General features: G+C 44.6%; 3 protein-coding genes across 3 annotated transcripts; 2 read left to right on the top strand and 1 right to left on the bottom strand.

Moving 5' to 3' along the window:
* Positions 1–3,101: 3,101 nt before the first annotated feature.
* Positions 3,102–7,738, top strand: LOC311326289 (uncharacterized protein). The gene is made up of 7 exons (XM_084459163.1): positions 3,102–4,240; positions 4,376–4,961; positions 5,224–5,315; positions 5,674–6,050; positions 6,192–6,258; positions 6,543–6,708; positions 7,128–7,738. The coding sequence occupies exons 1-7, from the start codon at positions 4,057–4,059 to the stop codon at positions 7,240–7,242; spliced, it is 1,587 nt and encodes a 528-aa protein (XP_084315289.1). The 5' UTR covers positions 3,102–4,056; the 3' UTR covers positions 7,243–7,738.
* Positions 7,739–16,052: 8,314 nt separating this feature from the next.
* Positions 16,053–22,274, top strand: LOC311326134 (ribosomal RNA-processing protein 7 homolog A-like; the record flags this gene model as incomplete). Its single annotated transcript, XM_084458976.1, has 7 exons — positions 16,053–16,113; positions 16,384–16,526; positions 16,851–16,976; positions 21,247–21,370; positions 21,486–21,583; positions 21,846–22,053; positions 22,189–22,274. 7 exons carry the CDS (start codon positions 16,053–16,055, stop codon positions 22,272–22,274), a joined length of 846 nt encoding a protein of 281 aa, XP_084315102.1.
* A 1,192-nt stretch (positions 22,275–23,466) lies between these two features.
* LOC311326208 (zona pellucida sperm-binding protein 4-like) lies at positions 23,467–42,418 on the bottom strand (the record flags this gene model as incomplete). The annotated part of the gene is made up of 9 exons (XM_084459080.1): positions 23,467–23,576; positions 23,931–24,075; positions 24,401–24,572; positions 25,052–25,185; positions 25,529–25,608; positions 25,727–25,899; positions 26,148–26,282; positions 42,199–42,283; positions 42,407–42,418. The coding sequence occupies 9 exons, from the start codon at positions 42,416–42,418 to the stop codon at positions 23,487–23,489; spliced, it is 1,026 nt and encodes a 341-aa protein (XP_084315206.1). The 3' UTR covers positions 23,467–23,486.
* Positions 42,419–72,089: the final 29,671 nt, after the last annotated feature.

Here is a 72,089-nt window from a genome sequence, read left to right as displayed (position 1 = left end):
CTACAATAGCCTGGCTAGTAGCTTGATAGCACACGATAGCTTGATAGCTAACGTTAGTTGCTAACCAACCAACTGTTGCTGCTCCATTTTATGTAGGCTTATGCTGTAACATTATTCGAGTGAAACAGCACAAATGAATAGGCTGTGGCATAATCTCCATTGGTACGCCTTTGGTATAAGCTAGTTTAGCATTGCTGCTAGCTAATGTTGTATGCTAACTTGTATGCTGTAGACTGTAACGTTACTGTCATTCATTGCACCTGCCCAATGTCATTTTACCTTAGCTAGCTAAAGTTAGGCTAATGAATGCTTGTAGGCTAGCTAGCGTGCTTCTTGCGCTAGGCGCTTGATGGTTTCATGACATAAATCGTTGATTCAAGGTAATCTAAATCAGTTTAGTGTCATAGTTGGCCAAGTAACGTTAACGTTTGTTGCTCATACAAGTCGTTAGAGTCCCTATTGCATATCTTCCACTAGACGAAGCGCAAGTTCGCGCCTAAAATGTAAGCACAGTGAATAATGAGCGCCATGTTTGAGGGGCAGAGCATGCTACTCCCCGACTTGAGAGAGGTGGGGGACTTACACTCTCTCAAACTCTTACTGTCCAGAGTAGCACAGGTCCTCTCTTTTTCACTTGAGCACTTGGAATTAAATGATTATTTCTTTCAAATTAGTCTTTCTTTTTCTTTTCAAAAGTATTAATATGAACAGATTCCATAATATTTTTTTTACCACATGCTCATTCATAATCTGCATGCAAACAGAAAAAATCATATTGTTGGTTGCCTTTGTGTAATGTGTCCTTTCTCTGTTCTCTCTTTTCCTAGGTCATCAGAGAGCCCAACCACCCCGTTCAGTGTCAGGCAGGCGAACCACCCCGTTCAGTGTCAGGAAGGCGAACCACCCCGTTCAGTGTCAGGAAGGCGAACCACCCCGTTCAGTGTCAGGAAGGCGAACCACCCCGTTCAGTGTCAGGAAGGCGAACCACCCCGTTCAGTGTCAGGAAGGCGAACCACCCCGTTCAGTGTCAGGAAGGCCAACCACCCCGTTCAGTGTCAGGAAGGCCAACAATCCTGTTCAGTGTCAGGCAGAGTGAGGTTTGGGTAGGTAACTTTAGTTACATCACAATGTTCCACTGTAAATGTACTGGATGTCAGCATGTGTTTGAGAACGTGCATAGCTTTGTTCAGCACACACAGTTGCACAGTAATGCCCCCAATTACTACTATCAGTGTGGGGTGCATGACTGCTCAGGGAGGTACAGAAAAGTCACAGCATTGAAATCGCACATGTATAGGCTGCATAAGTGCTATCTGCAATCTGCTCGGCCTATACCGCCTGACAGATCTGCTGTACCCCCTGACACATCCTTGAAATGTGTACACGATTCGTGTGCATTTAAGAGTGACACTTTAGCCTCTCTTATTAAGCATTTGAAAACACACATACAGGACGGAATGGAAACTAGATGCCCATTTAGAGGTTGTGTTGGCAGGTTCTCAACCGTGACGACTTTTGTGTCACATATTTCCAGGAAACATAGGTGTGCAGAGGATTCAGTTTTAGATGACTTGGTACTAGACAAGTTTATTAGCACGGAGCCACAACCCAGTCAGTCGTGTTCAGAAGCTGCTGGTGAACAGGATGCTGAACCAGAAGTGCCATTAGCTGTAGATGAAACTCTTTTTTTGCAGAACCTTACCCTTTTCTACTTGAAATTGCAATCTAGGCTACTGTTACCAGCAAGCACCATACAAACCATTATTAATGACTTTCAAAGTTCTCATGAACTTGGCCTGTCTCATTCACTTAACATTTTGAGTGAGAAATTGGAGGGACTTGGAATCCCTCAGGCCACTATAAGCAGCATCATTGATGAACTGAAAAGAGAGGATCTACTCACAGTCTGTAACAGGGGAAGACTCAGCACAGATGCAAAGAGGAAGGCTGCCTTTAAAGACAGTTTCAACTATGTTCATCCCGTGCCTTTGCTTTTGGGCAATGATGGAAATGACAAAGAATGCTTTGCTCAGTATATACCTATACAAGAGACATTGGTGACGCTGTTCAAAAATGAGTCTCTGCGAGAACAGTATACCTTGACACGTTTGCATTCATCTACTGATGGTGTCTATCAGGATGTAAAGGATGGAGACGGATTTAAAAGTAATCCGATGTTAAAAGCTGAGCCTTCCTCACTTGGTTTGATACTGTACCAAGATTCTTTTGAGGTCGTGAACCCACTGGGCTCAGGGAAAAAAAAGCACAAGGTTTTAGCTGTTTACCTTACCCTGACAGACATCTTGCCTTACAATAGATCCTCTATAGATCAGATGCAACTTGTTCTCTTATGTAGAGAGCAGGACTTTAAGTACTTTGGGGTAGATAAAGTTTTTGCACCCCTGATTGAGGACCTCAAAATCCTGGAGGAGAGAGGTGTAGTCGTATCTGATGGCAGTGTACTGAAGGGCTCTTTGGTTGCCATCGCAGGAGACAACCTGGGATCTCATTCTATTGGGGGATTCTTAGAAAACTTCAGTCGGTCTATTCATTTCTGTCGCTATTGTAAGATAGATAGAGATGCATTCATGACGAATCCTGAGTTGTGTGGTACCACAAGAACGCCCCAGTCATACGCAAGTAATTTGCAAGACCTGGAAACTAGTGCCACAGACTCTGTATGCGGCATCAAATTTGACTCTCCTTTTAATCAGCTTTCTAATTTCCATGTTTGCCAGCCTGGCCTCCCACCATGTCTAGGCCATGACTTATTTGAGGGAGTCATAGCTTATGACCTTCCTTTATATATTCGCCATTTAGTTGAAGAGAATCATTTTACTTACCTGCAGTTAAATCGGTGCAAGAACCAGTTCAGGTATGAAGGAAATGATGGTAGGGACAAACCAGCAGACCTCTCTCCTGGCAGTGACAAACTAAGCGGGCATGCAGTTCAAAACTGGTGTTTCCTTAGATTATTCCCTCTCTTGGTGGGTGGCAGGATTAAAGATCCCTGTGACAATGAGATGTGGCAACTCATTTTGCAGCAGAGGGAGATAGTCGAGCTTATCTGTGCACCAGTCATTACAGCAGGCCAGGTAGCATATCTCAAAGTCATCATAGAAGAGTACATGTGCAACAGGAAAAGGCTATTCCCCAATCACCCCCTGAGGCCAAAGCATCACTATCTCTGTCATTATCCAGATCACATCATCCACTTTGGCCCACTTATTCGCCTGTGGACTCTGCGGTTTGAAAGCAAACACACTTTTTTCAAACAGTGTGCCAGAAAATTGCACAATTTCAAAAATGTGTGCAAAACGCTGGCAGAGAGACACCAACTTCTTCAGGCCTACTTGAGTGCGGGAAACTTGTTCCCTCCACTCATACAGGTAGAAAAGGGGACTGGTTTTTATGTGGACGATTACAATGACAAGATCAGGGCATCTGTAGCCAGTTGTCCATTTGAGTCTCAGTCTGCAGTGGCTTGTAACAATGTTACTGTGAAAGGCACAGACTACAGAAAGGGGATGTTCATCTTGCTTGGGAACAGTGATGAAGGACTTCACATGGGGAAGATTATGCTGGTTATTGTTGTGCATAATTCTGTCCACTTTGTCTCAAAGAAACACACTTTTGTAAAGTTAAGTGACACAGGTGTGTACTGTAACTTAGGAGTGGCCCAAGAGGATTATGTGTGCATTAAGCATGAAGATCTACTGGACTACTATCCTCTTCCAGCATACAACGTGCATGATCTGATGCTTATTGCTCTCCACCATTCTTTTCCAGAAACTGTTTAAACAGGGAGGAAAGAGAGGATAGACAGACGTGAGGACAGACGTGAGTAGTGGAGCAGGCTATTTAGTTATAGCAGACTAAACTAAGCTCAGTTTTTAGTTTTTACCTTGAATATAGTTGATTTTGTATTATTGTGTGTATAGCGAGCACATGTTGGCTGGCATTTTTTAATGGCTTATAGTGTGAACTTAGCAAAAAGACAAGGAGGGAATATGCATGAAGGGATTTTCATTTGACACTACTCAATGAGATTAGGCAATGGAAGCTGTAAAGGAAGCAGTTTGGTCATATTTACCGGGCCTCCCTGATGACCTGCTGACTACCCTACTTGATGAACTTGGAGTGGAGAACCTTGAAGATCTGGCATTAATGGAAGAAAGGGATCTGGTCAAATACCTTAAACCAGTCCAGTGTCGCAAGTTGATGAAGGGTATTAAGCAAGGTAAATTCATATTTTGACTCTCACATGCCACTTAGAACTAGGGCTTTGGAACATTGGCACAACTGGTAGACAATTGGGCCCCTAGCCCTACATCTTGCCCTTCCTTCATTTCTGATTTGTTTTTGTCCATTCTAGGATTTGTAACGCTTGATATGGAGCTGTCTCCTCCCCAGGCAAGTGCTTCAAGTTCCTCAACATCAAGCTCTGCAAACACTCTGTCCTCTCCGCAAGCACTCCAGCCTCAACGTCACCTGTTGTACAGCAGCCCAAGCTCTCCAGGTACACCCCGAAGCACTTCAAACTGTTCTTCACAGCCTGGCATGCCATGGCATGTAGACTTTCGTGTAAACTGGGACCAGATGCCAGCAGCCATTCAACATGTAGTGGAAAAAGAACAAAGGCCGTCACCACAGGAGAGAAAGGCCATGGTGAACGTGGTCGTAGATCAGATCATGCAGCATGATCGCAACCCAACGAGAGCTATGTGTCACAGCGTTGTCCGAACCATTGTCAGGAGCCATCCAAAAAGCTTTGCTGACATTGGCAAGCAAGGTGACACTGTGGGAGATGGATGCCACTCTCTTCTCCAACAAATCAAAACAAGAGTGGAGTATAAAAACAGAAACAATACTCTTGCTCGACGTCGCCGAGAGAGAAGACAGCGCACTGGAGTGGCAGGAGAGGCCAGACTGTTGACAAGAGGTCCTGTCGACCAATACGGGTATGTGTAGGGGTGGACAAAAACTAGATATTGCAATTAGCGCTTTTCTTGACACCCAAAGCGCTTAACAATGGTCTTCTCATTCACACACTGAGAAGCAGCTCTCCATTCACACTCACACACTGTTTTGCTCAAGGACACTTTGACACGTAGACAGTCAGAACTGGCATTCGAACCACGTTCATGAGACGACTCGCTCTACCTTCTGAACTACAGCCGCCCCTAATAGTATTGTGAGTTACCCTGTGATTCCCACCCCTAGGTGTGTGAGGTGGTGCCCAGAAGACCTACCAGAGGGGGAGACCGAGGCAACATTGGAGGATGTGAAAAGGGATCTGTGCAACATCTACTCAGGTGAATTTAAATTTGGGTGACTTAAGTTCTTCGTTCAGATCTGAATACTTTGTGTGTGTGTGCGTGTGTGTGCATATGTGTGTGTGTGTGTGTGTGTGTGTGTGTGTGGAGCGGGGGGGGGGTGGGGTAGTCTTATAGTCTGAATATGCAGGAAGCTGCTGTTCAGACCTATGAAGCAAATTAAGTAGACCTGAATGGAATTATCACATGTATTTAAGCATATATAGTCCACCTTAATATTAAGAACAAGTAATCATCAGAATGCATGAATTTCCTTAAGGGGGGGGGGGGGCTACCAGACTGCATTTTTGTAACTTGGGTGCTCACCATTCATGTGTTTGTATGTCTGTATACACAGAGGAAGGGATGAGTGGGGCAGAGAGAGCAGACCCTCTGATGGAGAGGACTTACGTCATCCTGCGTAGATACCTCAACAGAATGCCTGCACCACCAATGTCTGAGGTCAAAAAGGAATGGCCTTTTCTGTTCTCTCAGAGAGGGCTTTTCTCCCACTTTGGCCTCCTGATGGACGTCACCATCCTTCCAAAGCTCCAAGAGGCCCTGGGTCATAGAGGACAGACCATCCTGCAGTACTGCGAAAAACTGGACAACCCCAAGATCAGGGAAGTTCTGGCCAGCTATGATCCAGAGTCTTCGGAGAAGGCTGCCTGCATCCTCCTGCTCCTTATGACATACTTTAAGGAGCCCAAGGAGAAAATTATGCTCGGGGTTGACGTAAGTCGTCTAAAATGCAAACGAGTGATTACACAATTATGTTCTATGATTTAACTCTGACTCAGTTGGACCAATTAACGATCATCTTCATCATCCTTTCATAATGTCAAATCTATGCTATTGTGTGTTACTATGTTACAGCCCTGCGCCACTGCCGCTGATGTGAATGCTCTAGCACTCCCAAGCACTCCCTGCTTGATCATTCAAGGTAATTTTATGGTTTATATTTAGGTCTGTATGGACCTTTATTTATTGAGCCGAAGAGTGCCCCAGGCCTTGATTAGAGGCAGGCCTTTATGTCTTAAAATTAAACTCTCATGGACATAATCCCTTAATTTCAGGACTTGTATTGCAAACCAAGCTATATTACTAACACAGCACAATGCCTTCTCAGGCTATATTATTGTTTAATTATAAACAACTTGATAGTCTAGATCTAAACGACCGCACACTATCCACAATAACTCATGACGTGGTATCTGTTCATTTCAGGTGACATGATGAAGCCCTCTGGATGGATGCTGTCCATCGAGGGACAAGTTTTAATGGGCCCACACCCTTTTTTTTGGCATGGGGTAGCTGCTTTCTTCAGCAGCTACTACATCTTCAACCTCGAGTATCCTTCCGTTGGATCCTGCACACTGGAGTTCATCCAAAGGTATTGTAACGCTCAAACACATTGATCATGGGCTGGGCCAACACATTCACTGTCATCAATAAGATCATGCAAAGGTTAATGTGTTTCACTATCCAGACTTAAACTACTACTTTATACTTTTTTTTGGAAAATGCTCTTAAGTGTGACTTTACATATTGAAATAATAGTTTACCTCACATTATAGTTGAATAGGCTTCAAACTCGCGAAATAAGTCAATGAATTATAACTTATTATACTATTATATTTATACTTATTATAAGGTACCCCATTGGTTCTAGTGTATACTATCTAGTGTAGTTTGGACTATAATAAAGTCTTCATCAGGGTGTGGTGTGGGAAATGGCACAGGTGAACTGAACACCTTTGATTTGATATTTGATTTGATATTTAAAACAAACTGTTTGCTTATTGTTAACAGGTGCTTCTTGGGCATCAACCCGGAGAAGGGCTCAAAGGCAAAGAAGAGAAGCTGCATGAACCCTCACGTGAGCAGCCTTCTCCGGAAGCTTATAGACTTTGAATGGTCTGAATAGACAACTTTTCATGGTTCCCTGCCTGCAGCCCTGGTTCCTGCCTTTCACTGCCCCTTGTTCCTGCCCTGCACCCTCCATGCCCCCACCACAGACCCCCAAAAGCACCCCTCCACGAGCCCTGTACTCCCTGTTGCCTCGCCCCCTTGGTACACCCCTCCTGCAGCCCTGGTTCCTGCCTTTCACTGCCCCTTGTTCCTGCCCTGCACCCTCCATGCCCCCACCACAGACCCCCAAAAGCACCCCTCCACGAGCCCTGTACTCCCTGTTGCCTCGCCCCCTTGGTACACCCCTCCTCGAGCACGGCTCCCCCTACTGCCACTGACTCTTTCCACCCAACCCACCCCCAAAGACTTTTGTTGTTTTGGTTGTCCTGTTATGGAGTTTATATTCTAGTCTTGTGTTCTAGTCTATTCTAGTCTTCTTTGTCGGTTCATTGTTTGTTCTTCACTGGTGAGCACCTCTGTTCTTTGTCGCTGCTACACTTTGTCCATGTTATTTTTTGTCCTTGTTATCTTTTGTTGGTTATGTTGTTTGGATTATGTTTGATTGTTTGTTCTTCACAGAGTTATATTGAATATAAGATATTGAAAGTTTTCACCCCTTGGTCCTTGAATAAATATTCATTGCGACATATCCTGCCTCCATCATCCATAATTTTTGGTCCACTTGCAAACAGCCTCTTAACATAACCGTCACTACTACTAATGTACTAACCTCCATTATAGGCTACCGTAAACTTTCAGTGAGTTGTCACAACCCTTTCGGAGGGGAATATCTGAACACACACCAGCACACGCTCATCAGAACCGCTGTGGAGAGGATTTTCTCTGCAGAGTCACCAATTGAATTGTGTTTTCCTGATTCAACCTGATAAATTATTTTCTTGTGTTGCCTGTTTGTTATAGATCTGCAACATCTCTATTCTAACACTGCAATGTGTTTTTTGTTTTTAATTACAATAGAAGTAGCCTTTTAAAGTACAATTTGTAAATTCACAGTAAATTACTGGCAACTCATTTGCATTACTTTCACAGTACAATTTGTAAATTCACAATAAATTACTGGCAACTCAATTGCATTACTTTCACAGTAAAAATGTAAAAGTACAGGCCCTTGTTGTAATGCATGTACAACATGATGCTGTAATTCCCCAGTAACATACTGTAATATCACAGTAATTTATTAGTCATTGAGGCTGTGAAGTTACAGCATACAGTTGTACATTTACAACAATGTATTGTAATATCACAACTGTGAAATTACAATATATTGCTGTGAAGATATTTCACAGTAAATTGCTGTGAACCTTACTGTGAAAGTCATGCAATAAGTTGCCAGTAATTTACTGTGATTTCACGGTGAATATTTTTACAGTGTGGATCCTGCTGTTTCTGTCTCTCTAGTGGCATGCTGTTCAGCATTATGCTCATCTCTGGTTGCGTATGCATCTCTCTCCATCTGTCTCTGCCTAGACGTATGCTTTCTAAGAGCTTCTTTATCTCTGGTTGCTTGTGCGTCTGTATCTATCTGTGTAGCTCTGCTGGCTGGCAGCTCTGCAGCATGTTTAGTTCTGTCTGCTTGTGCGTCCCTCTCTGGGGTTGTTTTGTCCCTCTGCTACTTTCTCTTTTACTGTCTCTTCTCTTTTCTCACTAAATCCATGTCATAGTTGGACTGGCAATTAATGGACTAATTGAGCTGCTAAATGATTTCCTTTTTACAGGTTTTGCAAATGTCTTTTACATTACATGTTCAAACATATTGGTTTTTGCTTTTGTTGAGTGTGAAGTGACCCAAGTTCTCTTTTTATTCCTGCTGTTTACTTTCATCCATTCTTGGTCTTTAGTATTTTGTATATATTTTTTAATTTGACTATTATTTAACGAAGGGAGCCCACTCTGGTCCAGAAAGGTCTCAGAGTTTTCCTGTAGTGTTGGCCCTCATCTTTGAACAGGTTTATTTATTTTTTATCCTAATTCTCTTTTGATGTTCATCAGATTTATCTCTTGGCCTGTAGTCTTTATCAGATTTATCTCTTGGCCTGTAGTCTTTATCAGATGTATCTCTTGGCCTGTAGTCTTTATCAGATGTATCTCTTGGCCTGTAGTCTTTATCAGATGCATCTCTTGGCCTGTAGTCTCTTATTAGGCATTCCATAACCTCACACACACCAACATCTCAAGTACAACCCTCAGGCCACGCGGAGCTCAATTTTTTAGTGTGTTTTGTACATTTTCCAGAAGTTCTCTCAATGTCCTTTAATAGTGTTTGATGTTTGCATCCCACAATGGCCAGTGGTGATGGTATATCCATTGTTTACCTACTTTGTATTTCTGATTCAAACTTCTTAAACTAGAGTTTTTGTTTGAGAGTTTAGTTTTGCTCCAGGTCTGTGTCTGCCCTAGTGAGCAGATAGCCCTCCCCAATTTGAAAAGCTCTGCTCTTTTCTGTGGAGAATCACCACTATTTTAGATTAGGTAGGGGACTTATGCTCCGCCTATCCTATAGGCGTACTTGTATTTCCTGGTGGATCTCAGTTTGTCTCTGAGCTTTCAACAGTTTGGTACACTTCTCTGCTCCCTTTTTACACTGCGCCACTAAATAGCGTGGCAAGTCGCAATAAAATAAAAAAAAATCTTACAATATAAATATACAAGCATTCCAGCTAATTCCAGTGATAGGAAATGAAACTTATACACAATTACACAGACTTTCTCCATTTGATTCATTATTACCATGGATCGGTATTGGGATTGATCAAGGGCGAATGTGAAATAGCAGCCACGAACTCGGCGGGTGATCCGAGATGCGGTAGCAGCGGCCAAAGCTCCTGTTGGCGGGGAGTAGGGCTGGGAGTCCGAACTTCGGGATTCGAATATAATTCGAATATTGACAGAAATACTGGTATTCGAACGAATATTAGGCAGCCCTTAATATTCGAACCTGTAAGTTTTGTAAATGTGTTGGCTAGCAAACGTTGCTTTTGATTCAGATTCAGAGGGTTTTTCACACCTGGTGAAGTTGCAATCGCGAGCTCATTAGCAAGGCTATTGGACACCTGTAGGAGGTGACGTTAGTTAGCACTTAGTTAGCAGAACAATGGCCTCGCCAACGCCCACAACCACGCTGGAGGAGATCGAAATCTGCACCAGTTTGTCTTATCTTGTGACTAAACCCAAGCATTTAGTCACGCCTAAACACTGACTAAACTCTTAGTTGCTACTAGTTAGTCGCATATTAGTTGGTATCTAATTTCGGTTGCACCACGGCAATTTAGGCGTTGTCTTAACTAGTAACTTCTAACTAGTTACTAAAAAAATAGTCGTTGTATGACTGTGACGGCAGGATCCAAATAGCCAATCGGTAAGCAAGTAAAAATGTAAACAAGGAGGTTGATCGCCCTTACCAAGGAGCTTGGGCCGTGTCCGAATGTCCATATTACATACTATATAGTACATACTGCAACTCGCCTACTACATGCGATGTAGTACATACCTGTACTACTCCACGAAATGACATGTTTAGTATGCGAGATAAATGTAGCATGCTTCACGAGTCATCCAGTGAAAGCGACGGGCTCCGGCTCGCATATGCGATTCATGTTAAACTTACAACAATATTGAGCTAGCCAGGCATTTGGGTTGGTCATCCAACACAGGCTCGATCCTCACCTTTCTGTATAATCCCAACTGTGAAATGGATGTGATAATAGTCCACAAAATATTCTTCCTTTGCCTCGTTTATCACCAGCTGCAACACTCTCCTCCAAATTCATTATCTCCGTTAGCAAGGCTAACGTTGCACTCGGTAGCTTGTGCTTATTATTATTATTATTATTGGGGTTGGTGCTTGTGCAGTGGAGGGGTTATTTTGGGGGAGTTAGCCGTTGGATTGTTATGCTTAAATTATCCTAGCCAGCTAGTTCCCAAGCTTGTTTGATAACCTTTGATTCAGACATACCGTAGGCTGCCTGGTACAGTCCACTGACCAGTTGCTGGTTAGCTATGAGAGGCAGGATCCCAGCCGACCGTTGCTTCCCCCCAACCCGTACGGAGGGTTATCAGCTGGGCCGGGACTCCCCTCGCTAACCAGCAACTGAGACCATTGAGCTAAAGGTGGTTAGCTAGCTCGATCGTGAAATTACTCAAACCTATTAAATATGACACCAATAAGCACATCGGTGCCAATAGTTAGCTTAATCTTGATATAACTAAGACATCTGCTAAAAAAAATATTTTTTCCACCGACAGATTTAGCTGCAATGTTTCAGCCCACCTCCGTCCTAATAGCAGAGTTGAAGACGCTACTTCGCACTTACACCACCTCCCAGGGTGGTGTACATATTTAGTTGTTACTAGGAACTAGTCGTGAGTGGTGCAACCCATTTAAATTTAGTAGTGACCAAATCTCGAGTTAGTCACCACTTAGGCTATGACTAGGCCTAGTCACCACTTAGTAATGACTGGTGCAACCGGCTCCTGGTTGACGAGGGTTGTTGAGTCTTACATACTGCAGCCAGATAGCCCATAATGGCAAGTTCTGATTTAGCCTAGGCTACATGTTTGATTAATGGGATATACATCCTACTACCTTTATTTATCTTTTATTTGTCTTTCAGTACCTAGCCTGACTGGCTTATTTTTATTTATTTTTGTCAAACAGTGAAAACCTACTGTTCAAGCCAGGGTCTGACATAAATTAAAAGAACGGTTGTTGACAAAGACTTGTATTTGCTTCTGAAAACATCATTGCTTATCGATATTGCCTATGATACAATTCCCACTAGTGGACAGAATGTGCACAACTTTATTTTAATACCTAGGTAGGTCTTTCTGTAAGAATTTAATGGTAAAAATATTATAAATAATAATTCGAATATATTCGAATATTATTATTAATAAATAAACGAACTTCGAATATGATTTTGGGGCAAAAGTCCCAGCCCTAGCGGGGAGTGAAGCTTTTCAACTCGCCTGTCACTGGCTCCCTGGAGGAATTTAGCCTGGCTGCAATAACGTTATCGCGAACGGAATGAATACCATCTAATGGCAAACCAAACATGTTCAGCTATAATTAACCTGTTAAAACTAAGATGCCTGGATAAAAAAAATAATGTCTCCAATGGATATATTTGACAAAAACAGGTTAATATGCAAGCCGGTTTTCATTTCATTGCACTTGTTCGTGGACGCGCGTAGGACAGAAAAGCACAACTGCGCAAGTACAAAAGTCACCAGAAATAGCCAAATGACTACAAATGTAGCCAAGATGGCAATAGGGTTTCACTTTAGATTCCTGGGGGCTTGGGCTCCACCCTCCTATGGACTTGCTCTCGCTCCTCACTGCTCAATCAATCAAAGCTTTATTTGTACAGCGCTTCGTCCCCACGAGTGGCGAAACCGCAAAATCCGACGCCAAGTGATGTAATCTAAGCAGTAGGTGGCGATATAACTTCAAAAGTAAAGGCCATTTTAAAGTAATCAGAAGCAGTGTTGCCAGATTGGGCGGGTTCACGCCCAATTGGGCTTCTTTTGATCACGTTTGGCCGGAAAAAATAGCATTGGGCGGTTGGGCTGGGGCGGGCGTTTAAAAAAAAAAAAAAAAAGTTTAAACTGGCGGGACAGACGTTTCAATTTTATCCAATGATGTTAATAGGCTCCCACGTGGGAGATGTGCACCTGTCCAATAGGGGCGAGGGAGCTCTCCCTGTTCAATGCTTGATTCACACGGTCAAGGAGAAGGTCGAGGTCGGAGTCAAATCTAGCGAGCTACCCCCGAAGAAACCTAAAGATGCCAATTTGGGGATGTGGGATCAGCAGGTTTCTGTCATGATCACCGCATCGATGCCTTTTGGCTGGAGGTAGAGGCCTTTAAAGATGCCGGAGGAAATCAGTGCTTTCAGGATGTGGCACTTGGCGCAATCATACTGCGCACTCTGCCCATATCAAATGCTCATGTGGAGAGAGAATTTTCCCAAGTGACGCTAAAGATGATGGCAGAAATTGCATGGGACCCGCTGAGCAAAGACACGTCTAAAAGACGTCTTTTAGATGTCTTTTTTGTCTTTTTCGGACGTCCAAAGACATCCAATTAGGAGCCAGAATGAATATTTTTTTTAGATGTTCAAATATTGAACCCGTTCTGAACATCCGCAGACGTCTTAGAGGGGTCCAAGCCAGACGTTTGAATATTGAGGGGTCCAGCAGACGTACAAATGGGGTTCTGGACCGACGGACGTTATTAAGACGTGATCTGAACGTCTCCCTGACGTTGCGTGTTTGCAGGGAACGTTCCACCCTCCCCGACAGCTTTGACTCAACCATCTATTAATACTTGCTAATTAGCAAGTTCACCACATGTACAAAGTTTTACATTGACGAGTTACATTAGAAGTTGGAATGGACTCCTGGCCTGTTCGGCAAGACATTTTTACTTAATACTATACAGCAGGTGTTTCTGAATGTCGCATCATTGAGTGATTCATTACTTGTGTCTCTGCCTGCCTGAGTCACACTCCTGACTCGGTTATTGTAGGCGAGCAGGCAGGGTATTCATGGGTGGTTATACAGGTGGTTATATAGGCCTACCATTGGAAGTTTTGTAGCCTAGTCCACTTGTCACATTCTGCGGTTTCTTGTCACCACTAAAGCTTGTTATCTAGCTTGTCATCTTATCTTGAGTTGCTCTTGTCTATGACCGCAGCACCGCCGTTCCTCTGTTCATGATATAGCCATGCTTCTCATGTGTTATTATAATTTGTTGCCTGCATTATCATTTCTTTGACTATTTGATGGGATTACGCAACTTTCTCTCTGTCGTAGGCTGTGTGACATGTGTAGGCGTGTGTTGCAGTTTACCACGAGTTATTATTTTCGGTATTTCAACTGAAAGGCATTTTTCTTAGCATGCACTGCTATATATTATATGCTATTATATTTGGGCGGTTTTTTATCACATTCGGCGAATTTTGAGCACTCATTTGGCTGGAAAACATCACACCAATCTGGCAACCCTGATCAGAAGCCAGAGTCAATACCGGAACAGAAACGCGGAAAGGCTGGAAATACGAAAACACAAACAACAATGGCGACTCACAGGGCAGAATCTTTTGTTTGGACAGATAGTGAGGTAGAATTGCTCCTTAATGTCACCAATGAATACAATGTAAACACAATAAATAAATAAAAATCTTTGCTCGTCCAGGCGCCTCTGTTCGTTGACCAGGTTAAGCAGCTGGATATGACACCCAAAGACTGCCGACAGCATGCTAATAAGTAGCAACAACATTTTTCTTATGTTTACCATTTTACCTCAACCACTAACACATACGCAACCGCTGAAACCGGAATTGTTCTCCGGTTTCAAACGAACACGGTTTCAGGGGCCCGAAAGCTTGGTTGCATGTGGACGAACAGAACCGCGAAGACAAAGGCACGGGTGCAGAAGTACACGGGCTCGTGTGATCAATGCATAGCTACTAAAACCCCTCCCATGAATTAAGAACGGTCCCTAAGATCACGATTCATCAGCTAGCGTGTTGACTTGGCTCCAGGCTTAAAACCCTTTAATGATTTTAAAGAACGAACCCTAAATGTATGAGAAATTCACTTTCTAAACCGAAGCCCAAAACCGTTGAGCTCTAATATAAAAATGAACATACAACTTACCGAATTGAAGATTGTTGTAGCCTACAGTGAAAGGTTGGTGAAGAGGTTGTGATGGAAACGTGTGTTTTCTAAAAAGAATGAAGAGCGTGTCTCTTGTTTTCTTCAGATGGATAAAGGATATGCTATTCCAAATCTTTACAGGCGTGACAAACGGGGAAAGGGTCCCAAGGTAGAGAGAGACGGATTACAAACAGTCACGGCTACTTGACTACTTCTTTTGAAAGCCCTTAGCCAATCGGTGAAAGCCGGGAACAATGACGCGTTGAAACACGAGTAGCTGATTGGCTCAATGCAATCGATAGAGGAAGCAGGAAGTGCACGTGCCAAAGAGATGCCGCAGGAAACCGCATATAAATAACGTTCCGTCTTCCTACACTGTCAATTATTGCAGATTATTTTACAGCACTCAAACATTTGTTTTTCTCACACTGATTTAATTGCCTCAAACAAAATCGAAGACAAAAATAGGAGAACATCACTTTATCCCTATATCACTTGACTTGTAGCAAACTCTTAAAAGCCTGTATTCATAGCCGACATAAAATAAATCTATAGGCCTAGGTCTACGTCAAATGTAGCCTACATCATATATTCCTTTCCATTAGGCTGCGATATGCAAATGTCTCTTCACAAAAGAAGGAATGCTGCCAAAGAGGCATAGGAGTAAGTTATTAATTGATTTATGTATTTGTCTCGGGACAGTGTTATAGTATTCATTTAGTTAGAGTTCATTTGAAAAAACATATTTCCGTTTGGACTTTTGACCATTTCTCATCATACATGGATTTAATTATAGTGATTTATATTTGTATTATAAATCCTAAACATTTTTCCCATAAATCACCTAAACATGCCATGGTGACGGCCCTGTCCCGGTCGGTTCCGGTGGAGTGGGGAGTCCGTCCCACATTTGGCTTTCCATTTATATCCCCTCCCCCTCGGTTGAGAGTGCCGTCCACAGCTGAGAGTGACATTCATTTGGAGGGACACTCGGTGGTGGAGTGGGAGTGGGTAAGGGGTGGTTTGGGATTGGGCCGAAGTAAATCGCTTCCTGGCCCCTTGGGGGTTGTATCGTTCTATTAATACATCCATGCTCTGGGGTCACTTCGGGGCTATGTACTTCCTATGTCAGAGGCCACAATAAAGATGGCGCCGTCCAAGACGCAACATGCCAGCCAGGCTTATATTATTCCAGGAGGATTTACTGGTAAGTAAAGCATTTGTTTCACGAATAAGGTTATAGAATGAGATAAACGCGTTAACCGATTTTAAAAAAAAAGATTGTCCAAATGCTAACGTAGCCCGAGCTCCATATAGGCTACATACGATGCGTGGTGTTCTTATGCCCGCTAGCTTACTAAAATGACTTTGTAATTCGTTAAATATTTGGCTTCTGCTGTATTTTATTTAATAGAAATGTTACTTAATAAAACATAAAACGTATTTTATTGACGTGTCCGTCTTCTCTGTCTGTCAGTGCTGTCCCTGCAGTTCAGTTCGGACTGTGCTGCGCAGCACAGAGTGTGCTTAAAAGAGCACAAGGTGCGAACAGAGAAGACCTCACAACGACCCTTCGACAGAACGCTGTTCGCCATCAACATTCCTCCCTATTGCACAGAGGTATAGTGTCACATCCATCTAGCTAGTCCCCACCTATTTATATATTAATACATACATGGTCTCCACTTACACTGGAGCTGAGTAGGGTGACAGTCTACTGCTACTGTGATTCAGCAGGGGTATCTAAAGTCGACTGAACATGCTTTTGTATACTGTTACATAAACAAAAGCTTACAGAGTCAATTGTGGCTTAGACTCGGCTTCCCCAGACTGCTGCATCCCTATCCAATGGGTGTAACCTTTAGAGAGAGTAATCCCAGTGTGGTCTGTACAGGAAAGATATATTCAGTGTGTTTTCTCCCACCATCGTTCTCCCTCCTCCAGAGTATCGTAAAGGAACTGTTCTCTCAGTTTGGTCCTGTTCAATCCGTGGAGCTGAGGGAGAAACCAGGGTCCTTGGAGCACTCAGGACCCAAACTGGCCAAGTACTTCACACCAGCACAGAAGCAAGTATGTCTCTCTATGAAGATTAAATGCATTAACACAATTGGCTGGATTGCACCTGTCGGAACATCCCTGCTTCCCAATAGATCCAGAGCAACTGTTTCCCTCAAATGAACAGAGAAGATCTGTCTTTGTGATGGACTTGGGTCTGGGCGATTGTGTCATACTTGTAGGGCACAATCCTCAGCAGGGCGGAGCCTCGAGGGGGCACATGTCCTCCAGGGCGCACTCGCTTTCACTCACGAAGAATGCAAGTTGCGCCTCGGAAGATAATAATGGAAATTGCAATTTATCGTCGTCATATCCCCTGTTGTTACGCGTAAGCACTTGTATGTTTGCCGATTTGATATAAACGCATGGCTGTGTTCTATACCTAGAGCCAAATCTGTTTGGAAATACTGCCCCTCCCAAGTGGGGGCAGATTTAACTGATGAAGACGTGGCCTTAAACTTTGCATCATTTATGATTGTTATTAATGTTCCTGAAGGCAACCTCAGATGATTTTTATGTGCCTGTATGAGGTAGGCCTATTTTTCATAATGGCCTACTATTAGTTCCAACTGTGCTTTACACACGATAACGCACCCAAAAAGGGACCCTGTTTAAAAAAAACACGTAACCACATACCCTAAATAATTTTATTCCCTTGCCAGACAACTTGGCTCACCAAGGAACGATTGCTTGTCCATAGTCGCTTGAACATTTGGACACTTTAGAAGTCAAATGTCATTGGAAACCAGTGCGCACAGCTCCATCTGAGATCAACAGGGATGATTTTACCCAGTCGCAACTAGACATCATTCGAACTACAAATAGGCTGCTTGTTGTTGATGTCACATTTGCTTTCGGACTTCTGTTCCACTCCTTTGATTTCTAGCCCTTTATTCACCAGGAGAAAACACAAGAGTAACATATTGGCAACCGAGAGCAACAAGAGTTATGGAGTTGAATTGACACGGTTCTTATGACGCGTTGCCAAACCCTTGCACGGTACAAGGGTCCGCTCCTCAATGTGTTTTCCATGTTCGGCCTCTTCGCTTTAGTAGACTATACTGCCCTGCGTTGCCTGTTATTGTATGCTATTCTAATATAACCAGCGGGCGTTGCAATAACATTCTGAACGAGACCTAGGACTAGCCTATTAACTGCAGAGGTAGAGACCTACTGCATAGAAAAATGATTAGAAATAACATAGTAATTTGCTATATAATAGTAGTAGTAGTAGTAGTGGTAGTAGTGCTACACCATGAAGCCCAAGGTAGTCAATATGGATGAAAGACAGGTCATTTTTAGGTTTACATCATATCTGTGTGTGGTTAAATATTCTTAAAAATTACGGTTACTCTTGTTCCAGTAATTAAAGACAAAGCTGGTAAAGTAGGTAGTATTGATAACTACAGATCCATAGCACTAGCCAGCATTCTGTCCAAAGTGCTTGAAAAACTGCTGCTTGAGAGGTTAAGTGTCTATATAACCACCACTGATAATCAATTCGGCTTTAAGCCCAGGCACAGTACTGACCTATGTACAGTATAAATGCTCTAAAAGAAGCGGTAGAGACACATAGAAGGCAGGGCTCTACTATGCTTATTGGTTTCATTGATGCATCCAAAGCCTTTGACCGCGTCCACCACTACAAGCTTTTTAACAAGCTTAAGCTTAGGGGTGTGCCTAGTATACTAGTACGCATCCTAGCTTACTGGTATGCTAACCAGCGGATGCAGGTAAAATGGGGGAGCATATTATCCACCCCGTTCAATGTTGGTAATGGGGTCCAGCAGGGAGGGCTTTTATCCCCAGCCCTCTTCAATCTCTATATGGACGACCTGTCTAAGCAGCTGGGGGGGTGCAGGACAGGATGCATGATAGGTGAGACCCTGATCAACCATTTTATGTACGCGGATGACCTGATGACCTGGCCATTCTATCCCCCAGTAGCGCTGGGTTTCAACAGTTGCTTAATATCTGCTCAGTCTATGGTGTTGATTTTGATGTTAAGTATAATGCCAAAAAGAGTATGGTACTGATATGTAGGACTAAGGAAGACCTGGAACTTGAGTTTCCTGTGTTTCATCTCTCAGGGCAAACCCTGTGTGTGTCCAATAGTACAAAATACCTGGGACACATTATCACTGACACAATGGAGGATGACGCTGATATGTACAGACAGAGGAGAATGCTCTATGTCCAAGCTAATATACTGGTCACAAAATGTCACTACTGTACTGTTGATGTTAAAGTGACCCTGGATGTTAAAGTGACCCTGTTTAGAGCTGACTGCACCCCTCTCTATACAGCTCCCCTCTGGGTGAACTAGAAGAAGGAGAGCTTGCGCAAGCTGCAGGTAGCTTACAATGACTGCCTTAGGATTCTGCTGAAGAAACCCAGGAGTACCGGAGCCAGTGAGCTTTTTTGTGACCTTGGACTTACCACCTTCATGGCCCTGTTGAGGAACCTGACCTTCAAATTTATGTGCAGACTTGACCGCTCTCTGAATGACATAATTGAACTGATGACAGATCCTGGCCGTAGCTCTGTCAGGTACTTGTCTACCATCCGGGAACACTGGCATGAGTGCCTCTCTTAGCCTTTGTGCCTGTTATGTGCTTCTAATTGTGTGTGTGTGTATATATATATATATAATGTATATATTATATATATATGTCTTTACTGTGGGCTACGAGCCTGTAATAAAGTTTATATAGGCCTACATTTTACACATTGGTGTGACAGGTGTGTGAAAACCTGGCAGAAGCAGTGTTATTAATAAAGGATGATGTTAAATGATGTCTTATTTGGATATGTGCGTGATATTGTTGTAGGCTCCCGCAGGGCACGGTAGCCTATGAGTAATAATTGGTCAAGAGTTCATATAACACGTAATGTCACCTCCAGTAAATAATAAAAATGTAATCTACCGTACCTGAAAGACTTGGATACGTATTATATTACAAACTATTCATTTAAATGTAACTATTTTAACTATGACTAAAAACCAAATGATTCGGGACACAGAAGAAAATGGTAAATTGCGTTTATATCAAAAACGGCAAACATACAAGTACTTACTTGCAACAACATAGGGGATATGATGACAATAAATTCCAATTTCCATTATCTTATTCTGACACGCAACTTGAATTGCATTCCTTCACAAGTGAGACTGGCCCAATCCCAAACCACCCCCTACCCACTCCGACTCCGCCACCAAGTGTCCCTCCAAATGAATGTCACTCGCAGATGTGGACGGCATTCTCAACCGATGAGGAGGGTATATAAATGGAAAGCCAAATGTGGGACGGACTCCCCACTCCACCGGAACCGACCGGGACAGGGCCGTCACCATGGCATGTTTAGGTGATTTATGTGAAAAATGTTTATGATTTATAATACAAATATAAATCACTATAATTAAATCCATGTATGATGAGAAATGGAAAAAAAAAAAAACACATGTTTTTTCAAATGAACTCTAACTAAATGAATACTATAACACTGTCCCGAGACAAATACATAAATCAATTAATAACTTACTCCCATGCCTCTGGCAACATTCCTTCTTGTGAGAAGAGGCATTTGCATATCGCAGCCTCAGTTGCTTTGTCTGTTCCATTGTCCCTGTAAATAATGGAATATATGATGTACATTTGACGCAGACCTAGGCCTATTGAGATTTATTTGATGTCGGCTATGAATACAGGCTTTTAAGAGTTTGCTACAAGTCAAGTAATCTAGGGATAAAGTGATGTTCTCCTATTTTTGGTTTTATCTTTTGACACCACATTCTGCGATTTTGTTTTAGGCAGTGAAATCAGTCTGAGAAAAACAAATGTTTGAGTAAAATAATCTAAAATAATTAACAGTGTAGGAAGACAGAACTTTATATGCGGTTTCCTGCGGCATCTCTTTGGCACGTGCACTTCCTGCTTCGGCTATCGGGAGCTTTCACCGATGCAGGCTTGCTATTTAAGGGGTTGACAGCCCACTCACACTCCAAGCGCACTCCGCGCTAATTGGTTTGGGACGGCCCTTAACATGGCGAAGCTCGGCGTGAACGCCGGAGGGGGAGTGGATAGGGCGAAGGCTTAGGGGGTGGTTTGAGATTGGGCCAGTGAGCGTTTTTCTTCCTCATCGGACATCAGTGCACCCGGGACGTCATGCGCCGCCATGCTGAGGATTGCGCCCTACAAGCATGGAATTCTGGGGGACAGTGTCCTTGTCATACGGCGGCCTTGGTCAGTAACGTCCACCTTACCCCTGTGCTTGTGTCTTTCAGGGGTTCCGAGTGGGTTACATTGTATTCCAAAACGCCTCCACCGTAGCAGTGGCTAAGTCCCACCCCCACGATGTCCCACTGGTGGTCTCCACCGCGCAGCAGCCCATGAGAACGGGCGTACAGAGTGAGTAGCGCTGAATAAACTAGCTTGTGTTAAATACGTGTAGTGTTGGTTTTCTGAGAGGGAAGGATACTGTAAACTTGACATCCCCACGCTCACGAGGTTTGTATTTTCACAGAATGGATCCAACAGTACAGACGGGCGTTTGTTCAGCCAGACAAGCTACAGGAAGCGGTCGACTTCTTCATTCAGGGCTATGACAAGAGGAAAGACGAGGTGAGGTCTCTCCTCTTTATTTCCTCAGCCTCGTCGCATGGGTTGAGTCTCACGTCTTCCCTCTATTCACGGCATCTGTATATTTATATTCTTTTGCCCTCTGATTTCATGAAGTGCCATATAAATAACATCATCATCATCTTTGACATGTTCATGAGTCTCCGATCCCCTCAAATCTATGCATAACAGGAAGAACTTTTAGTCATTTCGGGACCATAGATGTCTGTGCCTGATAGCGCGTATGTTTCTCCCGCTCTCCCAGGAGGCGGAAAGACAGAAGAAGGAGCTGGAGGAGCAGGTGGCGGACGAGGAGGGCTGGGTGAAGGTCACCAGAGGAAGCCGCGGGGCCAAAGCCCGCCCGCGCAGCGAGGCGGCCAACCAGAGGACCCTGCATAAGGAGAACAGGAAGAAGCAGAGGAAGGAGCTGATCAACTTCTACACCTGGCAGCACAGGAACACGCAGAAAGAACGTATGTCATGGTTACGTCTCATTAGGACTGTGGCATTGCAAGACCGGTCACTGAACTGCACCTCACTGTGACCTTGGGAGAAAATCGGCTCAACAAACCTGAAAATATACTTAACCCCCGACCCCTCTCTTCCAGATATTGCTGAATTGAGGAAAAAGTTTGAAGAGGACAAGCAGAGGATCGCTTTGCTGAGAACACAGAGGAAGTTTCGACCTTATTAAATCAACAAGGCCCTCTTTCTCCCCTGTTTTATCACCCTAGTTATTTTTGTCTGCAATAAATCATCCATCAGTTAAATCTATTTAGATGTGCTTTATTTATGTATGTATTATAGATACGCAAGTTCACTATAGAGTTTACCTCTGTATCACATTTAAATGAGTCATACGGTCAAGTGTGTTCTACTGGGAAGCCTTCATACAGTAATTTGGAGTGTCACTTCTATCGTGTACTCTAGTAATTCAGTTTACATTACACTCCCTATGAATCCCTCAGCCTGAATGTAATCTTTGTATCAAAGGTTAAAAAACCATTTGATGTATTGGAAATTAGAATAGGTGTGCATAGAAAACTGACAATTTCTGTATTATAGCACTAAAAAGAGACTTGAAATGGAGTGGAGGTGTTTTATTTTGGTTGTTCAGCGTCCTGGCTGGGATTATCATGCCTGGATTCCTCCTCAGTGACATTGTGTGTTTGTTCTGCTGACGCACGTCTCCTTATCCTCCGCCAAGCTGAGAAGAGCAGGATGAATACGATGGACAGACAAATGACAGCAATGGTGTATAAGGACACCTCTAACACTAAAAGAGAGGGAGCAGGAACACAAGAAAATGTATTAGTATTGAATACTGTGAATATTACCATTTGTTACTATTTTACTGGATTCATTGTGTGGGTTATTTAACTACAACATATCACATATACATGTTGTCTTTCTGCTATACTTCTGTCTGTTCTTTGAAGTATTTTTAATGTTTTCATGTTTCCTGCATGTGTGCCAAAGCTGTAGCTGGTAGGAGCGTACCTGTGCCCAGCCGAGCCACTGGCTGTTTCTCCGCTCCAGTTCCCCTCTGACCGAACAGCAGAGGGCCGAAGGAGACCAGCTGGGCCTGCTGAGAGTCGAGTCCCTCCGCTGCCTCTCCCCGTCAGACACTGTCAAGAGCAGGACGCCACTTCATCGCTACAACATAACTGGATTGGTAGCCATAGTGGTTAACAATTGCCCGGATCAAAAATGCATCTCCCCCCCCCCCCCCCCCCTTGAAGATACCATGATCGCACATGATTGGATAATGTAAAAAGTAAAAGCATGTGGTTCTCTACATATGTGTCACCGGTCTAGTCATGGCAGGTCAGTGGTTTTTCTGGGAAGGAAGTATTCTAAGGTTGCATGTTTTAAGATTCCCATATGGGGCTTGAGTGCAGTATCTCTATGGCAGCAGCCACTCACAGGGGATGGAGCAACGTTGTGCACACTCAGTGTCCTCTGTGCAGATCTCCACCCAGCAGTAGAAGTACATCTGAGAGAGAGGCAGAGATGGAAAGAATATAAAACTACGTAAATAAAGAAACTTGCTAAGTAAAGAAAATGAGCTGATTTTTAAATAAAAAACGACATTATCTAGAGTAAATGTAATCAGATACTGTCTGACTCTAGTAATAATCAATATAGAACTGCAACAAGGCTTCACCCATGGTAGGCTATATCATAAATAACCAATGCCTGTCAACCAATCAGCTTAGACTAAGTTCAGAACTACTGCAGACAAAGTGTGTACAGTATACGTATCGTATATATAGCAAAATAGCGATCAGAGCTGAGAGATTAGAGGATCTGAAATGTCATGCGTTTCATCTCCACACCGGGCCAGTACCTCCTCCATGCTGGGGTGCCCTGTCTCAGGGTCCAGGAAGGCGAAGGTCTTGACATTGAACCTCCTGACCTGCGAGTGGGAGGTGGTCTTCGCCATGCCGTTCTTGGGGATGGAGCTCCTCATGTTGTCTAGGGGGTTAGGACACCTGACAGGGTGGGGCAGGAGAGACAATGCCAGTAAACACCTATGGAATCCACTAGGTTAATTTGAAAGAGAGCACAGTAGTGATCCATCATCTATCAGTAGGGAACCATCTAATTATAAACATTAAATGATAACACGGCATAATATATAGTGTATAGAGAGGATATCCAGGTATCCAAGTCAATAGGTCCATTCACACAGGCAAAACGTAATCCGCATAACTCCAGGGATCCCTTGGTGCAAATGGAGACGCATCGGTGCGGATCCAGATCGTAGTGGTGTAGCAGGAGCGCTTGTGTCCTCCCTCCTCTCCCATCCACCCTCACCCATCGTAGAGCAGTGTCCACACAGAGTGCCTGGAGGCCGGGTAGGCGAAGCAGTCGCGGACGCGCAGGGAGAGGTCGGGGGGCGCGATGGACACCTCCACGTACACTGGCTTCCTCAGGGACAGCGTCAGGGGCAGCTGGTCCCCGGAAAGAAAGGAGGTGAAGGATTCATCTGGAACACAGAAAAGAGGGGAGTGGGGGGGGGGGCAGGGGGGAGACTCACAGCGAAAGAGAGTGAGGTGCCTGAACTCCGGGTCATGTTCACTGTTCAAGGGGACGTTCACTTGCCTCTCAAAGTTAAAAGCTAAAATCAGTGGTCAGAATCAAAATTAGTTTTATCGCCATGCAGTTTTTCAACGTACTAGGAATTTGCTTTCGGTTGCGGTGCAAAACATGGAGACAAAATGCTAGTGGAAAAAGAATAAACTAAGAAAAAGAACATACAAAAAGTAGTGTGGTCGGTGTATATATAGTGAATGTGCAGAGTGTAATGTGTATGCGAGTGTGTATATGGTGTGTGCGGCGTGATATGTGAGTGAGGTGCGTCCTATACAGTGCATTCACTATTGTGTTTGCTCCCTACTTCATGTTCATTAGGTTCACAGTTCCCTCCTCGTTGGGTGCTGGTGAAGATGCTGTACCAGGCAGTACCTGTGGCTATTCTCATCTGGACTCTGACCGACCCCAGAGCTGTGACTGGCGGAGGGTTAATGGTGGGACTCAGGGAATGCAGGTCTTTGTGCTGCTGGTCGTTTGATGCCTCATACTGACACTGGACCTGCAAACTGGAAAACCCAGATTCTTTAAAAGCCAGACTCCAGAATGTGATGTCTCTCTTCTGAAATGAGAGGGGCAAAACCCGCTAGAGATGATCAAATAACGAGCTATTCAACCTCCTGCCAGAGCCTTCAGGCTTAAAGTGATCACAGAAATGCACAGCCACTGAAAAAGAGGGTTATATCTCCCTTTCTTTCTTCTCTGGTCGGTGAGTGCCCCGTTTTCTGGGGGATGAGGCTGCATTGCTTGAGTCTGACTTTAACATCGAACAGCAATGATCATCTCTCAAGTCTCTTACAATGAATCGGCTAGTTGAACCTCAACCAAGAAGGAAGGCCAGAAAGCATGTACCTGAAGGGTGAATGTTTAGAAGAAGTACTGGTCTCCAGTTCCTCCACCTCCAACTCATAGCTTATCACATCCCCCTCTATCTGTAAACACAAAACAGGTGGCAGTAGAACACCTCTGATGTATTTAGTTAGAACCCCTGTCTAAAGATAGCCTTTTAAGGCAACATTATTATCACCTTCATAGATAACTAGAAGTCACCTTCATCTTAGTGCCACAGTCCGTCACCCCGACCTTGAAGACTGCTGTATCTGGGGTAGTAACGACGGGGGAGCACTGAGGCTGGCCGTTGACCACCAGGCTGCTGGGGTTGATTGGGGGATAAGCGTCGGAGGCCCTCACCCAGAACACAAAATGGCCATCCTGGGAGCAGGCTGATGGCAGAGTGAAAAGGACAGATCATCAGTTACCCTGAATGTGAAGTCACTGGAAGATGACACTTGCCAGAGGTGCCTCTTTTTCAGTTTATGATGTCACATCCCAGAATCTAATAGTCATGCAAATGGTGTTGACACTATAATTTTTGTAATCCTCATTACATGCAAGATAAATTCAGTATCTGTAACAGTCCAATCATAGCCTATATCTCTGTCACAAGCCAAACGCCATCCACCTGCCTTACCATTCATCCTGTAGTAACAGGTGAAGTTCTGAGCATCGTAGCAGCATCCTAGTTTGAAACAGGCATCGCCAGAGACATGCTGGGGTCCACAGGCCACTTGCAGGGCTTTATTAATCTCACACTGGCCTGGTGGTGCTGGAGAAGAGCAGGTTCACTGAATGGACTTTTGATACAGAAATGACTGGTCAAAATGACTAATCACTAGAGGGATGTAGAATGGCTGGGAGTTTTTGAGGTGACGAATACTGCACGTGTCTATGGTCTTTAGTGAACATACACAGTGTAGCTTCGGTTAACTTTATTCTAATCGTATGTGGACAAGGGTTTAATGGCTTCCTGTTTTGAGAGCTGCGGGTTGGAGCTCCCGCCCACCTCGATGCTCATCAGCTCAATCATGGACAGCGCCTTGTTTAGGCTGAAAGGTGATGATGATTATAAGGGCCCACAAGCAAGCAGGGCCCACAAAACAAACAAGAGGTCCCTCTTTCTATGATGAAATTATTCTGCATGTAGATCAGTCACACTAATGCTGCATCAGAATTTAAATTAAGCCACAAATAATGCAATACAGATGAAAAAAGTTTTAATTTACTGAGCAATATCCCCCTTCTTAAATGGTTTGGTCCATGCCATGGTTCATGCTGGCAAGTTTCACCTCTTTTGACATTAACGTCACTATACAGGCTGGCTGTCAAATACTAGCACTAATAGCCTAACGTTCAATCATAAACATTAAGCCCATACATAAATCCGGGCACCAGAAAAGAGTGGAGAGAGAGGCCAGGAGAAAAGAGTGGAGAGAGAGGCCAGGAGAAAAGAGTGGAGAGAGAGGCCAGGAGAAAAGGCAGCAGACTGGGAGCCCATAAGCATTTTTTTCCACAAGGAAGCTGAGAGTAGCTGTGTTAAGACGGTCGGTCAGTTGCCCGCGGTCTCACATTAACCATGACAACGAGAGCCGTTAGCCTAGTGTGTTAGAAAGTGCTAAGCTAGGTAGCTAACGTTAGCTAGTAAGCTTATGTTCTGGTAACAACTCGATCTGGTTAGCTAGGTGCTAGCCAACGTTAGCTACCATTAACTAGACAGCTACTGCTAGCTACAGTTCTAGCAACCAGCCAACTACTGTAGGTAAGCTAGCTGCTAGATTACGTTAGCTACCATTAACTAGACAGCTAGCTACAGTGCTAGCAACTGTAGCTAGTACTATCAGGCCTACCAAAGAAAGCAATCTCTAAGCTACAAATGATACAGAATGCTGCAGCACGAGTCCTCACTAAGACTAGACGAAGGGCACACATCACACCAGCCTTAAAATCACTACACTGGTTACCAGTCAACTCTAGAATACATTACATTACATTACATTACATTACAGTCATTTAGCAGACGCTTTTATCCAAAGCGACTAACAATAATTGCATTTAACGTAGGAAGAGCCAATGTACTACTACTTGCCAGAACTCACAAGTGCATTTTCTTTCTAAAACAAACAAGTGACTAAGAGCATAATCTAGTGCTGAAGGCAAAGTGCAAGAATCACAATCTAAAGTACAGTGCAATATAATATAATAAGTGCTTAGGTGGGAGGATTGTTGTAGTACTTCTTGAAGAGATGAGTTTTGAGCCTGCGACGAAAGATGGGCAGCGACTCTGCTGTCCTGACATCAGTGGGCAGCTCATTCCACCACTGCGGGGCCAGGACAGAGAAGAGCCGTGACCGTGTCGATCGACCGCAGGAGCCTCGGAGTGACGGGGCAACCAGTCGCCCTGAGGTAGCAGAGCGTAGTGGTCGGGAGGGGATGTAGGGTTTGACCATGGCCTGGAGGTAGGAGGGGGCTGTTCCTTTCATTGCCCTGTAGGTTAGCGCCAGAGTTTTAAACTGGATGCGAGCCGCTACAGGGAGCCAGTGTAGGGAACGGAGGAGGGAAGTTGTGTGGGAGAATTTGGGGTGGTTGAACACCAGGCGAGCAGCAGCTTTCTGGACAAGTTCCAGAGGTTTAATGGCTGACGCCGGTGCCCCCGCGAGGAGGGAGTTGCAGTAGTCCAGGCGGGAGATGACCAGGGCCTGGATGAGTACCTGCGCCGTTTCATTAGTGAGGAAAGGGCGAATCCTCCTGATGTTGTAGAGCATGAATCTGCAGGAACGTGTGACGGATGTGACATGTGAGGAAAATGACAGTTGGTCATCCAGGGTCACACCCAGATTCCTCGCAGTCCGAGTCGGGGTCACCACTGTGTCTTCAATGGTGATGGCCAGGTCCCGGTGCGGACAGCCCTTCCCCGGGAGGAACAGCAGCTCAGTCTTGTCCAGATTGAGCTTGAGGTGATGTGTCGTCATCCACTCCGAAATGTCAGCCAAGCACCCAGCTATGCGTGTCTCCACTTCTGTATCAGAAGGGGGAAATGACAGAACCAGTTGGGTGTCATCGGCATAGCAGTGATAGGAGAAGCCATGCGAGCGAATGACAGCGCCCAGAGATGTAGTGTAGAGGGAAAACAGGAGAGGACCCAGGACAGACCCTTGTGGAACCCCCGTAGTCAGACTACGCGGTTCCGACGTCGACCCTCTCCATGTCACCTGGTAGGAGCGGCCCGTCAGGTAGGATGCAAACAGGGAGTGTGCAGAGCCATCGATGCCTTTCTCCTCGAGGGTGGAGAGGAGGATCTGGTGGTCTACCGTATCAAATGCTGCTGACAGGTCTAGGAGTATCAGGACAGAGGAGAGAGAGTTCGCTCTAGCGGCATGGAGTGACTCTGTTACTGCAAGGAGGGCGGTCTCTGTCGAGTGGCCAGCCTTGAACCCGGATTGGTGGGGATCTAGGAGGTCGTTCTGGTGGAGGTACGAAGACAGTTGGTTAAAGATAGCACGTTCAAGTGTTTTGGATAGAAAGGATAGAAGGGAAACCGGTCTGTAGTTTTTGACATCAGAGGGGTCGAGAGATGGTTTCTTTAGGAGGGGGGTGACTCTGGCAGTCTTGAAAGCAGAGGGAAAACATCCTGAAACAAGAGATGCATTGATGAGGTGGGTTAGGAAGGGAAGGAGTTCGGGTGCAACATAGACTTTAAAATACTATTACTAGTCTATAAATCTCCAGTCACTCACCAGAATATATTTCAGACATGCTAGTGCACAAGTACATGCCCAACAGACCACTCAGGTCCTCAGGTACTGAACTTTTAACAGTTCCAAAAGCCAGGACCAAGAAACACGGAGAGGCAGCTTTTAGTTTCTATGCCCCCAACCTCTGGAACACCCTACCGGAGTGCCTAAGAAGGGCCGAAACAACGGAGGTCTTCAAGCGAGACCTCAAGACGTACCTTTTCGACCTAGCCTACAATCACTAGCTAGGACCTTGAGACACAGAAAGGCAGCCTCAAACCTACCTGTGAATCCTCTGTATACATTGGTATTCATCCTGCTATGCAATGTATGTATATCAAGTAGTGTACAGAAGCTGGTTATCCTGAAACAGGCTTGTTCTGTTCTGACAGCTGTGTTGCTTCAATGACTCAGTGTGCTACTAACCGTTTTCTGCCTCCCCTAGTGCCTCTCCCTCCTATCCTCTAACCAGGTCCAGTGTCAGCTGTGGAGCTGTGGATATCGTAGTATTTAGTACACACACACACGTACACACAGAGACACATCAGTCCACATCCGGCTTAGGCCTGGACCTGATGCTCTTAGCCTTTCTTGCTCTGAAAATTTAATGTAATTTATTGTTCTTTAAATGTTCTTAGCCATTAGACAAATATATTCCAAGAGCTTGCCCCAGGTTGCCTGTTTCAATATCTCTGTGGTCTGTATGGCTCTATGTGCTACTTACCCTGTTCTGCCTTCCCTCTCCCTAGTGCCTCTCTCTCTCTCCCTCCTATCTTCTAACCAGGTCCAGTGGATGCCCCACTGTCACCAGCAGACCTCCCGGAGTCCGATAGATACCCCCGTGTCTGCTGTGGATGTCGTAGCATGTCCGTAGAATGTTCTCTCTCCTATGATGCTTTTAGCCTCTCTCACTCTGAAATGTAATTTAATGTAATGTATTGCTTTATAAATGTTCTTAGCCGGTAGACAAACATACTCCTGGAGCTTGCTCGATCGCCTTGTTGAGAGGGGTCAGGGAAGAATTTTTACAGCTCACTTATCTGGCCCCCGGGTGATTACTGTTTTTTTGCTTCCCTCTGGAATATGTAGAGAGTGGGTCGTATGCCCACCTCCCTTGTTCTCTGTAAAGCGCATTGTGTTGCCTCTGGGTATGAAATGCGCTATACAAATAAAGCTTTGATTGATTGATTGATTGATTGAGCAACCAGCCAACTACTGTTCTGGTAAGCTAGCTGCTATATAACGTTACCTATCATTAACTATACAGCTAGGAGCTACAGTGCTAGCAACCAGCCAACTACTGTTCTGGTAAGCTAGCTGCTAGATAACATTACGCTACCATTAACTAAATGACAGATTAACTAGACAGCTACTACAGTTCTAGTAAGCTAGCTTTCACTAGCCAGCCTCAACCACTGCACTGTTCTAGTGAGGTGGCTACTGTTAGCTAGCTTGCCAGCTGGCACACTTGCAAATACTTCCCGTGCAAATAAATACATAAAAATCCAGTAACAGCAGCCAGGACACATGTTTCCACTGGCATGAATGCTTAAATTATAATGTGCTACGCTAGCTAGCCGGTCATGTTGACATGTCTTTTTAAAACCTTTATGTGCTGCTACTCACAGAATCAGCTGTGCCCCTCTCTGATCTAGACACCCACTCCCAGCCCCAAGAAGATCCTTTAGATGGTGAGTGAGTGACTGGTAGACACTGGTTGGCTATTAAACTTATTACTAAACTACTGTACTGCTATGAATAGCAAAATGTAGATGTAAGTTAACCCAGGTTAAGATAGCCTACATATGAAACAGTTACATTACATAAAGAAATCCATGGTTAATAAATAAATAGTGTTAAGTTAATTAATAGAAATTCATATAGAGTTGATTTCTTTTTAAATCCTTTATGTCCTGCTACTCACAGAGTCAGCTGTAGCCTCATCTGACCTAGACACCCACCCCCAGAAGATGCTTTAGACCAGGGGTGTCAAACTCTGGCCCGCGGGCCAAATTTGGCCCGCAGTGTAATTATATTTGGCCCGCGAGGCAATACCAAATGACTACTAGAGCTGGCCCGCCAGTATCATACAGCGCATTCACCGCTAATACTACAAATCCCATAATGCTCTGCTGTTGTTTTGGCGCATCAATCAAGACAGGACCCAGAAACGCCCTCTCTTATGTGACAGTAGTCATAGCAATCTCATACTACAACTGTAACCGTGTTACCCCTTCTTAAAAAAGAGACACCTGTGTTGACCTAGCCGGCCGCTGTGTTTGCTCTGTTCCTGTTCATTCAATCCTGTCTGCCTTCTTGCCGGCCTGTCTGCCTGGCTGTCTGTCTGCATGCCGGCTGTCTGTCTGTCTGCCTGGCTGTAGGACAGTCAGGGTTTTACAAGCTTCTCTACTGAGCAGATGGAGCACCAACACTTGTGTCTGAGGGTGTATTCACATATGTTAGTGCACACCATTGATGCGCACCAAAAGCGAAAGTGTTAAGTGCATATTCAATGTTAAAGCAAAACTTGTTTGGGTCCATATTAAAATTTTCATTTGTTCAATGTTGGCCCGCGACTTTGTTCAGGTTTTACATTTTGGCCCACTGTGTATTTGAGTTTGACACCCCTGCTTTAGACGGTGAGTGAGTGAGGTAGACACTGGTTGGCTAGTTAAACTTATTACTGAACTACTGTACTGAATAGCAACATGTAGATGTAATCCAGGTTAAGATAGCCTACATATGAATGCTCTTGAAATAAGAGAGGCGTTCATTAGCTAATCAACAGCCGCCTAGCCAGCTTCCTGTAAACTCTACAGTGCTACATAGATTTATTCACAAGTCTTGAGAAGACAATGTTCTGGTCTTACTGTCTACAGAGCCAGGTCCTAGCCAGTTAGAAACAGAGAGTGAAGGGAGTGAAGAGGCTCATAGTAGTTCCAGTCATGAAACTGCTACAGACAGAGACAGTCCAAGCACAGGAAGTACACAAGTAAATGTCTATGGAGAGGTAAATTGGAAAAAGAACATAGAGAAACAGACAAATTAATACAAAATGATACATAAAAAATGGGGGTCGAAAAAAGGGGTCGAAAAAAGTGGTGATGAAAAGTCGGAGGGGTTGGGGCCCACACCAATATTCTTTAAGGTGGCCCAAAATTCCTAGTAACGGCCCTGATCATGGATGTATTAATAGAACTGTTTGCGGTGACTACATTGACAGTGTCCTGGCTTGAACCCAATAGGCCTCTGCTTTCACTCATGTGTGTATCTAATGATGTTACAGTAAGAATAGACAAAAATTGAAACATAATTACTAGGTCAAAATATACTACACTACAATACAGTACATGTAACAAAATGGCACCATCAGGGCCTACTGACAGTAAGGGTTAGTAGTATAAGTCTACCACACATTCTACATTCTAAACTGGGCTGCAAAAAAGGCACATTGAGGTACAGTATTGCAGTAGCTTTTATTTTTTATTTTTTTTACCTTTATTTAACCAGGAGTTCAAGAACAAGTTTTTATTTACAAAGGCGGTCTGGCAAAAAGCCTCTTGAGGGAAGGAGGTTAGTGGGCGGAAAAAATAAAACAAGATTAAATATAAGACGGTTGAAGAAAAACGGCATACATTGACACAACACAACACATATATAAAACAACATGCAACACTACAATGAGCAATCACCAGCACAGACATACAGCAGCAGCAAATTATCAGCAAACATGCAAGACAGTTAAAAGACAGTTAAGGACAGCATACATGGAAGCATCACAATACCTATGGAACATACAGCATACAACTAAGCATCACCACCACAAACTCTTCAGCAAACATGCAGGACAGTTAAAAAAACAAACAGTTAAAGACAGCACACATTGAAGCATCACAACACAAATATAACATAACATGCAGCATACAATTACACAGAACACTACACCGAGCATCACACAGGCATGGTAAAACAGGCATAACACAAGAGGAGTACAAGTGGAATGAATGGCAAAACAACTGAGGGAGGATGTTATATGGTGGAAAAGCATTTACACGAATCGGCGAGAGTGAGTGAGATGGCATTTTTGAAGGTGGGAATAGAGATGAATTTGTCCAGTTTTGCAGAGCATTTCAGTCAGAGGCAGCAGCAGTCTGGAATGATGCAATTCCCAGAGAGGTTTTGGAGTTGGGTATTTTCAGTTGGATGTAGAGAGAGGACCGGGTGTTGTATGTGACAGGGAGAGAATGCAGCAGGCGAGACATGTAGGGTGTTGACCGGTGAAGAAGGGTCTTATAGATGAGGGTGAGCCAGTGAATGTTGCGTCGGGTGTGTAGTGAGGGCCAGTTTAACAGGGAGTAAAGAGTGCAGTGGTGCATGTTGAAGGGGGCGTTTATGGCAAAGCGGATAGCAGAGTGGTAAAGAGTGTCGAGTTTGGAGAGTGTGCCCTTACATGCAGACCTATATATTGTGTCACCAAAGTCAAGTGTGGGGAGGATGGTCATATTGATAAGGGTGAGTTTGGCGAAGGAGGAATAATTTCTGTAGAGGAACCCTAGTTTGGCCTTGACCTTAAACTGTAGCTTTGAGATGTGGTGAGAAAAAGATAGAGTGGAGTCTAACCAGATGCCCAGGTATTTATAGGTGGTGACGTGATCCAGGATAGCTCCCTCAGAGGTAGTGATGTTTAACGGTGAAGGGGATGGAGCACCCTTCCGGTGGAACCACATGGCCTTTGTCTTATATGTATTTAGTGACAGTTTGAGTTGGGTAAAGACATGTTGTACCTGGAGGAAGCTATCCTGGAGAGTGGATTGAACAGTGGTGGGGGAGGGGCCTGTGGCATAAAGAATTGTGTCGTCGGCATGAAGATGAATGAGTGAGTTGCCAGCAGCCAGTGGTATGTTATTGATGTAGATGGAAAACAGGGTAGGACCAAGTATGGAACCTTGAGGGACACTCTTGGTGACTGGGAGGGGGTGTGAGAGAGCTATCAAACCTTACGCATTGCACCCGGTGGAAAAGATAGTGAGAAAACCATGCCAGTGAGTGATTTGTGACCCCAATACTGCTCAGCCTGCTGATAAGAATGGTGTGGTCAACAGTGTCCATAGCTTTGGCAAGGTCACTGAACCTTTAGGGTAGCTGTAGTGCACCCATACACATACCCATACCAGACTGCACCCCGGATAAGATGCCATACACGTCCAGATAGTCTGTAAGTTGTTTGTTCACAAGTTTCTCAAATACCTTGGACACACAGGGCAAGATGTAGATAGGCCTGTAATTATTAGGGTCAGATTGCTCACTGCCATTAAACAAAGGAAGCACGATTGCTTCCTTCCAGTCTGCAGGTATTTCAGCCGTATGGAGGGAGAGGTTGAAAAGGTCTGCCAAAGGAGCTGCAATGATGGGGTCCGCAGTTTTAACAAAAAATGCAGCAATCTCATCGGGCCCAGCAGATTTTGGGGGGTCTAGCGCTGACAGTTCCCTAAGAACCTCCCCCTCTGAAACAGTATGGAGGGAGAAACTAAGGGGGGGGGGGCATGGGGGGGCAAACAGGACTGACTGAAGGCAATACAGTAGGACCTGGGGACAGACTGTTCTCTGATGTACATGCAGGATTTAGCGACTCAAAGACAAAGACAGATTTTATGAAGTGACCATTAAATATATCAGCCATGGCGTTCTTATCTGTGATGATGAGATTGTTCTCTCTGAGTGATAGGGGGAGGGATGACGGCTTGTTCTCAAGTTTTCTCACTGTTTTCCAAAAGGAGTTGGGATTGGAGCTCCTTATAGTACCCAGATTTGGCCTGACGTACAGCTTGTGAGGCCTTGTTTCGAAGCTGACGGAATTTGAGGCAGTCCATGGCAGACTTTGATAGCCGAGCTTTGCGCCAGGCATCATTTTTTTGCTTTAGGAGCACTGTCAACTCATGAGTGAACCAGGGACTGTGTCGATTTTTCACCCGTTGTTTTTTGAAGGGGGTACACAGGTACATAGAGTCAGCAATACAAACAATCTACAAAGTCTATAATCTAGCTGTACCATGTCAAATCAGGAGTATGCCATGTTAATGAAACAGTAGGTAATTACAGTAGGTACAGAGTATACAAACATGACAGATTACATTACATTACAGTCATTTAGCAGACGCTTTTATCCAAAGCGACTAACAATAATTGCATTTAACGTAGGAAAAGCCAATGTGCCTGAAGGCAAAGTGCAAGAATAGCAATCTAAAATACAGTGCAATACAATACAATGAAATACAATAAGTGCTTAGGAGGGAGGATTGTGGTAGTACTTCTTGAAGAGATGAGTTTTGAGCCTGCGATGAAAGATGGGCAGCGACTCTACTGTCCTGACATCAGTGGGCAGTTCGTTCCACCACTGCGGGGCCAGGAGAGAGAAGAGCCGTGACCGTGTCGATCGACCGCAGGGGCCTCGGAGTGACGGGGCAACCAGTCGCCCCAAGGTAGCAGAGCGTAGCGGTCGGGAGGGGGTGTAGGGTTTGACCATGGCCTGGAGGTAGGAGGAGGCTGTTCCTTTCATTGCCCTGTAGGCTAGAGCCAGAGTTTTAAACTGGAATGCGAGCCGCTACAAGCCAAGTGTGTATCTCTGCAGGCCGGAGACTTCGAGGGGGCGGGTCAACTGTCAATCAATTTTTACTTTGGCCAATCACAGGCTGACAATCGTCTTGTCAATCAAAAACTCATTTCGCCTGAAACGGTTGTCAATCACTTTCTATTTGGCGAATCGCCTTTCTCTAAGGGCGTGGTAGAAATGACGCTATAGCTAGTTCGCTAGCTATTTACATTTGCTAGTTACGTAGCTAGCTAAGCTAATTAATAACGTAGCTAGCTATCTACATTGACTTCGTTTGCTATAGTTAGCTTGCTATTTACGTAGGCCTAATGCAATTTGTTATGGAGTTAGATTTACTGGATTACATGACTGTGTGTGAGAGAGATTATATTTTTTAATGCAAATCATGTATCTTGAAAGACTTAATAAATCATGATGATAAAAGCCTTACCAAGACTCCCTTGGCTTGTGGGTAGAGGCTAGCAATGGCTTCACTAGCCCAGTAGTCCAGGCATTTTATGAGACAAAAGGGGTCAATATGGAAAAAATTGCAACAGAAATTATTTCAACTGTTTTAGTGTCATAAATATGTTCTTTATAACATATCAAAAGTCCCCCAAAATCCCAGTGGTGGAAAGTAATGAAAAATGCAGATAAAGTATACCAATTTCCAATTTTTGCCTATGTAAAAGAAAAGGTTTATGCATGTTTTCTTGTCTGATGTCCACACAACACTGTCCCCAATCAACCAGAAACTATATAGGATGCATCACAGTGCATATACAGAAATATATTTTTAATTCTATTGGCATTTGGTGAAGAGAAAAGGGGTGAATGTCACACATATTGCAACAGAAAATCTGACGTGTATTAATCAAATAGCTCAAGAGTCTAGAACCCTGGAGAGGACAGTCTACAGCCCTGTAGAGAACAGTAGAACCCTGGAGAACAGTCTACAGCCCTGGAGAGAACAGTAGAACCCTGGAGAACAGTCTACAGCCCTGGAGAGAACAGTAGAACCCTGGAGAGGACAGTCTGAGACGTAGAACCGTCCATAGCAGAGCAGCCAGGTGCTAGAGGGTCCACTTCAGATACCTGTGGGAGAAAATCACACGCGCGTGCGCGCGCACACACACACACACACACACACACACACACACACGATTAGAGGGTCCACTTCAGGAGAGAAGAGAACATGAGCAGGATGATAATAATAATAATAATAATAACTTGCATTCATCATCATCTTCATCATCACATGCCGCCTGATGTGAATTTGCACACCCTGATCCTTTACAGCTGCTACATGCAACAGAACCTGGCGTTTCTTGTTAATCTGTTCGTTTGCAGTCCTTTGTTTTTGTTTGTCTCCCTTTGTACCTGGGCTGCGCCCCGGGCTGATGTAACAGTTGGTTGAGGGTGCGCATTATAAATAAAAATAACATAACATAACATAACAGAACACTCAAGGCCATGTTTCTTGCATGTGCACCTCAGGCTGCTGCAGTCTGTCTTGCAGGTGCATCTGATGACCTTAAGAAGTTCTTGTGGAGCTGAAGTCTGTCTGGACAGGGACAAGCCTCCCATCATTCTCTTTCCACCCCCATCCTGGTGACATGATACAGATCTGCTCGTCCTCCTCATCTACCACACCAACCTAAACTCCCATGACCTCTTCTTCAAACTTGAGCCCAAGAAAAGCATGAAGCCACGCATCTGGAACATCAAGTCCGTCAAGCAGCAGCTAGGTCCCAGTGTGTGCACTCACATTCTCTTCATTCATGCTATAGCTGGGTGTGACACTACGTCCTGCCTTTATGGCATTGGGAAAGGAGCTCCCCTCAAGAAGTTCAGAGCCAGCAGCGAGTTCTATCAGCAAGCTACAGTGTTTGACTCATAGTCAGCTTCTAGAGCAGAGATTGTGTCAGCAGGAGAGAATGCTTGGCTGTGCCTGTACAATGGGAAGCCTGGGGAGGGACTTGACAGTCTAAGATACAAGCGCTTTTGTGAGAAGGTGGCTACCAGCACTTCTCATGTACAGCCACAGAGTCTACCACCAACGTCAGCAGCAGCAAAGTACCAGAGTCTCCGTGTGTACTACCAGGTGCAACAGTGGAAGGAACCTGTAGATGAACTCCTGCCACAAGAATGGGGGTGGAAAGAGAATGATGGGAGGCTTGTCCCTGTCCAGACGGACTTACCACCAGCTCCACAAGAACTTCTTAAGGTCTTCAGATGCACCTGCAAGACAGACTGCAGCAGCCTGAGGTGCACATGCAAGAAACATGGCCTTGAGTGTTCTGTTGCATGTAGCAGCTGTAAAGGATCAGGGTGTGCAAATTCACATCAGGCGGCATGTGATGATGAAGATGATGATGAATGCAAGTTATTATTATTATTATTATCATCCTGCTCATGTTCTCTTCTCTCCTGAAGTGGACCCTCTAATCGTGTGTGTGTGTGTGTGTGTGTGTGCGCGCGCACGCGCGTGTGATTTTCTCCCACAGGTATCTGAAGTGGACCCTCTAGCACCTGGCTGCTCTGCTATGGACGGTTCTACGTCTCAGACTGTCCTCTCCAGGGTTCTACTGTTCTCTCCAGGGCTGTAGACTGTTCTCCAGGGTTCTACTGTTCTCTCCAGGGCTGTAGACTGTTCTCCAGGGTTCTACTGTTCTCTCCAGGGCTGTAGACTGTTCTCCAGGGTTCTACTGTTCTCTACAGGGCTGTAGACTGTTCTCCAGGGTTGTAGACTGTCCTCTCCAGGGTTCTAGACTCTTGAGCTATTTGATTAATACACGTCAGATTTTCTGTTGCAATATGTGTGAGATTCACCCCTTTTCTCTTCACCAAATGCCAATAGAATTAAAAATATATTTCTGTATATGCACTGTGATGCATCCTATATAGTTTCTGGTTGGTGGACAATGTTGTGTGGACATCAGACAAGAAAACATGCATAAACCTTTTTCTTTTACATAGGCGAAAATTGGAAATTGGTATATTTGTCACATACCTTCCATCTGCATTTTTCAATACTTTCCACCACTGGGATTTGGGGGGACTAACTGATATGTTATAAAGAACATATGTATGACACTACAACAGTTGAAATAATTTCTGTTGCAATTTGTTCAAGGTTATGTCATAAAATGCCTGGACTACAGGGGCAGGGGAGCATCACTACTGATCCATAGCCAGGACTGGGATGTCCTCAGTGGAGGTCCCAAGTCAGTCTTCTAGTCATTCAGCCAGCCTGTCAGTAGATGTGCTCTACTTGTATTGCTTTGTTCATACACTAGTATTCCAGCACGGGTTATGTTCTTGAATGCTTCTGGTGACTAGCAGTTCTCTTAGCAACCTAATTTAATCCCCATCACTGTTTTCAGATCCACATAGGGGAAACATATGGATGAGAGATGTGTGGAGGAAAATCAACAGCACCCCACACACACACACTTACATAATCAACCAAGCAAGTTCTACCTTTCTATACCACAAATATAAGTTTGAGAACCTAGGATACATACAGCCGGCCTAAGGGGGTTCTAATGTACTGACCTCCCGGCACAGGCCTGACCCTGCTGGCAAGCTGCCTTGGGCCTAGCCAAGGAACAAGCGTTTCAGCTTCCGCTCACCTGTATGCAGCTTATACCATGCTGACTGGCCTGGACTAGTCACCACATCCACAGTCTAGCCAAGTCAGAGATACCCTTGTACATTTGACAAAACAAGTGTCATACAATTAAGGTTATCATTTGTGCAGCATGTGTGCTGTAAGTGTAAAGACAAGATACAGATCATTTTCTCCAGGTTTTATTGAATAGCTTGTAGACCACACTGAAACACTGGGCTGACAGTTCAGTTGTACAAGGCGGACCTGGGAGACCATTCAGGACACCTTGTTTGGGTCGAGGCTCTGCTTAGTCTACTGGCCCAGGTGAACCATCAAACTGGATGTACTGACGCTGAGAATGGAGACACGACACAGCTGGCCGACACTTCCTGCACTCTAAGAGGTTAGGGTTAGGGCTAGACTGAATGTAGGTTGGCATAAAATAATACATATTTATTTTTAAATGGATGGAAAGATGCTGCCCATGCCTAGATCTTTATGTCTATTCAGCATGTCTGTTCTCATCCACTGAGGTCCCATCACCAAACATGAAGCCTGATACAATAATAAAACAGGGGCAGACAATGAAAGATAGAGATGGACAGACAGACATGTAGACAGATAGGTTAAAAAATTAGATTAGAACTCAGTGTTGTGATCAGACGGTACAACCAAAATGTCACCAGTGTAGTGATGCAGACAGAGTTATTAACACCTGCTCCTTGATTAGAAGGAGGTTATCATCTGCCCTCTGAAACATTCAGGACCAGGGCTGTACGCAGGATTTTTGTAATACCGAGGTCATTTAGTTGTGGTGCTTCAATCTGGTGCACTTTGAGAGCAAAATGAAGAAGCTAGATCTATAAAGAACAACACGCATCATATTGGATTAATATCATCTTTAACTGAGAGCAGTGGAGGTCATCCAGAGAGGACACAACTTAAGTGAATGTTGATGAGAACACACCATCTATTAGAAACATGAGACTAGCTCCTCCTGTCACCTCTCTCCCAGCCTGGCCTCCTCCACTCTGATGTCCATGTTGGTCTCCTCCTGTCACCTCTCTTCCACTGTGGTGTCCATGTTGGTCTCCTCCCGTCACCTCTCTTCCACTCTTGTCCATGTTGGTCTCCTCCTGTCACCTCTCTTCCACTGTGGTGTCCATGTTGGTCTCCTCCTGTCACCTCTCTTCCACTGTGGTATCCATGTTGGTCTCCTCCTGTCACCTCTCTTCCACTGTGGTGTCCATGTTGGTCTCCTCCTGTCACCTCTCCTCCTGTCTTTTGTCCATGCTGGTCTCCTCCTGTCACCTCTCCTCCACTGTGGTGTCCATTTTCATCTCCTGTCCACAAATTAACAAAACATAAACATAAGCTATAAACACACCCACCCACACCCACCCATCCACATTATTTATTAAACTTGCCAGGATCTAATTAATCTAGTGTCTCTTTGGCTAACATCAGGTATCTCACCTCTCATCTCTATGTCCTCTCCTCCTGTCCCCTCTCTTCCACTCTCTTGTACCTCTTGGTTTCCTGTCAACAAATTATATATTTTTAACAGAACATAATCATGCATACTGTGTATATATATACACACCTACCTGTCTATTTGTTTATCTATATAAGCGGCACACCTGATTAATAACTTCCATCCAATGGTATAGGACAGGAAATAAGGATGCCTGTAGAATTTCAGGAAGTAGTGGAATTTGTGCAAAGAGCCTAATTGCTTGGCAACACCAAACGCCCAGTGTTTACATGATAAAATAAATATGATAGATTTCTTTGTAGATGCACTGCTCTGTTTGTGCATGTGCGCAGGTACACCGCTTTGCTGATGTTAACTTGGGTCAAGAACAGCCTACACCTAGCTAGCCACGTTGTGACGGCTAGGATCGTGGATGTATTCACTAACTTGGCTATTCAGCTAAGGTCAGGCATCTCAGCATCTTCGTCTACGTTCTTAAATGTGAGCATTTAGGCGCTGTCAATGTTATAACTAATTGAAAATACGTTAAAATAACTGCTTATTGTTATGTTACTTGTGTCAATCTCCCTTACCTCGAAAGACGTCCAATATGTTCGCTTGATCGTCCGCAGCTGACACTTATTAATGACAAATTAGCTTTGCGTCTCACACCCCTTCTCCTAAGAGAAAGGCGATTCGCCAAATAAAAAGTGATTCAACCGTTTTAGGCGAAATTAGTTTTTGATTGACAAGACGATTGTCTGCCTCTGATTGGCCAAAGTAGAAATTGATTGACAGTTGACCCGCCCCCTCGAAGTCTCCGGGCCTGCAGAGATACCCTTCTCCTGGATTTGGCAAAAGTTTGCTGAATGCTTATTGGCTGAAGGTGTTTGTCTGTCAAGGCAAGTAGCCCCGCCCACATAATCGCTCTCTATGGGGCGAAGGCCAGACCGATATTGCGGAGCGAAGCAGTGAGCTCGCTAGATCGAGATGGTCATCCATGGGATGGTCATACAAGGCTGGCTTGAACCGTCACTGGAATATCCGGTCTGTGACATGGGTGTTCGCACTATGACGTAACATACACGTAGCAACGGCAGGGTATATAAAGCTTTGACAAGTGGACAAGCGTCAGTGCTGTGGTGTTTGCAGTCTGAACATGTTGTCAAAGACATGGCTTTGGCGAATTAAGAATATGTTCTATAGTGAGACTAAGAATGTTTTTAGAAGCCGAGAGAGGGTGATAATTCAACCTCAGTTAGTCCGTGATGTGCCAACAAGCCTGGTCCAGGGCCTTGATGCAACACGGCTCTGCTTGGTACTTCTGTTTGTGCTCTCCCTGGTCGTGGTAGTAAATTGGATACTAGATCAGTGGAGAAAGCATCAAGGATACACGGAGGTTAGTAATCAAAGTTTCATTGTAATTTAATAATTCACAATTCAAACGATTCCAGGAGTTGTTCTGTCTTTGTGAAGCCTGTATAACCTCACCAGCCATCTTGTCTTTTCTTTCTAAATTAGGATGGAATCTGTTCAAACATTGATCGGTAAGTTTATTATGTTTTTTTTTCAGTGCATCCAAAACAATGTTTGTGTGTGTGTGAGTGAGAGAGAGAGAGATATGTGTGTGTGTGTGTGTTATGTGTATAATGAGTGGCATAATATGATGCATTTCGATTATATATTATTAGGGCTGTCAAATGATTAAAAAATTACAATGATCTGTAATTAATTAATCACAGTTAATCACAAATTGATCCTATGTCATTTTTGTTGCCGGCAGAAGCCCCCAAATGAAGATATTTCAACAGACCTTTCTGTTAATTTTTGTGTATTAATTTTGTATAATTATTTAATCTAATTAACATGTTAAATTGACAGCCCTAATATTTAAATCTATCGAAGTAATCAAGTCATCTTAGTTTGTATTTCATTCTCTCAAAAGGGCACGGTGTGACATTGATGTGACCGCATGCGACAAGTGCTTCGGCCGTGTGGAAGCGCTGCCGGAGATGGACAGCCGATCTGGAGGCAGCTCACACTCCAGCAGCTCACACTATCATCCCTGTGACCCGGGGGACGACTGTGAAGACGACATGGTCTCTGCCAGGTCTCGGTTCAGTCGAGGGAACAGCCCCATGGCATCTGGTGGTGTCGGCGAGTCGTCCTCTAAACGTCAAGTCGGGTCAAAGGGAAAACCTGAGAAGAACGCTCCACCGTCACCTGAGGCTGACTGCAAGCTTGGTAGGAGGCTCTTTCGCAAGAAGTGGGAAAGTTTTTCATGGAAAGGCCGATTCCTGCTCAAACTGTCTAGTGCAGAAGGCGGCTGAAACAGACCCTTCTTCCAAACCACCACGACGACACGACCGCGCCCCGATAACATCGACCCACCTCTCCACCGCTGTGTCATCTAGTGGTGTCGGCGCATCTGCCTCTGCGCACAAGGGTGAACGTCCAAAGGGACAATCTGAGATGAAGGTTCGCCCACAATCGCCTGACTCCCAGTGGAAGCAGGACCTGGAGCTGGCACTCCGTCGGAGGCGCTTTCGCGATCACTGGGAAAGAGTATTTCCAGGAAAGGCCACTACTACCTCGGACTGTCTGATGCAGAGGGCGGCTGGCACAGCCCTTTTTTCCAAACCACCACGGGGAAACGGCCCCGCCTCGATAAAGTCTACCCACCTGTCCACCGGCATGACGTCTAGTGGTGTCCGCACATCTGCCTCTACTCACAAGAGTGAAGGTTCAAAGGGAAAATCTGAGATGAAGGTTCCACAATCGCCTGACGACCAGTGGAAGCAGGACCTGAAGCTGGCTCTCCATCGGAGGCGCTTTCGCGATCAGTGGGAAGGAGTCTTTCCTGGAAAGGCCGCTTCCAGCTCGGATTCTCTTTTGAAGATGGCAGCACCATCTGCCAAACCACCATCCTCAAGTGACCGGGACCAGCCAGCCCTCTCTGACAGACAGGTGGGGCCAACGTTTGAGCCCCTCAGGAAAGGTCTGAGGAGCCAGACTCCAGTTCCACCCAACCCTAGCCACGGAAGAGACACAAGACATAACAAATAACCCCTCGATTACCAATCCACCAACACCGATTTAGCCACCCACTCACCTATCTACCTTCCTACCTACCAACCTCATGTCGAGGCCACGGTGACAACTCAGGCTCTTGAGATGACAACTTACCACATATCGCGGTCCAGCATCTTCAGTTCATCAGCACTGTAGCCAGTGTCCCTCTTCAGCATGTCCACATATGTCATCATCCAATACCACAGGTGATTTTTGTGTTTGCTCAATGTGGGCTTGTTGTTACATGTATGTTTTGGATGTTCATTTAATTTGAGAATAAAGTCTGTGAACATTCTCGGCCTGTGTTTGGGTCTCCGTTGTATCCTGACGCGCTAATAATAACCGCTCCCACGCCTGTGCTCAGTGAACTGAACTGAGTGAAAAAAAGATTTAGAGTTAGGGCTAGATAGGTCAAGGTCAAGGTCAACTTTATTTATATAGCACATTTAAAATCAACCGAAGTTGCACCAAAGTGCTTTACAGTATAAATAAAATAAAAAGACAATACATACAAACAATGCACCATTTAAAAACAACACAGTCATACGAGGGCCAGGGATGTATGGCTTAACTAGCCTTAGAAAGCCAGTGAAAACAGGTGAGTCTTTAGCTGTGATTTAAACATGTCTAGGGTCTGGGCAGACCAAATTTGTGGCGGCAGGCTGTTCCACAGCTTCGGGGTGGTGGTCTCAGGCTTGGGGGTGGTGGTCTCAGGCTTGGGGGTTGTGGTCTCAGGCTTGGGTGTAGTGGGAGCACTGGGGGGTCTGTAGCAGGGGTGGGTATGGGCTTCTGGTTAGCTGGAGATGTGGGGCATTCCAGTCTAACTGGAGCCCCTTGCCCCTGCATGAGCAGGATCCAACCTGAGGAGACAAATTAACACTTCAGAAAGAGGAATGATAACAGGCAACTGATGAGTGAGTGGTCAACAGGGGGTAGTTCTTGGAGTGTACATCTGGTCAGCATTATACATCAGCTTTTAAAACCAAATCACTGCAATTGTACAATTGTGCATGACAAGCCAGCTAAACGGATATTTAATTAGCCTGACACTCAGACTGAATTGCCATTTCGTTTCACTTCATTATTGAGTCTGAACAAGCTTCCATTGCAGACGTTTTCCGAGATGGGCGTAGCCAAAGGGAGGGGGGGGGGTGGTTACACAGCTCACGAATAGTCAGGCTCAGTCCTTTTCTTACTCAACCAGCCCACGAAAACCATGAAAGAATTAGCAGTGTGATATTTGCCAGATGTAGCCTATAGTCAGAGATGAGCTACTACAAATTTGATTGAGTCTATTGAAATATGAATGCCAATTTACATAAATTAGTAACTGGGTGGAATGTCAAAATAAGACGGTGGTCTGACAACACAAATTAGTTTAACACTCAACTCCAATAGTGACCATGAAAATTCAGGGGGGCCTCCACAGCGTCATATCAGCTTCGAACAAAAGTTGATAGCTGAGATTTAGATCTATAAATCCTGACTACAAAACGCCTGAATTCATACTTCTAGCAGCCTCTAAATCTCCACCAGGTGGCGACAGAACATCAGACACCGATAAGGATATGAACCCGTTTGATATCTCAAATCCTTTCATGAAACTTGATCTAACATTATTGAATAGGTTACAGCCATGTGCTCCTCTACCAGGGAATTGTGAGATATCTGGTTGATTCTGTGTGATGTACACCTACTCCATGGCCACACACTGTTTTCTCAGGCAGCTTGTGGTCAGTCTGGGTTGTGTGTATCTGGAGTCAAGCAACCAGTCAGGTACTATCCTCCTAGACAACCATGCCATCTCCATGGTTACTGAGAAACAGCAGCATAGAGCTGGTCCATCAGGGACAGCAGCACTAAAAGGTGAGTTTCCCTGGGGTATGGTTTACTTATTACTGTATAGCTTACTTACCCTCTTAATGCCTACTAGCATATGAGGCAGAAACAACAATAAGCATTGCTGCGTGTTTGGCTGACATCTCGGAGTGGATGGCGACACACTTTGAAGCTCAACCTGACTGTTCTTCCTGGGGGAAGGTAGCCTAGGCATCGAGACCTGTCCATCACCATTTTACTGACTGACGATACCGTGGAGACGCCAACTTGGACAGCGAGGAATCAGGGGTGTGATCCTGGATGATCAACTGTGGTTCTATTAATACATCCATGGTAACAATGGTTCAGATCAAAAAGTTGACAAAACTAGCAATTTTGAGAAAGTCTGATAATTGTTCTACCACCGTTTTGGTCATACAATGGATGTGGGTGGGCACCGTGAAAAATCTTTCAAAAACATGTTAAACTCTCAATTTCAAAGACAAGAAGCTCGCGTTAGCCTAGCTTTACCGTTAGCCTAGAAAGGGAAGCTTTTGCCCATCTACCTGCAGAGAACACAAAACGGGCAGCGTAAAGTTATCTTCTCAAGTCGGATCTGAGTGTCAGTTGGAGGTCTCCCACTCACCCTGCTAAATCAGTTAGCTAGCTGGCTAGCAAATAGTTCATAAGTTTTAGCTGTAATGTTATTCGTTACGTTACCAAACATTAGCTAAAACAGCAGAGCAGATACTGATACACACAGCAACTAAATGTATCCAAACTTGAGCTGTCTGGCAGCACATGTAAACGATTTTTGGAAATCAGAAATTCTGGCTTTAAACTCAGAAGCTTAAAAAATAATAAACTCAGTTGTTGGCCCTAATGCTCTTCCGTAGGCCTTCGCCTCCTCCAGAGCGAATATCCCAAAATCCAGACCATACCGGGCCAATCAGGGACTGCGTTTTAACTGCTGTCCCGCCCCCACAGTGGAAAGCAGCCCCTGATTGGTTCGTGTCCCTGCCGCTCGCTAAACAAACATGTCGGCTCCCGAAGCAAAGAGTGGTAACGTTAACGTTAGAAGAATAAATACAGCTATAAGTGCAGTTATTGCAGAAATAGACTTAACCACAACCCTTAAACAAGAACAGTAGTATGCACTAGTGGAGTTTATCGGTGGAAAATACGTTTTTGCCGTTCTTCCGACTGGATTTCAAATGTGTATCTCTGCAGGCCGGAGACTTGGAGGGGGCGGGTCAACTGTCAATCAATTTTTACTTTGGCCAATCACAGGCTGACAATCGTCTTGTCAATCAAAAACTCATTTCGCCTTAAACGGTTGTCAATCACTTTCTATTTGGCGAATCGCCTTTCTCTAAGGGCGTGGTAGAAATGACGCTATAGCTAGTTCGCTAGCTATTTACATTTGCTAGAAACGGTTGTCAATCACTTTCTATTTGGCGAATCGCCTTTCTCTAAGGGCGTGGTAGAAATTACGCTATAGCTAGTTCGCTAGCTATTTACATTTGCTAGTTACGTAGCTAGCTAAGCTAATTAATAACATAGCTAGCTATCTACATTGACTTCGTTTGCTATAGTTAGCTTGCTAGTTACGTAGGCCTAATGCAATTTGTTATGGAGTTAGATTTACTGGATTACATGACTGTGTGTGAGAGAGATTATATTTTTAATGCAAATCATGTATCTTGAAAGACTTAATAAATCATGATGATAAAAGCCTTACCAAGACTCCCCTTGGTATTCTCTTAGTAGGCTTATGATCAATTTCCTACCCCCACCCTACCCCTGACCCCTGCCTCTACCTGGACCCAGGCACACTCACACACACACAGACATACACCAGTCCTGGGCTCAGATCCCCTTCCCCCCACCCTACCCCTGACCCCTGCCTCTACCTGGACCCAGGCACACACACACAGACATACACCAGTCCTGGGCTCAGATCCCCTTCCCCTCACCCTAACCCGGGTCCGTATCCTTTTCCTACCCCGATCCTACCCCTGACCCCTGCCTCTATCTGGGCCCAGGCACATTCACGCACACACAGACATACACCAGTGTTTGCCATGTCTCTCCTATGATGTTATTAGCCTCTCTTACTCTGAAAATGTAATTTAATGTTATTTATTGCTCTATAAATGTTCTTAGCCGGTAGACAAACATACTCCAGGAGCTTGCTCGATCGCCTCGTTGAGAGGGGTCAGGGAAGAATTTTTACAGCTTACTTATCTGGCCCCCAGGTGATTACTGTTTTTTTGCTTCCCTCTGGAATATGTAGGGGTGGGATGTCTGCCCACCTCCCTTGTTCTCTGTAAAGCGCATTGTGTTGCCTCTGGGTATGAAATGCGCTATACAAATAAAGCTTTGATTGATTGATGTAATGGAGGCTTGTGGGTAGAGGCTAGCAATGGCCTACACTAGCCCAGTAGTCCAGGCATTTTATGAGACAAAAGGGGTCAATATGGAAAAAATTTAAACAGAAATTATTTCAACTGTTTTAGTGTCATACATATGTTCTTTATAACATATCAAAAGTCCCCCAAAATCCCAGTGGTGGAAAGTAATGAAAAATGCAGATAAAGTATACCAATTTCCAATTTTTGCCTATGTAAAAGAAAAAGGTTTATGCATGTTTTCTTGTCTGATGTCCACACAACACTGTCCCCAATCAACCAGAAACTATATAGGATGCATCACAGTGCATATACAGAAATATATTTTTAATTCTATTGGCATTTGGTGAAGAGAAAAGGGGTGAATGTCACACATATTGCAACAGAAAATCTGACGTGTATTAATCAAATAGCTCAAGAGTCTAGAACCCTGGAGAGGACAGTCTACAACCCTGGAGAACAGTCTACAGCCCTGTAGAGAACAGTAGAACCCTGGAGAGGACAGTCTGAGATGTAGAACCGTCCATAGCAGAGCAGCCAGATGCTAGAGGGTCCACTTCAGATACCTGTGGGAGAAAATCACACGCGCGTGCACACGCACACACACACACACACACACACACGATTAGAGGGTCCACTTCAGGAGAGAAGAGAACATGAGCAGGATGATAATAATAATAATAATAATAATAACTTGCATTCATCATCATCTTCATCATCACATGCCGCCTGATGTGAATTTGCACACCCTGATCCTTTACAGCTGCTACATGCAACAGAACACTCAAGGCCATGTTTCTTGATTGTGCACCTCAGGTTGCTGCAGTCTGTCTTGCAGGTGCATCTGAAGACCTTAAGAAGTTCTTGTGGAGCTGGTGGTAAGTCCGTCTGGACAGGGACAAGCCTCCCATCATTCTCTTTACAACCCCATTCTTGTGGCAGGAGTTCATCTACAGGTCCCTTCCACTGTTGCACCTGGTAGTACACACGGAGACTCTGGTACTTTGCTGCTGCTCACGTTGGTTCCTGCTTGTGTTTGCTCCTACTGAAGATGAGGCACTAGAGAGGTTAGAGGTAGTGTTCAAACGTCTGGAGCTTCATAACCTTAAGTTAAGTCCTAAAAAGTGCCACTTTATGCGATCTTCTGTCAAGTTTCTCGGGCACATAATAAGTGGCGAAGGAGTAGCTGTGGATCCAGATAAGGTTGAGGTCATATCCAACATGTCCAAGTCCGACCTCATGGAAGACGACAGGTGTACTCCCTCAGTACGACGGATCAAGTCTTTTCTTGGGATGGTATTCTATTACCAGCATTTCATTCCCAACTGCTCAGCGATAGCAAAACCTCTCTTCGCTCTCACTGCTGGCCAAAAGCGGAGGGGAAAAGCTGGAAAATCAAGACCCAACGCTGGCACCTTCCGTAAGCTCAAGCCTGCTGACTGGACTGAGGAATGCGATGTCGCTTTACACACTCTCAAGGATCGTCTACTGAGCTGTGCTGTTCTCGCTCATCCAGACTTTTCCAAACCTTTGATTCTGTCCATTGATGCCTCTCTCGACGGCCTCGGGGCTGTACTGTCTCAGGTAAAGGAAGGTGAAGCTAAGGCCCGCCCCATCGCCTTCGCGAGTAAGACTTTATCTGGCTCACAGAAGAGGTATCCGGCTCACCGACTAGAATTTTTAGCGCTGAAGTGGAGTGTCTGCGAAAAATTCAGCCATTGGTTAAAGGGTTATCCCTTCACGGTTTGGACAGACAATAACCCTTTAACGTATATCATGACAAAACCAAAACTGGATGCTTGCGAACAGCGTTGGGTAGCCAAGCTGGCCCCTTACACGTTCGATCTGAGACACATCCCAGGGACAAAAAACACTGTTGCCGATGCCCTGAGTCGGGACCCGTTCTCCAGAATGGTGAGTCAGACTGATCAACGAGCTGTACGAAAGTCTTCTGTCAGAAGCCGATGAAACAAAGGGGGATGGAGTCCAGGAGGCCTTCCGGAGCAGGGTCAAATTCCTCAGAGCAAACGGAGCCCGTTGTATGGAGCCAGTGGATGTTTCACAGGTTAAGTCTATCTGTGAAGCTCACATCGAATGGGAGACAGCTGCAGAATCCAGAGCGGTTCAATTTATCGACTCCCTTCCTCAATCTCTACTCTCGGAGTCTGATGATGTACCTACTGTTCCCACGTTAAACGAGCTCCGAGTTAGTCAGGAATCAGACACAGCCATTGGAGAAATCCTTCCATTTGTGCACCGTAAAAGACCTCCTTCTAGGAGAGAGAAGGCAAAGTTGAGTGGTCAAGCTCAGATACTTCTTAAACAGTGGCAGCGATTTAAGATCCAGGATGGAGCACTCTATAGGGTGACAAAAGACTCACGAACCAAACAGAGGAAATTCCAGTTTGTCCTCCCGGCAAGCATGAAGAAAAATGCGCTCGCTGGAGTACATGACCAAGCTGGACATCAGGGCCAAGCAAGAACTTTACATTTGGCCAGACAGCGCTTTTTCTGGCCACAGATGGATAGAGATGTCCCAGAGTATGTCAAATGCTGTCAGCGCTGTGTTCTCGCGAAGAGTCCTGAACCTGCTGCCCGAGCGCCTCTGGAGAACATTCGGACCTCTGCACCCATGGAGTTGGGGTGTCTTGACTTCTGGACCGCAGAGGATAGTAAGCAAAGATCAGTGGATGTTTTGGTCATAACAGACCATTTCACAAAGATGGCCCATGCATTCCCTTGTCCCAACCAAACCGCCAAACAAGTGGCAAAGAAGCTATGGGATAATGTGTTTTGCATTTATGGTTTCCCAGAACGGATCCACTCCGATCAAGGAGCAAATTTTGAAAGCAAGCTCATCGCTGAACTCCTCAAACTGTCTGGTGTCACCAAGTCACACACAACCGCCTACCATCCCATGGGGAACGGGACGACGGAAAGGTTCAATAGGACCCTCGGAAGTATGCTTCGGACCCTGCCACTGCAGGCTAAACAACGATGGACGCAGCAAATACAGACCTTGACGTTTGCTTATAATGCCACAGTCCATGAAACAACTGGATATGCTCCATTCCATCTCATGTTCGGTCGAGTTCCTAGGCTCCCGGTGGACGTGGTCTTCAAACAGGTGATGAGGGACCCAGTCGTCGTCGACTACAAGACCTATGCAAAGACTCTGATGACTGATCTCCATGAAGCAGCCAGGATCGCTCAGCAACATACAAGGAAACAACAACAACACCAAGCGGCTGTCTATAACAAGAAGGTTCGTGGCACTCACCTGGAAGTGGGTAGTCGGGTCCTACTTGCAAATAAAGCTGAAAGGGGGAAGAGAAAGCTTGCGGATAAATGGGAACCTACGGTCTACACCATCACAGATCGTAATCCTCAAACTCACGTTTACAAAGTCATCGATGAAAACGGAAAGTCCAAAGTCGTACATCGTAACTTGATGTTGGATGTTAGTTTCCTCCCAGTCCTGGAACAGACAAGTAGTGAGCTTGATCAAACTATCTCAGATGAGGCTAGTGAGCAGATATCTCTATGCAGTGACTCAGTGAACAGCCTGGAGGTAGAAGCTTCTGAAGACCGTACCTCGGCATGGATATGTGCATCTCATGATGAGAGTGATGGTTCCTCTGTGGATAAGAATGAGTCAAGGAAGACTGGGGAGATCTCAAGTTTGCCATCAGGGGATGCTGTCCTGCAAATAGACTCACAGTTGGATTCAGCCAATGACAGTTTACAGGATGCTGGGGAGAGTAAAGCTGAAGCAGACTTTCTTGAAGTTATGGACTTCTCTAACACGGATGCTGATGTTGACATTGTCCCTTCGGCCCATGGCCCCACGGCAGATAAGGCAGAGTCCCCTGACATTTCAACACCGCCCCCGCTCAATAGGATAGTATCCTGTGACACACTAACTCCCATGCCCCCGTCACTTAGTCAAACGCCTGTACAAGAGCCAGAGAACAGAGGGCCAGTTGTCAGGACACGGGCAGGCAGGGCAGTCAAGGCAGTTAACAGGTTGATTGAAACAATGGTGCAGAAACCCTTTGCTAAGAGTATGGTAGACACACTTAGTAGGAGGTCACAATCTTTGTTTAGCCTACCATAGTAGCGGAACTAGGTAGTTCACCCACACACTGTGTTGGCACTTTTGTTTATTTTATTATGAACAGTGACGTAATTGTGGTTTGAATCAATATGTGCAGGCTGGACAGGAATATGTTTACCATGATTATATGTGGTGTACGAGGCATCACACTTACTAAGAGTAGCAGGAGCTTGATCACCTTCTGTTTTCTTTCTGAACTTGTTTAGCGAGTTGCTTACAATGCAGTAGATAGTAATCCTGTGGGTATTGTAGTACAGAGTAATGTGATACGTTTTGATTTGTAACTGTTTTACACTGTTGGAACTGGAATCTTGGTGTGTTCAGGATTTTGGCTAAATTAGAGAGGGGAGAATGTAGCAAAGACAAAAATCTCTTTCTCTAGTTCACTATTACTAAGTATTATTTTTAACCATAATGGTTGATTTCTGGATGGAGTGAGTTATTTATCCAAAATCCTGCGTTTTATTTTGTTATTCTACATTCCTACTTTTATTTTGAAATGAACGCTTCTTTTGCCATCTCGCCGCAATGTAATCCCGGCCTCGCGTAGTTTTGGTCAGTGCTTTTCTGATCATGGAGGAGGTGAGTCACGTTGTGTGCTGCGGTTAGAGATGAGTGAAGTTCGAATGATTGTTGAATGATTTATCTGTATGGAGAGGATGTGAGGGGCCATTGGGGTTTTATTTTTCTGGTGAGACATATTGGATGCAATGTTTTTGTTGTTTTGGCCGAGTTTGACTGAGTTCGCATGTTGAAAGTCGTTGCTAGCTAGCTAAATCTGGCGCTCTTTTCCTACTGCACGTAGGTCTGTTTGAGTGTGACAGCGTTGTGAGTGACGCCCAGCTGTCTTGTATGCTGCCACATTTCAGGTACAGTGTGATTGTCTAGAATGTTTTGTGTATTATGCATGTTTGTTTCATCTGATTTTTGTATTAGTCAGGTGAGTGCTTTTCTGATCATGGAGGAGGTCTGTTTGAGTGTGACAGCATTGTGAGTGACACCCAGCTGTCTTGTATGCTGCCACATTTCAGATGCAGAGACCTGAATAAAAAGAGAAAAGTCAAGCAGTGACCAGTGTATTGTTTAGCGCACCAGAACACAACGCGGCCGGTTCATTCCGGCTACACGTGTGTTCTATTAATACATCCATGGCTATGAAGCACAGCTTAAGCAGCTGCATTGGTTTTCACGGTGACGTGTCTCCTGAGGCGTGACTTGACCAATCAGGGGCCTCATTTATCATTGAGGTACGCCTTTTTTTACAAGGTCTTTTCCGAGATTTCTGGCGTACGCACTCTTCCGCCCCAACAACGCGATCTATCAACCAAAAAGTTTTACACGCTTTTCTACGACACCTTTCGACTCGGCGTACCGATTTAGACGGGGTTTTACACCCTTTTTGAACACGGGGAACTGGCGACGCCGGTGGTGCGTCGGTGAATTACAATGTTTGATGAAGAGAGGAAGAGCGAGAGTTTATAAACGCACAATCATGTAGGCTAATAGCCCAATTCAGCACAAACATATATCGCAATGCAAGATCGTGTCCTCTAACCGGCTCATTAATGGTCCGATATGGATTTGTTCCCCAAACTTAACCTATGCGCTGTCCCAAACCTTTCTGCGCAATATGTCCTCACACACCTAATGCAGGCACTCCATCAAACGGCAATAGTTGACCAATTAGATTGTCATTAATATGTGATCATGTGGACCCGTTTGCTGTTTGGTAAGCATATAAATGACAGTCCTCCTGTGCGTAATGCGAGGCCAAATTAATCCGGCGCTACTCGGCCTACTGGCCGAGATAGAACTCCAAAGAGGTGACGGCGATGGCGACTGCACCCACATATTCATAAAGGCACCATCAGTGAGTGAATACGTCTATGTGAATCGCAAAAATGTGCACATTATAAATACCCAAATCATATGTGACACCGACATGCTCATCACAAGTGTAGTGGCACGGTGGCCTGGCTCCACACACGACTCATTCATCCTGGCGCACAGCAGGGTAGGGGCTAGACTGGAGGCAGGCGCTGCGCGTGACGGCCTGCTTGTTGGTGAGTGCATATGCCAAGATACATATTCTTTTTTTCCTAAACTTTAATCTTTAATAGCATTTTCCATCCATACAACGACAATACAATAAAACAAAAAACACAATAATATAACAGCTTATGGGTACTTCCATCAAGTCACAATGCAGCTATTTTCTCTTACTCAAATATTACAATTTCAATATTAGTGGTATCATCACACTTCCTTCTATAATCCATCCATTTTCCCATCTCCCTTCAAACTTTCCTTCCTGCATCAATGCATGCGTGAACTTCTCCATAACATAAATCTGCTCCACAACACCCAGCCACTGCTCCTTGGTTGGGTGTTCCACCTTATACCAAGCCCTCGTTATTGTCTTTTTACTAGCAACCAATAGTACTTTCACTAGGTATCTGTCCCCTCCTTGTACATCATCCTGTGTTATGTTTGCCAAGATACATATTCAAAGCTGATAAGAATGAGAACCAGTCAAGACCCCACCACAAAATGAGGACTCAAGCCCTCAGCCCCCTCCCCATCATGAGGGTTAACAGTGGGGCCAAAGGGCCCGCGCTGAGGTCATGCGCCAGCTATGAAGACACAAACAAGTAAGGTTCACATTGTTACCATTTTATTGTCTGTTGGTGGGTGACTGTGTGAGGTGTGTGAGTGCGTTTGTGAGTGAATGTGTGAGGTCCGTGAGTGTGGTAGTGAGTGACTGTGAGGTCCGTGACAGCATGTGTGGGAATGAAGTGCAGTGAGGATGTCCTGTTGGCTCTGGTGTTGTAGTGTGGTGACCTCCACCAACTGCTGCGCAACTGCCCCAATCCCTTCTGCCATGTCCCTCTGGGCCTCTAGGGTCCCCGTCTGGGCCTCCAGCACAGCGTCTGAGAGGAAGCCCAGATGGTTTCCCTCAGGGACCCTTGAGGCAGGGACGCTGGCAGCCGGAGGTGGAGGCGTGGGCGGTGGAGACGGAGGCGCTGGAGATGGCACTGGAGGTGGAGGCCAGCGCGCTGGAGGTGGAGGCACTGGAGGTCGTGGCGCTAGAGGTGGAGGCTACAACCGGCGGGGGCATGACCGTCAGGTCAAGGATCACTGCAGACTCCCCCTCCTCTGAGTCCCACCCCACGTCAGAGTCTGGGGAAACAATTTCAGTCATTTTCTTTGAGTTTGTCTGTAAACTTTATTTTCCATTAAACATTTTATTGTGTAGCCATATTCATTTGATATGTGTTTCTGTTGGCAGCCAAATAAATGCTTAAGTGTGATTAACTGGGTGATTTAGATGAGAGTCTTAATTTCCCAGAGGGGAAAATGTTTAATGTGGTCCAACATTATGAAGGGATCATCTGTGTTATCGTTCCCTGTTTTTGGTCCTAAATCGATCATAGCCTACCACAGAATGTGTGGAATGTTTGCTTTCCTCACAGCCACATAATACAGAATGTCCGTTTAGCCTACGCCAAATACAGGATGCACGAAACGTAGGCCTACAGTAGGCTACCTAAACTGGGGGACTGACCACTGTTCCGACATACCATTGTTCCGACGTCTCACTAGTCCGAAACTTGTTCACCGATCGTCAGACATCCCATTGTTCCGACGGCTCAAGAGTCCGACCGACAATGGGATGTTTCGGACTAGTGAGATGTCGGACTAATAGGATGTCGGAACAATAGTATGGCACCCTAAACTGTAGGAGCAATCAGACAAAGGTAGGCTAGTACAAATACCTTCCGTAGATGATTGTTTTCCTCGCGTGGACCTCACCAACAAGCACATGCTGAGAGTGACACTTCATTTGGAGGGACACTCGGTGGTGGAGTGGGAGTGGGTAGGGGGTGGTTTGGGATTGGGCCTTCCTGTCAGTCTCTGAGAGAGATCACTTCCTGTCACAGTCTGAGAAAGATCACTTCCTGTCACAGCCCCTGAGAGCTATGAACAGGCCCCCAGGATTCAAAATCTAACGTGAAGCCCTATAGGACCGCGCCATCTTTGAGAAAAACGCGTCATTGGTACCTTTGACATGCGCAGTCAAAGGTATCAATGACGCGTTCTTGTAGTCCATGAACAGATGTGAAATGTGAACGCGCGTTCATGGCTCTCCCCATCTTAGTTTTAACAGTATAATTGTGACTGAACATGTTTTGTTTGCTAGTAGGTGGTGTTCATTCTGTTCACAACAGCGCGATGGGCAGCCAGGTGAAATAGCTTCAGGGGACCTGGTCCCAGGCGAGTTGAACAGCTGTCCACCCAGAGACGGGATCTCTCGTTGCGGCATGAAGTTCGCGGCTAACCCGCCGAGCTCGGGGGGCTCACAGGCCAGGGCGGAGATGTATTACCAGTAGGATAATTATAGTGGAATTGCTGAATGACAGTTTATCATTTCATCTTTATGCCTACGCAACATCAACTCATGTATGTGAATAAAGTTGATTCCAGTTATTTACTAAATATCACGCTCTGTCCATTTCTGGAAAAGGCAAATCATTTCTGTCAAATGATCACTCAAGTCTTATCGACACCAACCCCACAACTGTTTTGAGTGAGTTTGTGAAAAGCGCTATATACATGAAATGCATTATTGTTATGCATAGGATGTTGTGCTGTGGTCATTTTCATTAACAAATTTGATTAATCAGTCAATAGTATTAAGCCCTTTTTTGCTGGTTTTCTGTTTGCAGTGTTAAGTGTATTATGCAGCCTACTCCAAAATGTAGCCAAGCGGCAATCAAGCGCGATGTGGCCTTTAGTGGTGTCGACTGCCCTGTCATTTGCTCTGACATTGGTTGTGTCAGATTAATTTTATTTTAATTTAGGTTTTTGTCAATGTGCCTCTGACAGTAGGCCTATTGCTCTCTTTCTCTCCGTGCGTGCCATTGCTCTGTGTGTGTGTGTGTGCGTGTGTGTGTGAGTGTGTGTGCGTGGGTGTGTGTGTGTGTGTGTGGGGGGGGGGGTTAGAGCGCAGGAGAGTTCAGCTGGTCCAATCTAGCTATGAGCGCGTTCACGGTAAAAGGGGAGGTATTTGCTGGAAATGACCAATCGCATACCTTAGTATGGGTATTTGGACATGGCCATGGACAAGGCAAACAATACGCATAACCAAGTTCCGTCCACCGCATTTCACACAAGAGGAGCAATAATATAGAAATATGAACTATAGGCGCAACACAGTCACTACTGCCAAAGGCAGGAAGGAAAGCTGGAAAAATACTGCCTACGTTTTAGCATTATCCTCCACATGAACACGAGTAGGCTAGATCATTGGGCTATGCCTATTCTTATGGCATGTAAAGCAATTGTAGCCTTTATCAATATATATTATTATTTCAGCTGCAACCCCTAGACTGGCAGGGGACGCTTAAATAAAGCAAATGTAGGCTATAGTTTTTAATAGTTTCAGGTTGGAGTAGACAATGTGAAGTCTTTATACAAGAGGAACTAGAGATAAAACAGGCTATTAAAATGGAAAAAGTGAAGCTCGGGGTGGAGAAGTAGGCTGATTGTCAGGCATTGGTGCTATCACAATTTAATTAAAATGTAGCCTACTTCTCTTTGTTCCTAGGAACGGGAGGCTAGTCTAATAAATCAACATTGAAGACTTGACAATTGAATAAAAAATGAGTGTTTTTACTTGGTTCTCCGCATCACCCACAGCCTACACGAAACTGCAGGTAGACTAAAAAACACAAGCCAGTGCATAGCTTACAGTCTATGACTAAATGCACAAGGAAAAATATGGCTCAAGCAGCTGTCATTCTGCAATTTTTCATATGATATCGGGGAAAGCCAAAGAGGGTTTTGGCGGTTTGTAAAAAGTCCCTTTAAGAACCTCTCGCTGTTCTCGCACAGCAGATTATTGTTTAATTCGCACACTGAAGTTCCATAATAGAATCTTAACATTCATTATGCCTTTTTCCAAGTGAAATGATCGGTCAGCGGGCAGTGCTTCATACGTTTTGATCCATAATCTGGAACTTAACCTGCCCCGGAGCAGGTTAGCTCGGCAGCATAAGTTACCACGGCGCACGGGGAAAGATGAACTACCTTCGTAGTAGCCTACGGATAAACCAATCTTGAACCTGAAGTTATCGCGCTAACCCTTTAATCCTGTTTCGTAGTACAGGGCTCTGGTCTCTATCTCTAACCACAACAATTGCTGTAGTCCACAGAATGTACCAACCAAGGAATGTCAGCCTTATCTCATAAGTCTATGGAAGGGAGACAGTTTCACTCAGGGGTCAATCATCATAATTGGAAACAGCTAACAGGATCAGGTTAAACCAATACATTTCTCTGAAAATACAGCTATTTTCCTCACTACAATTTCAAATTGTACGTGTTGGGTCAAAAAAGAATTCAAAAAAGAATTTGAAGATATTATTACAATTGACCTTTCAAGTCTGCCTACACTTAGGTTACTTAGCTAAGAACCATTTTAATTACAATTTACTTCTAAAGGCAAATACTTTACTTTCATATCTTCATATCAATATAATATCAAGATCCTAAATGTCCAAATAACCCACTGTGTCCTGGGTCTACTTATTCACCACCTAAAGGGAAGTGCAAAACAGCAAGTCATGAATGTTATCCAGAAACAAAAGTTGAACCCATTGCAACAAAATAGCTAACATTACAGGGATCATCAGTGTAACTGCTTTAGCCACTGACCGCTACCATTAATGTTATGGAAGCTGCTACTAGTTGTTGTGAGCCCATGAGTTTACTGGCTATCCCGCTCTAATTGTGCTGGATTAGCATTGGAAGCATTGGAACTGATGTGTCCAGGTGACAAGACCCATCTTTATTTATCAGACATTACCGTCCTACCAGTCCCACACAGAAACAAGCCAGCCATAAGCCAGGCGTGACCTGGCCTGGTTACTCAAGAACAGCACAAGAACTAAAACAGCACAATATTCATCCATCCCTACTTTTGAAGCTTCCATGTTGACAGACTGCCTCCAGGATTAACTTTAGCTGGCGTAGTATTGTATGAGCTCCTAGTAGTAATAGTCCAAAGGGTTTTCTAAGGAAACAAGTAAAAATTTACATTTTGACAGGACAACTATTGTAACCAGAAGGTCTTCTGAATAAAAGCACACCCCATCTAGTCAATATCCTATGAATATGTTTCCAATGAAACAGTGGTGATTTAATTGCAGCAGTAAGGCTGGTAGATAGTTGTCGTTTGATCAGCCTCTTTGATATTATGCAGGCTGGCCCACTAGTCCATCACATCTTCATGTGTTATTTGAAGGTTAGAAAATGCACTGTATCACAAAGTCCTTGAATAAAGAATGAATATGATATGGATGTAAATGTTTTAGTGTGCATTACTACGTTATCTGAACTTGGATGGTCATGTTTCAAGATTCCAAGTCAATCAAAATTCCCAAAGTTTATCCATCAAGGACTATCAAGGAAGTCTGATGGATGCTGGTCTCACCATTAGTCTGTTTAGAGACTTTTGAGAAGGGGCGAACCTTGGCCCCAGGGTGAAATCTCTTCTCCAGGTCTTTGGCAATACCCTCACAGCTCGCAGGCTTTCAGAGATTCTTCAAAAACAGTTGCAGTTGAGCCATTCAAGATTTTGGAATGTGAAGGTTTTCCAAAAGGTTTTTCTGTGCTGGGGCGTATCTGCTCAAATATTGTACTTTAACTTTTAAAGCTCAGCTGCAGTGCCTCTGGGGATGGCAGATGACTTCACGAGGCTGGTCAATAATGTGAGGCTAGTCATCTGTTTTAGTGGTATTCTGGGTTTGGGCTGCAAAGGCTCTCACAGACCGGGAGACAAGGTTGGGAAGATGGAGACGGTATTGTATAACTTTATGCTACACTCCAGTAGATCCCTGGGCTCACGAGAGATGAATGGTGCCTCCACACCTTGGGAGAACAGATGACACAGTGGTCCTGAGACTGATGAGACCTTTTTCAATCCTGACCTGATTCTGGAAGCTGAAAGTTCTTTGTCTTCTTGTGTCTGATCTTTCTGATTATTAAGGAGATGCTAAGATTCATCAGCAGTGTCGTTTTGGGATAATTTTCCAAAAGGTTTTTGAGATATGAGTTTTGATAAAATGAGCCAAATTCAGCCACAAACCCCCATACACACAAAGGAACTCCCTACACTACCTCTCCAGGTTATAAAATGTTTATTAAAAAAAGTTATTTAAAAAAAAACAAACATTCTGAACAGTTTAAAATGCAGCTGTCCAGACATCCAACCAACAGTCAACAACAAATACATTTCCATCCCAGTGTTTGTTCCATGTCTAGTGCACATTTCAAGTCTCGTCGTAATATGCGAGCTATATCGTGAGGGAATGGATGAAGGACTTAAACAAACTGATTGTAAGGACTATATATTGGAGAATTGAGAATATTATAAAAAAAGAAAATGGCAGGATTGCTCGAAAGTTCAGACTGGTGTGAGGAAGGTACTATTTGGTCGGGAATAAAAAAGATCAGTCCGCTTGGCTGATTAACTATCGTATCCACTAAGATGCTATATAGCTCAAACTCGTAAATCACCTGTCTGATTGTAATAATGTGAACTGAACACAGCATTACAATGTAGGCCTTTTCCTAGTTTTTTCAAAAGCCTCTGGATCTGCCTATTACACTAGAACACAGCTCCAGATTTTGAGTGCTGAAACGTAGCCCCAGCCGTATCCTGAGGCCTCTGGGTTCGAGCTTCATTTTGGCTGCGGTAGTCATTTCTAGGCACAAAGGTAGGCGAAAACGCAGTAGTGTAATCAAGGCCTAAGAAACCAGGTCCATTCCAAATTCCACGACAGGTCTTTCTCTTTCTCCAACTCCCTTCTCCTTCATCTATCGCTTCTTCAATAGCTGGTGGTGAACCTGAGAGGAGAGAGAAAGGGGGAATGAGAAAGAGAGAGAAAGTAGGGAGGGGGGGGTGGTTTTGTGTGGAAACTCTTCTTGTACTGTTCTCTATGTGTCGTTGTACAGTATGTCTAGTTGTCTTCCAGGGACAATAAAGATGTTCTGAATATAAACAATAAAGATGTTCAGAATATAGACTGATTTTCAGATCATAAAAGTCAATTTGATATCAAATTAATATCAAACACACACACATACACATGCACACTACTGCTTACAAAGATGGGGTCCTTTTTGAGGCAGGCTTCAGGGAACTCACAGCTCTTGGATGAACTGTATGAACACGCTGGTGTCTCTTTAAGTGTCCTAAAGAAGTGAAGTTCTTTCCACACTGGTCACAGTGGTATGGCTTCTCTCCTGTATGAACACGCTGGTGTTTCTTTAAATCTCCTGACGTAGTGAAGTTCTTTCCACACTGGTCACAGTGATATGGCTTCTCTCCTGTATGAACACGCTGGTGTCTCTTTAAGTGTCTTAAAGCAGTGAAGTTCTTTCCACACTGGTCACAGTGGTATGGCTTCTCTCCTGTATGAACAAACTGGTGTCTCTTTAATTGTCCTAAAGCAGTGAAGTTCTTTCCACACTGGTCACAGTGGTATGGCTTCTCTCCTGTATGAACACGCTGGTGTGTCTTGAAGTGTCCTGACGTAGTGAAGTTCTTTCCACACTGGTCACAGTGATATGGCTTCTCTCCTGTATGAAAACGCTGGTGTGTCTTTAACTCTGCTGACGTAGTGAAGTTCTTCCCACACTGGTCACAGTGGTATGGCTTCTCTCCTGTATGAACACGCTGGTGGATCTTTAAGTGTCCTGACTGAGTGAAGGTCTTCCCACACTGGTCACAGTGGTATGGCTTCTCTCCTGTATGAACACGCTGGTGCATCTTTAAGTGTCCTGACTGAGTGAAGGTCTTCCCACACTGGTCACAGTGGTATGGCTTCTCTCCTGTATGAACACACTGGTGTGTCTCTAACTCTGCTGACGTATTGAAGTTCTTCCCACACTGGTCACAGTGGTATGGCTTCTCCCCTGTATGAACACGCTGGTGTGTCTTTAAGTTTCCTGACGTAGTGAAGTTCTTCCCACACTGGTCACAGTGGTATGGCTTCTCTCCTGTATGAACACGCTGGTGTGTCTTTAAGTGTCCTGACGTAGTGAAGTTCTTTCCACACTGGTCACAGTGGTATGGCTTCTCTCCTGTATGAAAACGCTGGTGTGTCTTTAAATCTCCTGACGTAGTGAAGTTCTTCCCACACTGGTCACAGTGGTATGGCTTCTGTCCTGTATGAACACGCTGGTGTGTCTTTAACTCTCCTGATCTAGTGAATTTCTTTCCACACTGGTCACAGTGGTATGGCTTCTCTCCCGTATGAACACGCTGGTGTGTCTTTAAGTGTTCTGACATAGTGAAGTTCTTCCCACACTGGTCACAGTGGTATGGCTTCTCTCCTGTATGAAAACGCTGGTGTGTCTTTAACTCTACTGACGTAGTGAAGTTCTTTCCACACTGGTCACAGTGGTATGGTTTCTCTCCTGTATGAACACGCTGGTGTGTCTTTAAGCTTCCTGACTGAGTGAAGTTCTTTCCACACTGGTCACAGTGGTATGGCTTCTCTCCTGTATGGACACGCTGGTGTGTCTTTAAGTGTCCTGAAATAGTGAAGTTCTTCCCACACTGGTTACAGTGGTATGGCTTCTCTCCAGTATGAACACGCTGGTGTGTCTTTAAGTGTCCTGACATATTGAAGTTCTTCCCACACTGGTCACAGTGGTATGGCGTCTCTCCTGTATGAACACGCTGGTGTGTATTTAACTTTCCTGACTCCCTGAAGTTCTTTCCACCCTGCTCACAGTGGCATGGCTTCTCTCCTGTATGAACACAATGGTGTGTCTTTAACTCTCCTGATGTAGTGAAGCTCTTCCCACACTGGTCACATTGGTATGGCTTCTCTCCTTAATGAACACACTGGTGCGTCCTGAGATTAGCCTTTAGACTGAAGTTCTTCCCACACTGGTCACAGTGGTACGATCTTGGCTTGTCAATGTCTCTCTGTCTCTGGCCAGGAGCTGCAGTGAGCGGGGTGTTGGAGGTGGTGAAAGGGAGTGATCAAGAGGAGCAGGTTGGGAGAGTCTCTGGTCTGATCTCTCCGTTCCTTAGCAGAGAGATGAAGAGGTTGTCATGGCTGCTCTTGATGTGATTGTGGAGTGAGATCTGGGAGTTTTAGGAGAATTGGCACTCGGACCAGGAGTACACCTGGGGCAAGTCTGACATCACTTCTAGGATTGAGAGTGAAAGGGAGACACACAAACATTAAAATGATTATCACACATTTAGTACAAGTTCAAATACTGTATAGGGTGATTTTATGTATATATAATAGTATGTAAATAGGAGAGAGGAGAGAAAACATGTAATACGTTGAAGCCCACGGTGTTAACTTAGATAGCTAGAATAGGCTAGCCAGCACTCCTTAACTTATGTCAAGCTACCATGTTCCATGGCAACTAAGAGCATTCCATTCTGTTCATATATAGCGCGGCTGCCTAATATTGGCAATTTGCGTGCCCCACAACAGCAAGTTGCACAGGCGCCATTGAAGTGCATCATACTGTCCCCTGTATCGTTGCATCCATGAGTGTGCTGAATTTCACGCTGTATGCCCACGTCTTGCCTGCTGTCTGGCACCATGGGAAAAAGACAGAGGAGAGAGGGAAGGCCGGAAGAGGAGAGCTACTTGGACAGCGGTTATTATTATGACTAATAGACCTCTGGTTGTTTCAGCTTTAAGGAAAAGAAGTGGATGAGAGAGAGATGGAGGAGAAGACAGAGGGAAGGAGAGTCGATGACGGCTACCTCTAGTGGTGCTCTTTTTGTCCCAGAAGTAGTCGAAGGAGATGCTCTTGTATCTGTACTCCTGTCCGTACCAGACCAGCCAGCAGCCGACAGCAGCGATACAGGATCCCTCCACGGTACTGAAACGCTACCAGGTTCTGCTCTTCCTCAGTACAGGCACAGTTCACTTACCTAGGAGAAAGGGGGGATGGTTTCTTAAAAACAAACTGGTGAGGGAGGGAGAGATGGAAGGAAGGAAGGATGAAGGAAGAGAGGGAGGGAGAAAACCAAGTGGGTGAGATGTAGGGTCTGACTGTATGGAGGGAGGGAGGGAGGGAAACTTTCAAGACTGGAGAGGTGGTTTATTTTGAGTGGGAGCAGCAGAATAGATTCTGGAAATCTGAGAAATGAACATGTGTTCATATTTCTTCACCCGATTGTAATGCCTAATTATTCTACAGTTTACACATGCAAAGATGGGTCCATCCCTGATCTCTAAAAAGTCCTATTCTGCCTATTTTTGTCCTGTTTAATTGTTCATGAAATCTTTCCTTTAACATAGCCTGTAAGAGCCAAATTCAGGTTAATTGGGTCAATGCGTTGCTCCTCCCATGTTAATAGGAACTGATGATATTTAGGTAGGAACTCACCTGTTGTTGGCTAGGTGTTGCTGCACGGTCAAACAGTTTTTGACCACACACGCACACACAAACATGCGTACCGGGTTGTTTGCTGGATTATTGGATTATTGATTATGGAAGGACAATAAATGGACCAAGTGTTCGCACAGCAGTTTATTGTCCGACTACTTTATCAAAACACACGGTAACGTAAAATGTGTCAATTAGATAAATCCGGAGCAGCAGCGCCATAGTGGCTTAAAGCACTAGGCTTAGCCTTCACGTAGCCTTTTTATTTGAATCCGATTGTATATAGGCCTCTGGATTCATTTCTAGTTGCTTCTCTATGAACTTCCTTCTATTAGTTCTATCACACAGTCCGTTATCATGTCTGGATCCTGCTGTTTCTGTCTCTCTAGTGGCATGCTGTTCAGCATTATGCTCATCTCTGGTTGCGTGTGGATTTCTCTCCATCTGTCTCTGCCTAGACGTATGCTTTCCAAGAGCTTCTTTATCTCTGGTTGCTTGTGCGTCTGTATCTATCTGTGTAGCTCTGCTGGCTGGCTGCTCTGCAGCATGTTTAGTTCTGTCTGCTTGTGCGTCCCTCTCTGGGGTTGTTTTGTCCCTCTGCTACTTTCTCTTTTACTCTCTTCTCTTTTCTCACTAAATCCATGTCATAGTTGGACTGGCAATTAATGGACTAATTAAGCTGCTAAATGATTTCCTTTTTACAGGTTTTGCAAATGTCTTTTACAGTTTGGTTAAGGTGTTACAACGTATTGGTTTTTGCTTTGGTTGAGTGTGAAGTGACCCAAGTTCTCTTTTTATTCCTGCTGTTTACTTTCATCCATTCTTGGTCTTTAGTATTTTGTATATATTTTTTAATTTGACTATTATTTAACGAAGGGAGCCCACTCTGGTCCAGCAAGGTCTCAGAGTTTTCCTGTAGTGTTGGCCCTCATCTTTGAACAGGTTTATTTATTTTTTATCCTAATTCTCTTTTGATGTTCATCAGATTTATCTCTTGGCCTGTAGTCTTTATCAGATGTATCTCTTGGCCTGTAGTCTTTATCTGATGTATCTCTTGGCCTGTAGTCTTTATCAGATGTATCTCTTGGCCTGTAGTCTCTTATTAGGCATTCCATACAACACACACACCAACATCTCAAGTATAACCCTCAGGCCAATCTGAGCTCAATTTTTGAGTGTGTTTTGTACATTTTCCAGAAGTTCTCTCAATGTCCTTTAATAGTGTTTGATGTTTGCATCCCACAATGGCCAGTGGTGATGGTATATCCATTGTTTACCTACTTTGTATTTCTGATTCAAACTTCTTAAACTAGAGTTTTTGTTTGAGAGTTTAGTTTTGCTCCAGGTCTGTGTCTGCCCTAGTGAGCAGATAGCCCTCCCCAATTTGAAAAGCTCTGCTCTTTTCTGTGGAGAATCACCACTATTTTAGATTAGGTAGGGGACTTATGCTCCGCCTATCCTATAGGCGTACTTGTATTTCCTGGTGGGTCTCAGTTTGTCTCTGAGCTTTCAACAGTATGGTACACTTCTCTGCCCCCTTTTTACACTGCGCCACTAAATAGCGTGGCAAGTCGCAATAAAATAACATTTTTTGTTACAATATAAATATACAAGCATTCCAGCTAATTCCAGTGATAGGAAATGCAACTTATACACAATTACACAGACTTTCTCCCAGATGATCTAACATCTACCATTTGATTCACAAAACATGTTCAGCTATAATTAACCTGTTAAAACTAAGATGCAGTAGGCATACCCTAAGCAGTAGGTGGCGATATAACTTCAAAAGTAAAGGCCCTTTTAACCAATCAGAAGCCAGAGTCAATACCGGAACAGAAGCGCGGAAAGGGAAATACGAAAACACAAACAACAATGGCGACTCACAGGGCAGAATCTTTTGTTTGGACAGATAGTGAGGTAGAATTGCTCCTTAATGTCACCAATGAATACAATGTAAACACAATGAATAAATAAAAATCTTTGCTCGTCCAGGCGCCTCTGTTCGTTGACCAGGTTAAGCAGCTGGATATGACACCCAAAGACTGCCGACAGCATGCTAATAAGTAGCAACAACATTTTTCTTACGTTTACCATTTTACCTCAACCACTAGCACATACGCAACCGCTGAAACCGGAATTGTTCTCCGGTTTCAAACGAACACGGTTTCAGGGGCCCGAAAGCTTGGTTGCATGTGGACGAACAGAACCGCGAAGACAAAGGCACGGGTGCAGAAGTACACGGGCTCGTGTGATCAATGCATAGCTACTAAAACCCCCTCCCATGAATTAAGAACGGTCCCTAAGATCACGATTCATCAGCTAGCGTGTTGACTTGGCTCCAGGCTTAAAACCCTTTAATGATTTTAAAGAACGAACCCTAAATGTATGAGAAATTCACTTTCTAAACCGAAGCCCAAAACCGTTGAGCTCTATTCTTAAATATAAAAATGAACATACAACTTACCGAATTGAAGATTGTTGTAGCCTACAGTGAAAGGATGGTGAAGAGGTTGTGATGGAAACGTGTGTTTTCTAAAAAGAATGAAGAGCGTGTCTCTTGTTTTCTTCAGATGGATAAAGGATATGCTATTCCAAATCTTTACAGGCGTGACAAACGGGGAAAAGGTCCCAAGGTAGAGAGAGACGGATTACAAACAGTCACGGCTACTTGACTACTTCTTTTGAAAGCCCTTAGCCAATCGGTGAAAGCCGGGAACAATGACGCGTTGAAACACGAGTAGCTGCTCAAGGCTCAAGTATATGACTACAGCCAGGCAGACAGACAGACAGCCGGCATGCAGACAGACAGGCAGGCAGACAGGCAGGCAGACAGGCCGACAAGAAGGCAGACAGGATTGAATGAACAGGAACAGAGCAAACACAGCGGCCGGCTAGGTCAACACAGGTGTCTCTATCACAGTGAGACGTTACATAACGTAAAGCTTCTGTTTTCTGCCTTTCTTTTCGCCATTTTTAAGAAGGGGTAACACGGTTACAGTTGTAGTATGAGATTGCTATGACTACTGTCATAGAAGAGAGGGCGTTTCTGGGTCCTGTCTTGATTGACGCGCCAAATCAACAGCAGAGCATTATGGGATTTGTAGTATTAGCTGTGAATGCGCTGTATAATACTGGCGGGCCAGCTCTAGTAGTCATTTGGTATTGCCTCGCGGGCCAAATATATTTACACGGGCCAGAGTTTGACACCCCTGCTTTAGATGGTGAGTGAGTGACTGGTAGACACTGGTTGGCTATTAAACTTATTACTAAACTACTGTACTGCTATGAATAGCAAAATGTAGATGTAAGTTAACCCAGGTTAAGATAGCCTACATATGAAACAGTTACATTACGTAAAGAAATCCATGGTTAATAAATAAATAGTGTTAAGTTAATTAATAGAAATTCATAGAGTTGATTTCTTTTTAAATCCTTTATGTCCTGCTACTCACAGAGTCAGCTGTGGCCTCATCTGACCTAAACACCCACCCCCAGAAGATGCTTTAGACGGTGAGTGAGTGAGGTAGACACTGGTTGGCTAGTTAAACTTATTACTGAACTACTGTACTGAATAGCAACATGTAGATGTTATCCAGGTTAAGATAGCCTACATATGAATGCTCGTGAAATAAGAGAGGCGTTCATTAGCTAATCAACAGCCGCCTAGCCAGCTTCCTGTAAACTCTACAGTGCTACATAGATTTATTCCCAAGTCTTGAGAAGACACTGTTCTTACTGTCTACAGAGCCAGGTCCTAGCCAGTTAGAAACAGAGAGTGAAGGGAGTGAAGAGGCTCATAGTAGTTCCAGTCATGAAACTGCTACAGACAGAGACAGTCCAAGCACAGGAAGTACACAAGTAAATGTCTATGGAGAGGTAAATTGGAAAAAGAACATAGAGAAACAGACAAATTAATACAAAATGATACATAGAAAAAAAGGGGTCGAAAAAAGTGGTGACGAAAAGTCGGAGGGGTAGGGGCCCACACCAATATTCTTTAAGGTGGCCCAAAATTCCTAGTAACGGCCCTGATCATGTATTAATAGAACTGGATGCGGTCACTACGTTGACAGTGTCCTGGCTTGAACCCAATAGGCCTCTGCTTTCACTCATGTGTGTATCTAATGATGTTACAGTAAGAATAGACAAAGTTGAAACATAATTACTAGGTAAAAATATACTACACTACAATACAGTACATGTAACAAAATGGCACCATCAGGGCCTACTGACAGTAAGGGTTAGTAATATAAGTCTACCACACATTCTACATTCTAAACTGGGCTGCAAAAAAGGCACATTGAGGTACAGTATTGCAGTAGTTTTTATTTTTTTAACCTTTATTTAACCAGGCAGGCGTTTAAGAACAAGTTTTTATTTACAAAGGCGGTCTGGCAAAAAGCCTCTTGAGGAAAGGAGGTTAGTGGGCGGAAAAAATAAAACAAGGTTAAATATAAGACAGTTGAAGAAAACGGCATACATTGACACATCACAACGCATATATAAAACAACATGCAACACTACAATGAGCAATCACCAGCACAGACATACAGCAGCAGCAAATTATCAGCAAACATGCAAGACAGTTAAAAGACAGTTAAGGACAGCATACATGGAAGCATCACAATACCTATGGAACATACAGCATACAACTAAGCATCACCACCACAAACTCTTCAGCAAACACGCAGGACAGTTAAAAAAAAACAGTTAAAGACAGCACACATTGAAGCATCACAACACAAATATAACATAACATGCAGCATACAATTACACAGAACACTACACCGAGCATCACACAGGCATGGTAAAACAGGCATAACACAGAAGAGGAGTACTAGTGGAATGAATGGCAAAACAACTGAGGGAGGATGTTATATATCTGCTCTTCGGACTGAGCTTTGCCCTGGTCTATCGAAGAATTGGGAAGACGGCAGTCACTCAAGCCCAAAGGGTGCACATCATGCTAACGGAGCTGGGCAGAGCAGTGAGTAATCAACCTGTGATTTCTGAACTGAACCGTAAGATCGATACCCTGCAAGGCGACGATGCAGAGTAGAAGATCAGGCTCGATAAAGAGAAGTGTTACAGAGAGGAATGACCATTGGAATCTGTTGTTCTTCTCCCTAACCCAAACATCTAATCTACTTTGGCTCCCACCCGGCCGTCAAGGCCGTTTCGCCCAAACTCCCCTGAAGATTCACAGGCTAAAGAGGCGCTGCTCCGTCCCCCCTCCTCCCTGCCCTCCCCCTGTTGACTTTTGGTCCTGAGGATCGAGGACGTCTCTATAGCAACCTGCTGTTATCGCTAAGACATTCCGTCAGAGTCCTCGGTCAGAGGCCTTCAGGCATACACATACACACACACACACATGGACTGAACTCACGGTCTCAGAAACACACACACACAAACACGCACACCCCCCCCCCCTTTCCCTCTCATTGTAATTGCCTTGTACTGTATTTTGTATGTCGTAATTGTCGTATTGCATTTTGTATGTCGCTCTTTCTTCCTTTTTATCTGTTATTTGTATTGTGAAGCGCTTTGTTAGGAAGCATGATGGCGGCGCTACGCCAGACAGCAGCCAGCCACTAATTCCTGGCATTTCTTGTTAATCTGTTCGTTTGCAGTCCTTTGTTTTTGTTTGTCTCCCTTTGTACCTGGGCTGCGCCCCGGGCTGATGTAACAGTTGGTTGGGGGGCGCATTATAAATAAAAAATAACATAACATAACATAACATGGTGGAAAAGCATTTACACGAATCGGCGAGAGTGAGCGAGATGGCATTTTTGATTTGTCCAGTTTTGCAGAGCATTCCAGTCAGAGGCAGCAGCAGTCTGGAATGATGCAAGTCCCAGAGAGGTTTTGGAGTTGGGTATTTTCAGTTGGATGTAGAGAGAGGACCGGGTGTTGTATGTGACAGGGAGAGAATGCAGCAGGCGAGACATGTAGGGTGTTGACCGGTGAAGAAGGGTCTTATAGATGAGGGTGAGCCAGTGAATGTTGCGTCGCGTGTGTAGTGAGGGCCAGTTTAACAGGGAGTAAAGAGTGCAGTGGTGCATGTTGAAGGGGGCGTTTGTGGCAAAGCGGATAGCAGAGTGGTAAAGAGTGTCGAGTTTGGAGAGTGTGCCCTTACATGCAGACCTGTATATTGTGTCACCAAAGTCAACTGTGGGGAGAATGGTAATATTGATAAAGGTGAGTTTGGCGAAGGAGGTGAAGGAGGAACAATTTCTGTAGAGGAACCCTAGTTTGGCCTTGACCTTAAACTGTAGCTTTGAGATGTGGTGAGAAAAAGATAGAGTGGATTCTAACCAGATGCCCAGGTATTTATAGGTGGTGACGTGATCCAGGATAGCTCCCTCAGAGGTAGTGATGTTTAACGGTGAAGGGGATGGAGCACCCTTCCGGTGGAACCACATGGCCTTTGTCTTATATGTATTTAGTGACAGTTTGAGTTGGGTAAAGACATGTTGTACCTGGAGGAAGCTATCCTGGAGAGTGGATTGAACAGTGGTGGGGGAGGGGCCTGTGGCATAAAGAATTGTGTCGTCGGCATGAAGATGAATGAGTGAGTTGCCAGCAGCCAGTGGTATGTTATTGATGTAGATGGAAAACAGGGTAGGACCAAGTATGGAACCTTGAGGGACACTCTTGGTGACTGGGAGGGGGTGTGAGACAGAGCTATCAAACCTTACGCGTTGCCCCCGGTGGAAAAGATAGTGAGAAAACCATGCCAGTGAGTGATTTGTGACCCCAATACTGCTCAGCCTGCTGATAAGAATGGTGTGGTCAACAGTGTCCATAGCTTTGGCAAGGTCAATGAACCTTTAGGGTAGCTGTAGTGCACCCATACCCAGCGCGAATACCAGACTGCACCCCGGATAAGATGCCATACACGTCCAGATAGTCTGGAAGTTGTTTGTTCACAAGTTTCTCAAATACCTTGGACACACAGGGCAAGATGGAGATAGGCCTGTAATTATTAGGGTCAGATTGCTCACTGCCATTAAACAAAGCACAATTGCTTCCTTCCAGTCTGCAGGTATTTCAGCCGTATGGAGGGAGAGGTTTAAAAGGTCTGCCAAAGGAGCTGCAATGATGGAGTCCGCAGTTTTAACAAAAAATGCAGCAATCTCATCGGGCCCAGCAGATTTTGGGGGGTCTAGCGCTGTCAGTTCCCTAAGAACCTCCCCCTCTGAAACAGGATGGAGGTGGGGGGGGGGGCATGGGGGGGCAAACAGGACTCTGGGTGACTGAAGGCAATACAGTAGGACCTGGGGACAGACTGTTCTCTGATGTACATGCAGGAT

The sequence above is a fragment of the Borostomias antarcticus genome, assembly GCF_949987555.1.
Source record: "Borostomias antarcticus genome assembly, chromosome: 26".
NCBI lineage: Eukaryota > Metazoa > Chordata > Actinopteri > Stomiiformes > Stomiidae > Borostomias > Borostomias antarcticus.
Note: the sequence above shows the minus strand (reverse complement) of the source record. Positions and strands in the feature narration are given on the sequence as shown.

What these genes read in the sequence shown, in the direction of transcription:
- LOC311326289 (XM_084459163.1), top strand. Translation starts at nt 4,057, where the DNA reads ATGGAAGCTGTAAAGGAAGCAGTTTGGTCATATTTACCGGGCCTCCCT. An exon ending in GATGAAGGGTATTAAGCAAG is followed by an intron (nt 4,241 to 4,375) that starts GTAAATTCATAT and finishes TGTCCATTCTAG; the next exon opens with GATTTGTAACGCTTGATATG. An exon ending in ACACTGGAGTTCATCCAAAG is followed by an intron (nt 6,709 to 7,127) that starts GTATTGTAACGC and finishes TATTGTTAACAG; the next exon opens with GTGCTTCTTGGGCATCAACC.